Here is a 72,089-nt window from a genome sequence, read left to right on the forward strand (position 1 = left end):
AGTTCATTGAAAACATACCCTGGAGTGACTGCCTTTTTTTTTTTTTTTTTTTTTTTTTTCCCTGCTGTGAAATACGTTAGTCAACAACCCACCTCACAGAAATGCTATGCTTCAAAGTTGGCTTCCATATCTGAAAGGGAATAAAATCAGGAGGGAAATCAACAGAGAAATATTTGAATGCAATTGCTTCCTCCCAGTGTTATTTTGGCTAGGTTTCTTCAGTGCTACAACTAACTTTAAATCTCAGCTAACAAAACTGTGTTTGCCAATTGTTGCCAAAAAAAAAAGGGGGGGGGAAAAAATGGGTGGTGACAGCATTCAAAATAATAAGATCTTAGGGGTTTAAAATGATTAATGTTAACAGGATAACTACTGAATTGACAGGTGCTAGCAGCATATCTGCCTGTGATGTGGCACTTATTATTTCCTAGATTTAAGCACTCATTAAGTGTTGTGGTGGGATGACCTAAGCCATCTGCCAGAGACCCACCCAGATGCTCACTCATTCTCCCTCCTCGACAGGACAGGGGGAGAAAGTAATATGAAAAAAAAAAAAAAAAAGCATTTATGTCATGATAAAGACAGAGAGATGACGTCAATTACCGTCACTGGTAAACCAGACTTCAACTAGAGAAAATTAACTTAATTTATTGGTTACAAGCTACATGTAAGGACAAAGCAGATCTGTCCCTTCCCTTGCATCCCACAGTTAGCCATGGTAACAGCCAAACTCCAGGCTGCAGCCCTTCAGGAACACCCTGCTCCCGCGGGGGCTCCCCACGGCCGCAGCTCCCTCAGGAAATGTCCCCCTGCTGCGGCGTGGGCCCTCCCCGGGCTGCAGGGTGGAGATCTGCTCCAGCGGGGGCTCTGCAGGGCTGCCGGGGAATCCCTGCTGCCTGTGGGCCTGGAGCCCCTCCTGCCCTCCTCCTCCTGGGGCCTGGGCCCTCTGCTGCTTCTCCCTCGCCCTGGGCCTCCTCCTCGGCCTGTGCCCGCTCTGCCCTTTCGGAAATCTGTTTTCCCCGAGGTGCTGCCAGTTTGGTGCTGGGCTCAGCTGGGCCCTGCCATGGGGCCATTGGAGCCACCACAGAGGCCCTGCAGCCCATGGCCAGCACCTGGGCACGGGCACCCAGCACAGCCATCCGAAAAAACAATAACACCATTTGTTCAATTCCTACAGAGGTACCAGGACACTGGTGCCATTCCTGAGTTCTGCATGTTGCACATTGCTCCCTGCTTTGCTGTGCTGCTGCCACAGAAGTGGGGCTCTATGACATGGCAATGCCTGCAGGACAGAGAGTTCTCTAAAAACAATATCCAAACAACAGCAACAACAACAAACCAACATGTGCTTTGTTGGTCAGAGAATAGAATGCTGGACAGAGAGTCAATGAGTGAATGGGGGTTTCAGAGACTGCAGGCGAATTAAACTTTCATAATGTATTTAATGTAAGCTTAATCATTTTTTCCGGGACTTAAAAAAGAAAAAAAAAAAAAAAAGAAAAAAAAAAGGAAAACTAATAATTTCTTAATGAGAAGAGGGATGATGATAAAATTACTGCTGTAATTTTATTTATTTATTTAGCATGCTATTCTTTTTATGAGAAAGGAAAGGCAAGCTTGCAGGAAAGCCACCAGGCACATTTTGCAGCTTCATCTTCATTACTTCATTTTCACATGGATTCTAAACCTCTTTTGTGGCTCAAAATAGTGCCTTTCACACAAAATAAGCTCCTACCAATTGCATTTGACTGCAAGCATTGGTTTACAACAGCATCTATTTCTGTGACTATGCAACGCTAACTGTTCTCTGGGTTTTTAATTAAGCTCAGTCCGTTAGCTCAGAAAACCATCTCTGCCCATTCCTCATCTCTAGCTGTGTCTTTTCTTGCATCATCTCTGAAACCCTTTATCTTTGATGGAAAAGCCTACACACTACTGCAGGCTGAAATTAAAGTGCAGCATCGGTGTTGCTGCATGAAGAGAAAATCTTTTACATTTTTCTTTATTTCCTAAATGAACCTAAGCTGTTTGGGCTCCAGATTCTTGAGGCTGTATAGGACACCTTGCAACCTCTCCTATGGTTGCCTTTGGACACTTGCCATCTAGACAGCAATCTGGTCTCTGAACAGATCTCAAAACAAACTGCAAAATTATCCTTTTAGCCCAATAGTCTGCCTGCCTAATCACCATGGCCCATCACTGCACATCATGTATTCCGTAGGCTGCTGCCCTGAGATTTCTTAGCACAAACCCCTTTCTAACCTCTCTTGCTTTGAGACTCTTGCTGTTATTGATTTTTGTTTACTTTATCAATGTTTCAGGAATTACTTGTTGTCATTTATGTTTGCAGCATCTTTTAGTTTAGCAGAACCCGCAGAACACAATTTTGTGTCCTTTTACTTTTCCATCAAATCAAATAAACTTTTTCTTATTCAAACTAATACTGCCTGATGTGACTAGTAATATCTGCTATGACACTTTAAAGGACTATATTAATTGCTAGTGCTTACTGTAAAGATCATGTCCATTACACATTTGCATCCAATTTTTGAAGATATTCTTGACACACCACACACACCCCTTCTCCCTCCTCCTTCCCCTCTTTTGAAATGTTCATATTCTATTATGCTGCACTGGATCACTTCAAATCAATTATGACAGTGACGAGATGTGCGATGTTAGCAAAAAGGCAATAAGTAAAATTTGTTTTTTCATCATATAGGTTGATTTGGAATAGTTTGGTGTCTTTATCTCCAAGCAGTCTACCAGGCACAGCTTGTTTTAAAACTACTGAATTCAAACAAAATGTAATATAAAAAAATAATAAAATAACATAAATAAAATAGCAGTAGTTGAGAAATCCAGAATTAAATTTCCATTCAGTAGCAACACAGCTGTCTTCTGTTCATAGAGAAAGGAGGAGAGAGGGAGAAGAGTTAAAAGTCAGGTGCATTTCGGAATAAGTAGCTGTCCTCTGTTTAGTGAAAATGCCACTAACATGAAATATATAAAAACACCTGAAGTCTCTATTTTATTTTATTTCATATATCTGTGATTCCAACTGAGAGAGCTCTAAGGTAGCCATTTGTTTCATTAGTGGAAATCACAGCCTCAATTTATAAATACAAATATTTATCATTTCTGCATAAATAGCTCATATTTCAAGCAACAGATGCATTCAGGATCACAATCTACTCAAAGCTATTCAGTGAACGAGAAAGAAACATCATCTTCACCCTGATACTTTTCTTTGTCATATTATTTGTTGAATTTTATTCAGGATAGCACTTGAACTATTCCTACAACCCTGTTAAGACAGGCTCTACCCAAAAGCCTGCTACGACCTGATTTATACACACAAAACCACCATCTGTGCTTGAACACAGGATGTCACTGGTGCTCTGGAGAGCCTTCATAATTCATCAGAGATCTTTGTGCTTTATCATTCCCAGATTCTCACAAAAGAACCATGGTATGTGACTATGGAGACAACCTGGTGAAGTAGTATAGATACCACAAGCCGTAAAACAAATTTGCATGTAGACCTCTAGCAGGTCAATGCCTGTGTTTGAGTTACACATAGGATTAGCAGTTCTCAGTCATGTAGGGTTGTCTCATTTTGTCTTTTAATGTTGATGTTCACCTTCTCAGAAACAACAACAAAAATTAAGTGACATTGGTTCAGTCCTTTAAAAGCAAACAAAAACAAAAAACAAACAAACAAAAACACCTACAAAACAAAACCAAAACAAAACCAAAAACTTACCTGATTTGACAACAACCACTTAATTTAGTTTGTGAAGACTAAGTTAAAATACCTTTTAACTGAAGGCTTCTTTATCACCTTCTGAGTACAATTCCACAAATCTTACCATTTCCCAGGTGTGTCTGGAGAAAACGAGACAGGTGTCTGGAACCATTTCTTCCTCATAAGCACAGAAAACAACATTAACATTCAATTTAGGGCACACAGTATTCCATGTAATCAACAAGATGATTTAAATGTTTGCTCTGAAAAGCAAAAGGCTAGATAGGGAAATAGATGTACAGTGAGAACCCTATGTATTGAGCCCTAGTTGTGTGAGCAGACTCTTAAATACTTTGTAGCTCTTAGCAAATAAGCCTAGATTTCTCCCATTCATTGTTCCCCAAAGGATCCCTAGCTAAGTAATAGCAATACAAGCTATTTTCATGTGGTTATAATCTATGCATTTAGCATCGGAGGGTCCTATTGATGGTTGTCTTTCTGATGATTCATAGGATTTATTACTATGGAGGTGTGGGTTCAACAATGCACTTTGGGACATTGCAGTAAAATTAGATTAATGCTGCTGAAGTCAATGATGATATTCTAGAAACATTTTATGTAAATAGAATATCATTGTACATCAATACATTACTAGATATTATATATATATACCTTGTGTTTATATACCTGTACACCTATATTATATATGACTATACCTTAGTACATTATAATATGGAGAAGGGCAAAGTATCAAATTGTGAAAAGAACAAAAGAACTAAAGATGCCAGTCATGAAGGACCATGTTGCAGAGGCAAATTGGTGTAGCTTCAGTAGAGCTGGAACTATAGACTCTAGCTGAAGGTAATCATAGTAATCTGTTTATTCTTCCTTCTTTTTGGTCTAAGGATTTTGAATGTTGTCATTTTACTGATCCTTTCTATCTTTCCAGTCTTCAGTCATTATTCCTTCTTTATTAGAAACATATCGGGTAAAGCCTCTCACTATTTTCTATTTGCAGTTTTACTACGGAAAAAAAATAAAAATAAAAAATAAAAATAAAATAAAAAAACATCCCAGTGCATTCCATGGACTGGATGGACTGATTTTCTTTTCCAGAAGTCCTGTGGAGGTTTACTTTGGTTTGTTTGTTTGTTTGTTTGGATTAGACCAAGCCCTTTTTTTTTTTTTTCTTTCTGGAGAATTTTATCAGTTTCTTTCAAGGATCTGATCCACCTGGGTTTCACGTTTGAGGTTCTGTACCAGATTCCCTCTCTAACAGCTTCAATGTTGTCTTTCTGTCTTTATTAATCAGAAGTTTTCATTAGGTCTAACTCCCTAGATTTCTGTTCTGTACTCCTGAATATATAGGAGTATATTCAGAATAGAAGTATACATGATTCTTCAAACAGGTAATATGTAGGTTGCATGAAAGTGACTGTGAAGAGTATGAATTTTTTTAGGCCCTCATTCATGTTTTCATATTTACCCTTTGAGCTTTTCATATCTACGCTGTCTAATCCCATTTGGAAACTCTTCTCCAAGTTTTAGCAAACCAGAGGTACCTTTCCTTCCTTCCTTCCGTCCTTCCTTCCGTCCGTCCTTCCTTCCTTCCTTACTCATGATATATATATCATTCTAGTTAAGTGGTAAACAGGTAATCATCTGCAGCTTGAAGATTCAGAAGTCTGAGCTATCTTCTAGTATAAGGAGGACAATGATAAATTATTCCATGTACTCAATACAGGAGGACAAATATTTGGATCACTTTTTTAGCAAGAGAGAATACATATTAAAAAATAGGTTAGATAAATACTTATTGGCAGTCATCTAGATCTATTTAAAAGATTGACACCGTTGAGATGTATCAATACAGAGCTACTTCAGGTTCCTGGATACCATTCCAAAATGCTGTAAATATAGACATAATTAATGGTTCCATGTCATGACATCTCAAAGAGTAAGTAGATTGTCTAAAAACAGAAGACATTGCCTCTTCAGCATAAAAATACTGAAAGAAGAAAGAAGAAGAAGAAGAAAAAAAAAAAGAAAAAAAAAAGAACCCTTTAACATTCAAAAATGATTGCACTGTTTTGATAAAGAGATTCCACAAAGGGTAATAAAGAAAATGTGAAATGTTGATACACCAAATAAAAGGTTCTGTAGACTATTCACAAGATCCTGATTGAGTTTGAGCTTATTATATAAACAGTACATTATGCAGAAGTCTGCACAGAAAATTTAAGTAAAAGAACATTCTACTGGCATTAATAACTCTAGAGGGCAAGATTGGCATTGAATTGGAATATCGAATTCAAAGCTCTCAAAGTTTTTGGTTAAAGAGTAAAGGCTGAAAATGTGTTTCTTTGGCTTATTCATAATTTAGATTTTAATATATTGGGTAAGAAAGTTCTAAGTAAGACCTGATAAAAGATGTTAAAATATGTTAATGAAGCTCTCTATCCTGCTATTAACAATTCATTGGGATTTGGGATACCCAATTCTCTTTAATGTTTTCATAAATTACCTGGATGCAAGACTTGAAGTTATACTAAGTTAATGGACAACACTAAAATTGGATTGTTGACTCCCTGGAGGGTAGAGAGTCCTTGCAGAGAGGTCTTGACAAATTAGAGAGCTGGGCAACCATCAACTGCATGAATTTCAGCAAGAGGAAGTGCCATATTCTGCGTCTGGGAAGGGGCAACTCTGGCTATAGGTACAGACTGGGGGACACGAAGCTTGGAAATCAGCTCTGTGGAAAGGAATCTGGGGGTTCTGATTGACAGCTAGCTGAACATGAGTCACCAGTGTGCCCTGGCAGCCAAAAGAGCCAACCGTACCCTGGGGGGCATCAAGAACAGCATTGCTAGTCAGTTGAGGGAAGGAATTGTCCTGCTCTACTCTGTGCTCGTGCAGCCTCACCTCAAGTACTGTGTTCAGCTTTGGGCGTCACAATATAAGATATAAACTGTTGGAGAGCATCCAAAGGAGGGCATCAAAGGTGATGAAGGGTCTAGAGGGCAAGACGTATAAGGAACAGCTGAAGTCACTTGGTTTGTTCAGCCCAGAGCAGAGCAGGCCGAGGAGAGGCCTCATGGCGGCCTGTGGCTTCCTCACAAGAGGAGCAGAGGGGCAGGCACTGAACTGTTCTCTCTGGTGACCAGCAATAGGATCTAAGAGATCAGCATGAAGCTGTGACAGGGGAAGTTCAGGTTGGAGATCAGGAAAAGGTTCTTCACTGAGAGGTGGCTGGGCTCTGGGACAGGCTCCCCACAACAGTGGTCATGGCACTGAGCCTGCTGGAGTTCAAGAAGCATTCGGACAATGTTCTCAGACATATGGGCTGATTTTGGGGTGGTCCTGTGTGGAGCCAGGAGTTGGACTCAATGATTCTTGTGGATCCAACTCAGGATATTCTTTGATTGTATGATTCTATGCAAATCATCATGAGCTGAATTATGGTTACTTTCACAGTAGAGTACAGTAGAACAGACTTCAATACATTCAGAGAATTGACAGATTAGGGCTCATGGGAGGTGAATATACACAAAAACGGTTAAAGGGAACTGGCACTTCCTTTAAAGAGTTATATTAAAGAATATAATCAGGGCTGGGCAATGCACTTAGGAAAAGATATAGGGCAGTTGAAGAGAATTCAAAGAGTAGAAGGAATGATCAGAGATCTATAAAAAGCTCAGAGGAGAAAAGGGAAAAATCAAGTTTAGTCTAAAGATAAGGAGGCTAAGAGAAAACAGTGTTAAAAATAATAGAGCTGGAATAAATGTCTTGGGAAAGCAGTGGTATAATTTTAAATCTTCAAAAAACAATGAAATAGATATAGTCTCCCTTGGGTGTATTGAGGAAGGTAGATTCCCATCAGAAGGCCCAGCCATCTCTGCAGATCTGTGTCTCCCTCCATTTTCTCTTCCATAACCTTTCCTCAAATATTGTGTTTCCTGTATTTCTTTTTCTGCACTGTTTTTCCACTTGAGGCCTCACAGACACTGATTCTAAGTAACGAGAATATTTACCCCTTTTACTTTTTTACGTGCGACGCAATTGTTAATGCCACAGAGAAATATGCTCGTCCTTTCTGCGTTTCTGTTGTGGTACAGAAAGAATGTAAGGTGTCTCATGTAAATTCTGCGATGTTGGCTATTGTGCACAGATTAACTGTCATTTCACTGCAGGATCATCCCAATGTTTCATTGCTCTGTGCTTGATTCCAGCACCCATTAATAAAACTGCCACACACAGAACCAAGTTCAGTAAAATAACATCTTTCAGTTTGCTGTGAACTTCCAGTAAAATGCTCTAGAAGTGTTTTTAACCAACAGTTTGTGCATCCACCCTATAATGATTTTATCTAGATTATTTTTTATACATGGCTTGTTCATAAGAACACAAAAGGAGTAAGTGTGAAATCCTTAAAAAAATAAGTTATCTGCAATGCAAATTATCTAGACTGTCTGCACTTCCTTAACCTTTCTGCCACAAAACAAACAGGCAAACAAAAAAGAATGGCTTGATTTGGTTTGTTCTGAAAACTCCAGTCTGTCTGCTTCTTATCACATTATTATTATAGTGATGTGTTAGTTTCATTCCAACAGTCCAAATGAGGCTGATTTTCCTGAAATTCTCTGTGAGCTCCTTCACTCTTTTTAAAGATGGATCAGACATTCACCTTTCTCCAGTTCCTACTACCACCCATCCTTCCTGTGGTACCAAAGATACCAGCAAATGTACTCCCTTAAGTACTGCAGAGTGAATTTCAGAAGGACAGTTGAGTTGGTTACACTATTTTCCTTGAATATTCATGAAAATATTTTTCTCTATTTCTTCACTGAATCTCTCTGTCTCTGTTAAACCTCATTCTGACTTTGAAGTTTTATGTAACCTTTGTGATACAACCTTTATGTAGGTTGTCTACAGAGAAGGCAAATGCTACTTTAGCCTTCTGTGTGTGTCTCTAGCTATTTGCCAGGTATTCCTTTCCTCTTTTCCTCTCTGGTAATGAAATTCTATTTGTTATTATTATTATTTTTTAAATCTTGTTTCAAAACTACTTATAGACTTTTCTTTTCATCTTAGTCTTTTTTTTCCTTTTTTTTTTGTAACAATATACTATTTTTTTTTAATTTCTAGTCATCTAGTCATATTCCTACATTTTGTACATTTTTAATACTATTATTTGCAGACCGTTTGAGAGTTCTTCATTCATCCATAACCTCACACTATGCCTTGCTTCATACCCAGTCTTTGCATTAGGGGAGTCTACTTCTCCTTATGTACTTCTCCTTATGTAATCTGTAACAGATCACCTGTGTGGTTTGAACTGGACTATGTTGCCAAGAGATCCCACCTATCCCTACCAAGTGAACAAGTCCCTTCCTAGCCTTATTCTCCTGATCGTGTTCAACCATTCCTTAGAGTAGTGAGTGTTAATCTTCATAGTTTTTTCGCCCAAATTGTCATTTACATTTAGATCCTCAGTCAGTTCCCCCTAATTAGCTGGAACGAAAGCTGAAATAATCATTTTCTAGTTGATGTTGTGTTGATATCTCCAGCACATGAGAAAAAAAAAAAAAGAAGAAAAAAAGGTTTTGATGCATTTCAAAAACTTGATGGGTGATTATAACTGCTGTAAAGTTTTCCTAAAGACAGCTGATGTGCTCCATCAGTGTCAGGTATGGTCTTTTTGATACCTTTTTTTTGTTGTTGTTGTTCATAAACCTCTCTAATTAAGTTGACTGGAAAAGAGCATTTCACATATTAAGTCAAAAGGGCTTGTATTCTCCCACAGCTCTTGCTTTATTTACTTGCTGTGCAGGTTTGATTTTGTGTATTCTTATTTACATGTATACATGATCTGCTATATCAGTGATATTCAGGTTCTTTAGGTTCTTTGTGTGCGTGCACGTACATGCACACAACAAATCTCTTTGCTAGCCCCAAAGAGTGATAATTGGCTTACCCTCCTTTTACGTGAAATCCATAGGCACAATGTAACAGCCAAAAAAGTGCAACATTTATGTTAGCATGGGGGCTCTTCATCACTCTGCAAGATCCAAATTTATCTTTGCCAGACAGAGATCAGGTAAGTGTTGGGAACAAAGGGCTCTGGTGATTTCTGAGGACACAGGCATTGTATCTTTGGCTTAAGCTCCTAGTGATTAGGGTACCAAACTGGGAAAGGACTAGGGTCTTATCCCTGCTGAGTAGAACTTGTGGATATTTTACATCAAAGAGCTATTGGAAGAAAAAACAAGCAAACAAACAAATAAGCAAAAGAAAAACGCTAGTTGTTTGCAGCAATAATTAGAGGCCAGGGTTTATACAGTGGCTTTGCATCCCCTGCCAGGGCATCTCAGCTGTTCTAGGCTTGATTTATCTTCTTTTAATGTTCTCCTGAGAAACCCAGGTCATACCTGGAACTACATGGATAGCTGATGTTCCCAAGTGCTGCCATGGATCCCACCAGGCACCTTAGGCAGAATTTGTAGCCCCTAACCAGAAGATTTTTCATTGGAGCTAGTCCAGCATTCACATTACATCCAACTTTGTTAAAGCTTGCAGTCAGTTTTTTGAGATTGTTCAGAGCTTGAGTCAGCCAATGTGTGAGAGAGAAAGGGGGGGTGGGGAGAATGATGTTTTCCTTTTTTAATGTTGTTTTTACTGATCTCTCAGGCTTTTCTACTTGGAGCAGATGCCACATATTCATCTGGGATGAAACAGTTCTCTTAATTTCAGACCTAACATCTGCTCTTTCTTGACTGAAGACCTGCTCAGTGACTAGACAACAGTGTTATTGCCGTGTGAGATGGAAGATAAGATAAGGCTGTCTCTTACTTACACGATAGGGAAGCTTTTTCCCCTTGCTTCTTGCAACTATAATAGTTGCAACAGATTGGACACTTCTATGTTAAAAAGCAAAACCTTCTTTTCTAAGCCAAAGATCATGGAAGTAACACCTATATGATTTATATGCTTTCAATAGACACGTTATTCTAGGTGTTGCCCCAGAAAATTCAAAAAAACAGAAAGCTGATTTAAAGATGAAGCCAGGAAACAATTTTCAGAACCCTCTAAAGTCATGCTTTGAATTTCAGTTCCTACAAAGGGAAAATGAAGCAGATCTGAGAGTTTCTAGTGTAAAGATTTTATGACTGGAAGGAAACACAATTTAAAAGAATGAAGGTAAAGCATTTCTGAGTAGTTATGATCCAGAAATGGTAAGGAAATGCAATTAATTTGAGAGTATTTATGATACGTCATATAACATTAATAAATCTGGCTGAAGGTTTTTGTTTTTTTTTTTGGCAGGAATAGTAATTATAGTACAGCAGCGTGTTTTATAGAAACAGGAAAGATAATATAAATTGCTGTGAGTGAATGTTGGTTCATGTGGATTAAGAGCATGAATTGGAGAATTTCTACCTTATAGTGAGATGCCAAGCTATGCCTTTAAGCCATTGTTCTTACACTCCATACTTTAAATGGCAGGTACAGATGCACAACATCAGAAAATTCTTAGAGCTTCCAGTTTTGCACAGTGACCTTCATTCACCTCCTGCACCCCCAGCTTTCAACACAGTCGTGCAAAGGAAGGAATTTTAGGAAAAAAATCCCACATACCTCATGGAGAATCATTGGCAAAGACTTAAGGTCAAAGAGGTGAGAAGTGTTGTTTCAGGAGAGAAAAATGAAAAATAAAAAATAAAAAAGGAAAACAACAATGCATTGCAATGCAGAAGCTGGTGAAAAGGAGCACAGCAGGTTGTCTGCAATCAGATTTACAACATGAGCTCCATGTAGCAGGGAGGGATCAGATGCCTGTGGAGCATACAGCGAGTTGTTCAAACTTGAGTTACAAGCAACAAAAAGGAGAGGAATGTCTGTGAATAGGCCAGCTGATTCTTATAAAGGTCTGTTAGTGGAGCAGCTCTGCCATTTAGTCTGCTTCACAGAGCAGGAGCAGGGGTTCCTTGCTGAATGCTATCCCACCCACCACAACTCACCTAGGGTTGGATCATGAAATAGAATTATTCATGCTTGTTCATGCGTTGTGGTTTCATGAAGTGTGTATATACAGACTGAGACTGTTGTAAACAGTGGAGGATTGCCTGCTACAACTCCCACAGTGCGATGCTAAGCTCTGAACTGACTCCTAGACTTCAGACCCTGCTGGACAGCACTTACCTGCCGGGCCAGGCAACAGCTGTGCTTCTTCTCACTTTGTCCTTGCCATCTCTATGCCTCTGTGGTCACCGGAGGCCTGCAGTCTCCTATTTATAAGCGGGCACACAGCAACAGCTAACTGTGCCAGTACGTCTGCCCTATATCTGCCCAGTAGGCAGATTGAGATACTTTCCATTTGACCCATGTCTGTCCAAGTTTAGGGCTTACAAAAGCATGCGGCAATATTCAATACCTAATAGAGTTTAATACAGTTTAGTACATCTTGAACAGGTCTGATTTTCGAGTGTCTATTTTCCTGAAAAGTTAAGTGCAGCTTGACTTTTCCTGTAACTATTTTTCCTGCAAGTGGAGTGCTTGGTAAACAAGGCCTCCAAAATCATTAAGTATTTTTGGATATCTTTGTTGTGGACTTGTGAGTTCTTAAGCACGTTTTACCTTCTCATTGATGGAGGTGTTGTCTTGGCCTTCTCTCTGTCATCACGTCAGTGCTGGTTGTTGTTTAGCTCACTTATATTCAGTACAAACATGAATGACAGCCTTTAGCTATGTTAAAACAAACTGTCATCCGGAAAGTAAGTTCTCATTGCTCTGAGCCAAATTTTGAAACTATTTACAACAATATATTTTCTGAATCATTCGAGCTGCTGCAGAGTTATATCCTTGGTGAGACTTAATTTTCATAAACATCTCCAAGTACAGTAAATTATTCAAGACCTTTCCATTAATCACTGACATATTATCAGTTCCTCTCTCTGCTCTGATGAGAGAAAAGTAGTATTCTATTACACCATGAGATAGGAAACAATAGCTGAATGGCACCTAAATTCCATTCAATTCTATAAATTATAAGCATAATTCATAATTTATGATTAGAAACTTCAGTTCAAGACTCAGGGTTGTACATTCAGCTCTTGTGACTTACAATTTTTTCCCACTTATATCCATTGTAGCAACTGTGAGTCTAATCTAAATGAATAGCATTAAACCAAACCAAACCAAAATAAATGTGACTGTTCAATTGTACATTCTTGCTTATAAACTATTCTAAATCAGGAATAAGTGCTAAAAGCACTAGACTTGCCTTTATCTGATTTAGCCCAGATTTATATCACCTTCCTGAAAACTGATAATCAAGGAGGAAGCATGTAACATTTTCCAGTATACCATGTGATATTCAGGAATAAGAGGTCGATTTTCCAGGTGAACTGAAGAAGCTGAGAAGTTCTCAGTGCTTCAAAAGGAAATATTTTTGCTTTTCACTTTTTTTAAATAAAAAATCTAACCAAACAAGTAGTTGTGGACAAACTCAGAGGATTTGTTTAAATTTTCAGCTGTTTTATATACTTAAAAAAAAAAAAATAGTCCAATCTACGTTTTAAAAATATATGATTTTTCAAAATGAAATGTCAAACTATTTCCACCAAAATAAGTTGAAACAAAATGTTTTTTAACACAAGTATGATTTATTTTGGTCAGAATTCTCAGACTTCCTGATTTGAATTCCTGTTTACTCTCTGTGATTCTGAAACCACATTTTCTAGCAAATGTGTTATTCTTGAAAAAAAAAAAGAAAAAGAAAAAATCAGACAAACTTCCCCCTTCTTGTTCCCTGCTTCAGACGGAAGGAGCTTTTGTTGACATCCTCCTAACAACCTAGATGTACACTCTGTATTTCTGTCAAAATTATTGTTCGTATCCTACATTTTTGTTGCCCCCCATTGGATTATGGACCCTTTAATGAGCTGATATGATTCATAACAGGATGATGATCAGCAGCTTGGAGCATAACAACATCAGAAATCCCTTGGGAGTTTGCAAATTGTCAGACAGATGAAGAAGGGTGTTTGTAGGTTGTATTTATGACTCCTGTATTATTTTTAGGAACTGCCACTGAAAAACCCTCGAAGTCATTATGTCTCTTCCATGTTTGTTTTGCACAGAAATGTAAGTAATTACCGCTCTGCAAATGTGTATCTGCTCCAGAATCTCATATCGAAATATCTCTTGTACATTTTCAATAAACATCCCTCTGTACCCTAGTTATTTCCTTCTTTCAACAAAATCTGTTTTTCCACTGAAGGAATATCCATTATATGAAAGAAAAAAAAAAAGTATTTTTTTCTGTAGATTATGAGCCCATTTCATCCCCCCTAAAAAGAGACAAGCACTGATGAACTTTGGAGCCTTTAAGAATGGTGAGAGAAATTCACTGTTCGAGTGTTAACTCTACACATTACGTTTCTTTGAATAATATTTCCATGTGAATCTTTCCATTAATGAGAAACAATCAAGCAACCAACCAAAAAAAACTAAGAATCTTGGATCCAGATTTGATCCAGAATTCATATCTGTATTCATTTCATTTGATGATTTAAAGGTGAATGAGACCCTTGAACAGCTTTGCCAAACAAGTTCTTTTTCACTAAAGGTCAAGAAAGTATGGCATTCTAAGGACACCGAAAGGTGGAAAATATGAACTCAGCTGGATTTTCAGAAGCAGAAACCTGCTTAGGTCCTTCTAATCTCATATGATGGATTAAGATGATTAAAGACCTCTGAGTAAGGTGTAAAAATATCCTTTTCAAATCATATATATATAGTAGTACTTATATGACTAAAAAATAATAACAAAAGTAAAAATCATTCTCCTAAATAGAAATTGTTTGAAAGTCATTTGACACATGCAGTCTCCATCCTGTGGTTAGCAGAGCTGCTAATGGAAATTTCAATGGATACTGGAGAACAGACAAAAATTTTTTCAAAGCGCATAGCTTAATTAGTGCCCTGACTAGGATCTCTGAACAAGAACACCTACTGATTGCATCTGTCTTTGAATCAGATCTCAAATAGCTGCTTATATCAGCCAAAAGAAGAAAATCATTTCAGCATAAGAAATAGTATAATCTCCTTTCAGTGTCAGCAAAATACCACAGTAACCATACTCTGTTTATGTTTTCTATGTCCATAGAAAAAGAGATTTGATGGTCCAGTCTATGCTAATTGAGAAATGACATTCAACTAGTGATAAGCCTTAATGTGTCATACTGTGAGCATTCGTTGAGTTTCCTCTGCAAGTGTGTGGATGTAAGTCAGTGAATTCCTAGTGTATGCTAGCAATTCACATCACCGCAGTTGGACAGTAATATAAAGTAAGTGCTGATCCTCTGGATTTTCTGAGGTTATATCTTGATGGGATTTTGTTTGTTTGTATCTCTTTGAAAGCATATGGCTACAGTACAGCTTGATACCCTCCAGTGACGTATTTTTTAAGTATTTGGCAATTCTTAAATGAGACTGGCAATAATTCAGTTTTGAAAGATTTATAATGCTTTGCAATCATCCTGTTTAGTCAAGGAGACTTCAAAATATATGTTTATTAGTACTGTGGCAAAAGTACAACTTACTAAATGAAGGAAACACAGAAGGTTAATGAAATCTCTTAAATGTTGGTGAAATGTTCAATAGGAGAGTCAAATTTTGAATGATACTGACAGGCCAGCTTTGTACTTCTGAAGTTTAAATGATCGCTGCAATAAAATTTGCATTATTTTATAGACTGACAAACCTCTGCAAATAATTTCTGCCAATTAAGTCCATTTTCTCTAACACTTGTAACAGCAATCCTTTATATACTCAGAAGACTCCCCAGGTACCATTTCTGGTTTGAAATAGAGATTAAAAATGTCACTCAACAGTGTCAACAAAAAAAAAGCTATTGCATACTCTGCATGGTACAGATGATTGTTAGTGAAATACAGCAGACAAACTTTCACAGTAACACCACTGCATTATATATGGTGGAAGTGCAAAATTATTATTCGATAGTTCTTCTTTTGAAAAGACTTGTTTATTAATGACCTGGAAATTTGCCAAGTAGCAATACAAGTAACAGTAAATAATGTCTTTTAAAGTTTTATTCCACATATTTTTCCAGAACTTAGGCTGAAAAGTATTCCCTTGTACAGAAGAGAAATATAATTGCCTTAGCTACAGAAAATACTAAATACTTTGCTGAACAGTGAAGAAGAAGGTATGGTCATGGGTCACTGACATTGTTAGCTTGATGACTCAACAACACAAATGCTGCTTTTTTGGTCCTTCCTTCGGGGAGAGCAGGATGGTCCATGATGTTTTTGTCTGCCTTTGTTTTTCCGAGAGATAACAGTGGTAAGAAAGAGAAGCACATTTATAAGGTTGATTGGACATGATTTATTGCCACCACAATGTAATGACCCAACATATGAACAAGCCTGAAACCCAAGCTCTGTAGGACTGTCTCTGTTCATTTACTGAGCTTAGTGCATGTCAAAAAGGGAAAAGTAACAGAGAGATTAGAAAATAAATAAATAAATAAGTTGTTTTTGCTCAAAAGGTTTATTTCAGTAATCATCCTGGGACTTACATAAAAATATTTTAAATGTCACTATCAGATTTTTATTGTTGTTATTGTTTGCATTTTATTGGCCTTTTACTGGTTTGTACCGCTGTTGAAAAAGTACTCAGAAAGGAACACAAGGTGTGTGTTAGGTATGATTTTACTCTCTGATGCCTGACACATAGGCAAGGACCTTCACACTTCTTGTCTTCAGATGCTGAGGTGCAGCTTTGTTATTTCTCCCCTCGCTAACACTGCCCCTGAAGTGCAGAAAGCTCCTGACTGAGAAGCCAAGTATAAATATCCCATGTGCAAAGAAGATGAGCCTCTGGTGCCAGGGAAGTGCATTTCCCACAATGACAAAAGCCCATTTTGCTGTGCTCCATAGTGGGATTCATGTCACCAAACTGTTTTGGGCCCTTGATGCTCTAAGATATGTGAGACATGGACAGGGCTGGCAGCTATTACACCAAATGCATAGGAGGCCAATACTTCTCTGGGACCATGGTAGAAAGCCACATAGGATACTGTAGGGCTTCTAGGACAGAAGCAGAAACTAATATTTAAGCACCTGAGTTGCCTATGTCTGAACTAGTCTCCCTGAACTCCTTCCTTTTACTCATGGTTCATGCACTTACAAATGCCCTTTAGTGCAACTAAAGGTACAGAGGGCACTAGCACCTCAGATTTTAGCAGTGGGAGTGATAATACTCAAGATCTTTGGCTTCTGCTGGTCTACCACTTGTTTGGGGACTTTTAAGTTTCTTTTTCTTCCTAGTAAACACTCACCTCACAGGAGACTGTCAAAATTGTGAGTTGTGTCCCAAATAGTTTAGCTTTATTTCTTAAGTTTTCAGTACAGTTTAGCTGTTATTTTTGCCCCTCCAGAGGTAAGCAGCACTATCTTCTCCCATGTGGAAGTGCCATGAGGATATTTTTCTATCTCACTGCTTGAAGAGAAATTATATACCTCACTCTCATTATCTCAGTCATTGTGGTTTCTTTGCTCTTTGACTTTGCTTTTAACATGCAAACTTTCCATATCTCTAATCTTTTAATTCTTCATTATCTTCTGGTTCTGGCTGCTTGTGATTAACATCAAAAGTAGAAAAGATGACAGAGAATAGCTAAGTGCGTATAAGAGAAATCTCATAGCAAAGTGCTGGTTCCAGTTTCTTTGGTAATGAATAAAGTAACAAAACAATGGTTGGTTTATTTATATATATATATATTAATTTCTGGCATATTTAACCCATAAAACTACAAATGTTTTGTAAAGAAAACAGAAGAATAATCCATAGACTACCAGAAACAGCCCATTTCACACACTTGACATACACTTGCCTCATATGTTTTTTGTGTGGTTTGTTACATTTCCTGAAACGTACCTACACTTCCTTAAAATCAACATCATTCAGGTTGCAAGTAGCATGGATTAACAATACCTATAGAAGATGGACTGTAGAAAACACCTATTGGTGTCAGCAAAGTTACCTACTGTGAATGAAATCATTGTGGTTTATGCTAGTAGGAAAAGGAGATTAGATCTATAAAAGGCCTCAGAAAGAAACTTTGTGCTGGTATGCAGAAGGCCCAAGAGAGAGATGTGTTTCCATAGTAACCACAATGTTTTATCTGTTTTTAAGCCAGTCCTCCCCTGTCTCACGAGCCTGTCATATCCACCTGCATATGCCCAGATACTAGAATACACTACCCCAGGATCTACAGATCATAGATATGGCAATCAGATGAATTGGCGTTATTCTCATCTTCTTCACGACAAATTTACAAGCCAGCCATGGCCTTGTAGTCTGGTAGTCACCAAACCTGACCCTTGGAGGATGCATACAACAGAAGAAATGGACATCAGCAAAAAAGTAAGAACATATCAAGGTAGCCACAGAAGTTGGATGAACCACTGGAATGACCAAAGGCTTCTCCCTTCATTGACAGGACATCTGAAATTCCCCCCATCTCAGCCTGAAAAACAACAAGAACAACAACAAAACACCTACAAATAAAATAAAACCACCAGCACGATGGTAAACTTTTAAAATAAGGTTTCAGATTGTGGATTCAAGAGAGGCAGGATTTGGTTCTTTGGAATATTGTTAATTTATGTACTTGCTTTAAAAAGCACATAGCTTGTAAAGGTGTTAATTCAATATAACACATTCTGTCTCATGAGACTTATTTAAGTGAAAATGTCATGCTGGTTACATTTAAAGTAAGTGTAAATTATAACTTTTTTTTTTTTTTTAATTATTTTGTTACATGATTGTGAGTTTATCTCAACTACAGGCCACTGGAAAATATGTTGTTCTATTTCTTTATTTGTAAGTGTCAAGATCCATTAGGACCTATGAGTATACACAGACCTAACTTCTTATTAGTCCAGAAAGATCTGTGCAGGCAAGGTAACACTACCCATTAATGCTTTGAGTTTCAAATGTCACTAAACAAAGTAACTTTTTTTTTTTTCCCTGAATAGTTTATGTCAGGGAACTGACAAAAACAGATCAAACTCAGGGCAGCCAACAAAGAATATCACCTTTCAGGAATAGTCACCTTCCATTCCGTATATAGTTAATTGAGAGAAGCTGGCAATTCAGCCATCCTAAAATGTAAGCCTGAGTGCACCTATCTTAAGCTGAAAATGCGTCAAAAGATTCTTTTTTTTTCTTTGCTTGCTGTGGGTGGCATGGACTTTGTGGTAACTCATTGGAAAGAAAGGACTTTGGATCATGCAAATTAGTCATGCATTCTGTTTTGCTATAATTTCATCTCCTATATCAAGGATGCACAAAAAAAAACCAACCTGAAAATGTTTGCTATCTGCACATCGTGGTCAGTGGAAAAGAAAGATGAACTCACATGAAATGTTCTTTTTGTGCAAGCAAATTTATATTTGGTATTGCAAACCAGCTGGAAGAGGAGAAAGATATCCACTTCCCTTTTTATTTCCTTGCTTTAATTAGACTCATCAAAGAAAGGATAATGATTTTTTTAATGACAAAGAGAAAATGTTATAACTGTGAGTTCTGGAAGAAACTTTGTGAAAGAAGAGTGGAGGAAAACAAACAATAAACCAAACCAAACCACAACAAAAACCAACAAAAACAAACAAACAAACAAACAAACAAACAAAAACCACCACACTTTTCCTCCTCAGGAGATCAAGAAATGTCGTACCTTTATTTCTTGCACGTCTGATCAAAGTCCCATTTTACTGCAATGGAAAGGGCAGGCAAGGCCTTTTTCTGTACAAAATACGTATAAAAGTCTCCACAGTATCTGTATACGAGTGATTCAACTCTTCACCACTCTACAGTTGTACATTACTTCACCAAGTTCTGGTCCTGGTGGTCCTGAATGAACCTGTGTAGGAGAATAACTTTGGAACACATAAAAGGGTGAGACCACCAGTGACCCTGAGATCCATCCATAAAGCTACAAGTGACCAAGCAATAAGCAATTTTCAAGAAGTCCATATGAACTCTTCCCCATTTCTGCCTAACATAAAACACAGTTTATTTCTTCACCTTCTCATCAAACCTGACACAAAGGCTACTACTACACTATGCCCCAGGGAAAGAGCAGGATAATCACCACTATCCCAGGTCTCTGCAGTTGCATTATAGCTCTAAATGAAGAGAATCTTAGAAAGCAGATTGTGCCCTGAGCACAGGGGAAACAAAACCAACCAACCAGCTAAATAAATAAAAACCACAGTCCTTGTCATTCAGGTTAGAGGAAAGTTTTCTCCAACCTCAAGCTGCGAGGTCAGTTTAACCATGAACATGTGAGTAACTCACTACTAACAGGGTACTGAAAAACTTCTGGCTGTCACTGATGCACCAAAATACTCTGCCCAGGGGTCCTTTTCCAGCTGTAGCTAATCTCTGATATTTCAGAAGAAAACCAATTTTCTCTTTTTCCCAAAAGCAAAGTTAGACGTCAAGCAAGTAAATAATATTTCTTCCCATTGCCTGCAGGCAACAGTAGACCCCAGGAAATATGCAGTGAACTAATTAAATACTGTTGTGAGCAGAGCATAACAAACTCACCGTGATCTATCTCCTTTCATCCCTTTTTTTGGGGAGCCAAACAATCTATACATCATATCCTGATATCATATAGTTTAATCTCAAGCTCCTATCTTATCCTTTTTTTATCCTAAAATCTCCTCTTGAAAAAATTGCACTCCAAATTTCCATGATTTTATCACTTCTAATGAAATAATTCAAGTTCCTCATCTCCATGACTATCTAGAATCTCCTTTCAGAACTTCCCTTGCTGTTAGAATCCTTTTTCTAATTTTTGGTTTAGGAAGCTTTATTTCCAGTTCACAGTTCTTTGGCTTTGTACTATTTCCTTTTATTAACCTTTCAAATCTAAGAAGCTCCCTCTCTGTCCTCATTTTTTTTCCACGTTACCTACACCCACCTCTTTTAATATGTTTTAAAATAAATTATTTATTTCTGTAACTATTTCCTGTTTACTACTGTAAACTGTCTCTGTAAACTGTCCCCGTAAACTATCCCTGTTTATTTTTATCATAGGTAAACACAGCTTTAGAGATGACAGACAAGTTTTAGGCATATTTAGCCTATATATTCTGGCTCAATGTGAGGGGGCACTTCTTTACTGTGAGGGTGACAGAGCACTGGAACAGGTTGCCCAGACAGGTTGTGGAGTCTCCTTATCTGAAGATATCCAAAACCCACCTGGATGCCATCCTGAGCAATGTGCTCTAGGTGATCCTGCTTGGCAAGGGAGGTTGGACTAGATGATTTTCAGAGGTCCCTTCCAACCTTGGCCATTCTGTGATTCTGTTATTCTATAGTTTAATTTAACCATGGGGGAGGTGTGAGACACATGAGACCTGGATAAATGAGAGCTGATGGGTTCTTGTAGATCTAAACTTCATGATATTATGGACTGTGCTATCTGTGAACTCCTAGAAAAAGAATGATTTCAACAAGATTTGTCTGAAGATTTTCTACTAGGAAAAAAGAAATATTGATGAATTCTAACAGTAAATTATAGTGACATCCCACAGGACTATGTGGCCGTGCCAGGTGTCTGCCAGTCTTCAGACTCCCTCTCACTTGGCCCCTCTGGATTATGATGTAAGAGCTGAATCTGCTGACATTTATCACTTTAAGTTACTTTTGCCATTAATCTACTTCTGCTTTTGTTAATCTCTGAAAAACAAAAGGGAATTAGCTACAGCTGTTGTATCTGCTCATGTGATTTTTTTGCAATTGCAGCTTCTGAACAGTTGCCACAGTAGAAGTAAGTTTCCAAACTAACATTTTCACCATTTTGAGACAGCTTAGCCCAAAAGAATGTTTGGGAACAGGCACTTTGACACCTTCTTGCAACTCATGCAACAGGTTTCAAAGATAACTGCTATCAGCTAAACAGATAAATAATTACAATTTAATATTAATTAGGCTGGAGGGAAGTTTGCCATTCCAAATGCAAATTATCCATTTCAACAGGAACATCTGGAGAGGGAGTGTCAAGTCTCCTATTAACACATCAGAAAACAGAAGTTTATTTGCCAGACTAATCCATCACTGAAATCTGAAAATGTTGCACATTATAGCGTATCCGGTGAGCCTGTGCTAGGCAAGGTAACGTATTCAGGAGCACACACACTGTCTGTTGACTTCAACAGGGACTGAAGAGGAGTTCTCCATGAGGAGGTTTTCACTAGGTGTTCTGAAATTTTCTTCCTTCTGTGTGCCTGTGCATTTCCCACACAGATTTTAATGGATAGTTTCTAGTGGCATCAAGCAAACTTTTAAATAAAATTGCTTGAGTATTTGCATTCAGACCACTACCCGCCACATTCACAAGGGCAGTGAGGATGGTGCGTGGTGGTGGGGAGGGCATTTTCAGGAAAAATGCTCAATGCACTGTTTGCCCTTGCACTGCCCAGGAGACAATGAAGCTAAGATTCTTCTAAAAGCTTCCCGTTCACACTCTAATTTCCCCCTCCTTATAATGAACCTGGTGCAGATGGCAGCAACAGGACATACCTTTGCTGCACAAGAAGCTAGCCTGACCTATCTTTTCTTGAGAAATTTAAAGTTTCTCCTAAAGAAACCTATTGCGATAGCAACTGTTTCCCATAGTTGTTTCACACATGTTTTTACATTTTTTTTCCCTTCTCCCACAGGCTATTATTCTGCTCCATCTGTGCAGAATAGAAAGTGCTGCTATACCCATTAGTGAAGAAAAGGCCATGGAGTGGGTAGCACCTCCCTCCAGAAGTCTGAAGGCTAGCAGCAAAAAAGCCAGTTTTCCATTGTTTCTGAAAATGCCTCAAATGCCACAGGCCCTCCAGGTTGCCATTCACTTTGTAGAAAGGAGAATGAGCAACTGAAATAAAAGAAACAGGGGAGGGTTCTCCAACACAGACTGCAGGGGAACATTCTGTGCATCAAAATTAGTCAGGATAAAAGTGACTGTCCACTTGCAGTGAAGCACCAGTTGCTTCAGTTGGGCTGCATTTCCACAGCATCCTTTGCAAATTCATTGCAAATTACCGAGCAGAATTATTATCCATGCAAGAGTTAAGTGCATCAGAAAATATTATCTGTGATTTGCAATACTTTCTATCTAGGGAAAGCTTTTTTGATGCAAAAATCCGAATGTTGCAGGTGGTAGCTGGGGGCTGCTTCCTGTTGTCAAGAAATATATTTCTATTACGAAAACTCACAGTGAAATTTTTTATATGAAATCAGATGAAGAAAGAAACATGGCATTTGATGGTAGCTAAAAGCTGTTACTCAAAATAGTTCAATGGGTTTGCCTGAGTAAAAACAAGACCCCACATTTACACCCTCACTTTATCATATGCTTTCTGTGTGCTTCATTGGGAGGAGTTTTTTTTGGCCTACTTAGTCATCTATCTTACTTAAACTGCTCCTTGGCGTTATGGTGGATCTCTGCCCAGCAGCTACTCTAAAAGACAACAAATCGACCAGCAGTTTGTTATTTCTGTGCATTAACACAGGTCAGAGCAGTAGGGAATGCTTGATATGGGGTGCAGTGGAGGAGCAATCAGCGGTAAATGTGTGACACAAGGCAGACTACTATTAGTGGTGAGGGTGAGGAGAGAGGCAAAGAAAAGACTTTGATCATGGTGGTCCGGAGCCATAATTTATGGTGCCACATGCTAGATAATCTTTTGGCAACTTTGTCCCATCCGAATGTAGGCAATTTTATTAAATGACAGAGACACAAAGTCTTTTGTGGTTAGTTAGATACCCTGACATCAACAGCTCCAATCCCCAATTGTGTGGAGAATTAAGTTAATAACCACTTTCCATCAGTGCTCTGTTGAGTGTAGCAGCAGTGATTTCAGCCCAAGAGCCGATGCTGAGCCTATCCCATTCAGGCTTCCTGACTGGTGTGGTCTTTGGAGAACAACTGGCTTTATGGACATCATGAAATTGTACGTTGTCAGTCCATTTCACAGCTGGCATGTCTGTGACTGATGTTGTTTGGTCCAATGCAACAGCTGTTCTGAGGGGTAATATTCAGAGTGCCCAGAATAAGTTGTTGAATAAATCAAGGCAGGTATCTCTGCAGCCCTGATTGAAAGACTACTGAAAGTGAAAGAGTCTCTCTCCTCAGTCCAGTAGTACTTTGGATTGGGTACTTCAGTCATAAACAGATCCTCAAAACCACCTTTATAAACAAAATAATAATAATAATAAAATACAAACTTGAAGACTTTCTCTCATATAGAAAAGGGAGAAGCCATTTGTGAGATCTGTTACTGTTAATCTCCTTCTAAACAAGTCCAGAGGATGTATTTTGTCATTGGGATTCAAGTGGAATTTAGATTATCACATAAAATTTTAGTAGCAGCAGCTGCAGATGATGCAGCTTTGGATGCCCACCTCTGCCCTCTTTGTGAGCCCCACATGGCCACAGGTAGGAGATAGGCTCCAAGGGGCTCTGGCCTTGGCCTTTCTTTGTGGCTAATGCTTAGTGGCTGTGTGCTTTGGCAGAACCACAGGCAGTCATAGCTGCGGTGATCAGAGACCCCTAAGCCCGTCACAGCACAGGTGGCTGGCTTCACCCATCGGCTGCCAAGATGGCAGGGCTGTGCACACAGCTGGGGAAAGCAGCCCATGGGGAGCCTTGGGGAAAGTGAGCTGTGAGACTGTGTATGGATATGGAGGAAGAGGGGATGTGGAGCAGTGCATGGGTTCCCAATAGTGATATAAATTTTACTGACCTTTACCCCTCTTTGTGTATGAGCTTAGAGCAGGGATGGACATGTGTCCTGGTTTGCACTGGGATAGAGCTAATTTTCAATATAGACACTGATACGGTGCTGTGTTCTGGGATTAGGATGAAAATGCTGATAACACACTGATGTTTTAGTTTTTGCAGAGCAGTGCTCACCCAGAGCCAAGGACTTTCCAGTTTTCATGCTGCCCTGCCAGTGAGGGACTGGGGTTGCAAAGGGAGCTGGGAGGGGACAGGACCAGGACAGCTGGCACAGACTGGCCAAAGGGATGTCCCACGCCATGTGGTGTTGTGCTCAGCAATAAAAATGGGGGGAGTTGGCTGGAGGAATGCCATTGCTTGGTGACCATGCTTGGCTGGGCATTGATTGGCTGGTGGTGAGGAATTGCACTGTACATCAATTGTTGTTTTGGTTTGGTTTGGGTTGGGTTGAGTTTCTTTTACTTTTTTTTTTTTTCATTTTTCCTTTATTTCTTTTTTCTTTTTTTTATTATTTTTATTTATTATTTTATTTATGTATTATTTTTATTTTTCTTTCTTTCTTTCTTTCTTATTAAATTGTCTTTACCTCAACCCACATGTTCTTGCACTTTTTTTTTTTTTGTATTTCCTCCCCCATCCCATTTGGCGAAGAATGGCTGCGTGGTTCTTAGCTGCCTGATGCATTAAACTACATGTATTCAGATCATTTTAGGAACGTAGCAGAAAGTATCTTCAGCTTTTTATAAAAAATAATAATATGGAAAAAAGACTCTGTGACAGAGAAAAGCACTTAATATCACTGTCTTCTAATGTGTTACTTTCCTATTGTTCTTGGGAGAGAAACACTGAAGTCCAACCTGTTCAGCTATTTCCAGAGAAAGATCTACTTTCTGAAGTTTGGAGATAAAAGAAATGAAATGCAAAATATCTTGTGACTGTATAGGCCTGAAAAATATTTGTATGCTGTTTGTGTTACATTTTGCAACAAATACTGTCCTTCTCTCCGCCTCCTATTCCCCACCAGCTTGTTACCATTACCTGAACCACAACCACAAAATCCTCATAGGAATAAATTTCTCCCTCAGAGAAGGATGTGAGGCTAAATTCCTTTATGCTTCTAAAGAACTTCAAAATCGCCAAATTTAAAGTTCTAGTAAAGAACAACATTGTCTTCTCCTTAGAGCAAAGTAAAAATTGGGGTTATCTACAGCTGAGGATAAATCCCATGAGTCTGAAACGCAGAAGAAATAGCAGCACAGAGGAAAGAATACATAAAGGATACTCAGGTCTGCAAAGTCATCATTCAGCTCCTACAGCTCCATGTTTTATATCAAGTGGAACAAATCTGCACGATGAAGTTTATTCTGGGTCAGCATCATTCTGCTTTGTGCATATATGTTCCACATTGCTTACATTTTACGTTTAGCTTTGCAATAGTTTCTTGTTAAAAAGTAAGACCACTTCTATAGGACTGCTTGGAAACCAGTTCTGCAGCCTGTGCAAAATCTATTTGCAGTTGCGCCATAAATTGAGTCTTTGGGCTTTTTGCTTTTAAAACGAGACCTTAGATCTCACTCATATATGTTCTGCATCCTCTGCAGCTATTAATTTTCATGTTTTAGCATTTTCACTCACATCAGAGAAATGGCCTAATTACACCAGAAGCATATTCCATTATATCTGAACATATTAAATATAACTGGGAAAACCTTACATGCCATAAAATGATTCTGGAGCTTCCAGAAGAGTTCAGGCTGTATAGTGGAAGAACGTTGTACTTTTTCCACTGGTTTCATGTGATGGGTATGAGCCCTGTTCCAATGGGGGCTCAGATCAGCTAAATGGTAGTGCTTGACCTGCCTGTCCTCCATCTCCACATTGCTGTTCTAGCAGTGCCAGTCAGTTAAAATTTATTTTTTGTGATGTCATATTCAGAGAAGGAAAAAAAAAAAAGATCTTCCTTATGGGAGTTCTTACGAGGAGTTCGGGAAAACCTTAATTCTATTAAGTCTCTGTGGTTTAGACTCAAGTTCCCCTTGCTGTATAATTGATGTAATTTTGTTTTAAGACTCTATTGTTAACTTTATGATTCACTTTTAGAGTCTGGGCTGTAATAGCAAATTTAATGATATATGTATTATAAATGCTTTAAACAAAGACAGAAAAGAACAAATTATCTTTCCTAAACCATCTCTTATTAAACTGTAAGATCTCTATTTCTCATTTACACTAATGCACTTTTATACTCCACCAGTTGTGGCAATGAGATATGAGTTGTGTATGAATTACATTTATACCATTTTTAGAAGAAATAAATATGAGTGATCAAGTTTTCTTTTCTCCTTGAACTTTGAGGTAGAGACATTCATGCTGTGATTGGTCAAGTTTTCCTTTTTTAGAGAGGAATAAACATAGACAGGCCTTATTACTTATTTGCTTTTTAATCTTAAAAACTCGTCAGCTCACCCAATTATTAAAATACAATACTGTGATATACCCACCATTATCACTAATTGACAAAATGTCAAACAGTCAGTCTGCATAAAAGGAGTGACTACTGTATGTTTTCAATGACTAAAGAACCGTACTGAAAAGCAACTATATTTCCCTTCTGTCTGGGCAGATAAAAATGAGGCTATTTTTTTCCAGCTTGGACTTCCAAATATGCTCATGCCCATAAGTGAGCAGATATGTAAGAATGAATCAGCACTGTGAGAAATCTCAGGCAGGGTTACTCCTTGTTAGAAAAGTGGGAGAGGGTGGATAATAACTTGATGTAAATATTGCCTCTTCCTTTCCGTGGCTCTTTTGCAACTTCAGAAATTCTTGTTGTGGTGCAGGGTTACAACTGTGTGAAATAGTAATCTGGCCTCTTTACCCTGTGTATTTCTTGCTTTCATGAAGGAAGGTGGACTGTTTGGAGAGAGTGCTTGTCACCTTGACGAAAAACAACAAAAGTACTCTAAGTCTGACAAGCCCTTGCAATGGTTCATGATATTAATTTTATACCTAAGATGAAATGCTTGACTTGCTGCTGGTGGTGTCTGTCCATCTCGGTGGACTATAGAGAAAAACTACACAGCCAATTTAGACTCAACACTCAAAATATAAGTTTAAAAGTAAGGCCAGATGAATTCCCACCACCACCAATAATCAGCTCGTCTTCCTAGCTACACATGGTCTACTGCCAAGGTATTGCACTGATACTTCTGAAGAAGTCAAAGATATGAAGAGAAAGATACTCTAATAGAGGATCTTGTTCAGTGTAGGTGAGGAAGGAAGAGTGAAGATGCAGACCACTGCAAGAGGAAATGGAGAGGAGAGGCTCAAGCTTGACTGAGCACTGGCAGATCTCCCACTAAAGGCAGAATCAGATATGGAGAGGTGTCCTAAAAAATATATAATAATAATAAAATATATTTTAAAAAGGATTTGCTAACATTTCTATGATTATTTGGAATACTTTTAAGGATAAGATGACTGCAGTTAAGAAATTTCCCAAGTACCTCTGTGTGTCTTAATTTTTCCTGAGGTTTCGCCCTAAAATGTTCAACTGAAAATGCCACTGGCATTTTGAAGGAGCACATACAAGAGACTGTGGTGAAGGGTTAGGAGCTCATGATCAGGCAGAGTGACTGTGAACACTGATATTTTAGGGAAAGCTGCCAGGAAGTCAGCTGAAGCTTAGACATGTCCTTTATAGGCTTGCAGCTAGTCATAGTGATAACTTTCTTTCTAGACCAACTTGAAAGCATCTGGGAGTCAGGGAGCTGATTCTGTTCACAGTAATGTTCTGGGCACAGAGTGGTGCTTCACAGGACTGTGACACACATTGAGACATTGATTGGAGCATGACCAAACACACTGGGAATAGGAAAAAAATAATTGAATATTTTAATCAGGTGATTAAATATTTCTGTCTTTTTTTGGACACTTTTACTGAGGGAACTCTCTCCTGGTGCAGCAGTAGTAGTGCTGAGGTTTGCAGGGAAAGTCTGTCCAGATGCCTCTGTGCTTACAGATGGGCTGTCTCAATCACTGAACTTAAGAATTTACTTTTTCCCCTTAGCTGGGTACAGTGTTAATGTAATAACTTCCAGCTTCCACTGATGAAACCATTTTTGGTGTTTTGGGAATGTGGCTGGTTCATCACCTATTAAATGGCAATAAAAGGATTCATTCTAGACCCAATAATTTGTTGTTTTGTACTGTTATCATTTCAATTAACACATTTTAATGCTTTTGTAAGGAAGCATTGTTTTACTCACGAACATCATAATTATGGAGTAAAGTAGTTGAACAAATGCCCACCATTTTGTGTGATTGAGCCTTACTTTTAATACTATTTTCCTACGCAATAAGTCCTCACTTTATAACATCTCTCTTCAGATGACTGAAGAAGAAGAAAAGGAACATTATTACATCTGTCTGTACAGGGGGATTAGAGTTTTCTTTTTTTTTTTTTAATGAAAAAAGCATTAAGTCTTTATCTATTCACAGTTCCCATTCTTAAGTACTGTCCAACTTATTTTCTTTAACTCTTTTTTTTTTATTTTCAGCAAAACTGTGCGTGTAGTCAAATAAGACTAATTATTTTCAACAATTCCAAAAAGAAAAATCATTATTGATTATATAAAATGCAATCATGTTGTCCCAAATGCAAACCCGTTTTCTCAGAGAAATTTGTTCACAATCAGATTTTATGTCCTGTTGGTGTAGTTAATATTTTTAAAACGTTTCATAAAGTAAGATTTGCATACATCAGTGATTAGAATATCACCATATTTTTTAGCAGTATGTTAATTTCCAGTGAAGATAAGTACTTGGGCATCTTTGTAAAACATGTCAAAACAAAAGACAAAGAATTTTATGTAGAATATAGTGAGTTCTGGCTGGTAGGTGGTATTATGAAACAGGAGAGAATTAACTTTATTAAACATATATTAAAAAAAAAAAAAAAGAAAAAAAAAAAGAAAAAAAAAAGAAAGACTTAGGAAGACCCAAACAACAAAACTTAAATATTTTCCAATCTCCATTCCATTCCCCTTTTAGTTTTTTTTCCCTCAGACATGGGAGTCACTTACTGCCATTCCACTCTTGGACAAATGGAAGGTCATTTGCATTGATGTCAGTTCAGAAAAGCATTTGAATATGCAAATTAAAACTGGAATTGTGTGAAAAAGGATGTTCATGTCTCTTTCATATTCAAACAATAACATCTAAACATTAATCAACTCTCTGTGCTTTTATTACCAAAACCAATTACATGATACTGAATTAAGTAGCCCTGAAAAGAAATTTAGATATGTTTCAATAAATGTATTCTGTAACAGGAATATGTTAGAATTATTGAAAACCATTGTATGCTAGTTGTCACACGGGATTATATCCAATTTACTAGAAGTTTCACTGTTCTTACAATAGAAAATGCGTATGGGAGTAATGCCATGTGAGCTGGCATGTTGAACGGTCCTTTTAAGAGCTGCTACTGAAAATGCACGAGTTTTAATAAGACTTTTTTTTTGTTTTTTTAAATTAACAGGTCAGGAAGTGGGTGGATAGCTCTACTGTGACATTTTCAATTTATAAGAAAAACTATGTAAACAGTTTATTATGTCTGGTCATTTAGTTTGAGAGCTGGCAAAAAGTGCATCTTGGTTAAATTTCTAAAAAAAAAAAAAAAAAGAAAAAAAAATAACCCACCACCACCAAAACAAAACCAAATTGATACACATGAGACTGCCTAAGAGATTCATGTTGTGTATACCCTCATCTGAGGGCCTGATCCCAAGGCCAATGAAGATAATAGGAGGATTTTTTCATAATTTTCATAGAGAAAGTATTTGCAGATCCACAGAACATCTCTGATAATCAGTTCTCATCCTATTTCTAAGCAAACCCTGTTAATGTAAAAATAACTCCTCAAGGACCCTGCTTAGCTGTGTAGTGCTGAAGTTAGACCACGAACGAAAATATTAGGTGTAAATGAATCTCCTGTGAGATGTTATTACTTTCATGTCACAGTAAACAATATGATGTGACACTACTAAAAAGAGAATTAAGCAGAGTATGAAGCTGTAACTAAAAAGTATAATTAAAGAAATAGATATAGTTGGGTAAAGACAAAACTCACTCCAAACTTGACTCATCACCTGTTTTTGGACCAGCTTCTGCACCCACATCCAATAAGTCAGAGTCATAACATAGAGTCAGTCATAACAACCCATCCTGGATCAAACCTTGACAACCCTTAATCCAGTATGAACAAGGAACAAGGTAAATAGCTCTGTGTGTGCTGGAACTTATGAGCCCGTATGAAATGTATGTCTCTTGGCTCATTTCCTGGTCCATTTGAAGTTTTCTTGGAAGCTGGAATATTTACAAGGTTTTTCCCCATGCAGAGTCTCTAGGGATTAATGTTGATGCAGCTCTTCTCTCAAGTAAAGCACTTAACAAGGGCCTGCCCTTGGCCTGATGGCCTATTTTCATAAAAGTCACAAGATTTTAATGTCTCTATTAACTTTGTTGAAGTTGGCTAACTAGTTCAGAAGTTATCTGGGGATAACAGGCAGGCATTCATGTATACAGAGACCGAGAATTTCACAGTCTAATTTCTTAGAAAAACAGACTAAAAATGATCCCCAAAGAATTTAAAAATTAATAGAGAAGAGTAATTTTATCATAACTAAAATATTTTTTTTCCTTTTTTTTTCTTATTTCTTTGTTTTCTTTTGTTGTTGTTGTTATTTTAGGATATTTTTGTATCAAACTTTGTCACTAGCCTCCATCAAACTAGTAGCTCATGGTGAGCAACACCATTCTTTGCTGCCTGCCTTAGCTCTAACATCAAAAAACTGCAACCATAGCTTTTGTAGTCTTGCTCCATGCATACACCTGTATGGGTTAGTCTGACTGTCTAATAACTTTTAACCTACCAATTTCACTGTTCCCACCAAATTTCAGTAGGTGAAAGATATCTCAAGAGTAATATCTATACCTAATTCTGACTCATATTACCTGTTATTATCCCGACAACCCTATCCCAATGTGTGACATCAGTTTTCCAAGAGCCAAAGGTACCAAAGAATTCCTGTTGCTTCACTGGTAACCCATGTTGTTCATGGATCAGCTAGAATAGATCCTGCTGGGAGACAAAGGATTTATTTCCCCTATTTTTAAAACCTTTTAGAGCTCCTCACAATCTTTGGGTCTGTGCATTCCCCAGGAACACCCTGTGGCATGTAAATCCTAGCTTGTAAGTCCTAAATGGCTTACCCACTATCCAGAGGAAAGCAGCTAACTAGCAGAATATCCTTCTCTCAGTCATTTTAGTTCACAGTGTTTAACTTCTCTGACAGACGTCAGTTAGCAGAAGACATCAAAAAGAAGTATGATGATGAAGGAAAACCCAAATAGCTATTTTATGACAGAACTATCATGCAGATAGTTCCACTTTTCTTTGTTTCAAGCCTGAAAGTGGTGGTTGTTGGTTTCTGAGTCCATGGTTTATTTCTTCTCTCCTCATCTCACTATGTTCTATATCCTTAGCTCACATTGGCTCTTCTAAACTTGACAAATTGCCAGATCATACCAGATTAAACTTTTCATTGATTTCACACTCCAGCAGGAAAGCATTTAGTGACCTTTCTCAATCAGTCTTCCCTGGCTGAAAAATGATTTTATTTATAGCATTTGTTAGTCTCTAGCCATTACAACTACCCAGAGCAAGGCACTTAGTGAAATGCCTTGTGTGGCTAGCACATATTTTCTATATGATTTAGGTAGAAAGAGGGAGGAAAAATGCCCACATAGACCAAGGAGGAATGAACTGCCACGGCAAAGAAATCACACTTAACCCCAGTTTTCATGTTCCTAATAAACATAGACTTCTAAGGCCACTGGCATACATATGGAAGTGAGTTCTATGTCAATATTTGTCGTAATGAAAAAAAGCTGTAGACCCTAAAGGCTGTTTCAGGGGAAAATAGGATGATGCATTGCTATGTCCACCTAGTTTTGGCCAACCTAAATACTTGCAACAGTTGTGAAGGGTAGAATTTTGTCTTCTATATCCCTATCTTGAGAATGTGCCTCGGATACAAAGCCCCAAAATGGCCTCAATTGGTTTGTTACCATACCTAGGCATGGATGGCAAAGACAGCAGGCACTGTGACAACATCAAATATCCACATTGATAAGTCCTCAGGCTTCTCAAGAGAAAGCAGAAAGACTCGTACCAGTGTGGCTCAGACCTGGACTTATCAAACCAGAAATCCCTCAAGGAAGGTGCCAAGTCTGTAGTGACAGAGTGCTTGAAGTAACCGTTCACCTGGGTTTGGTCTTTCTAGATTAATAAGAAGCTAAATAGCAGTACATGAGGAATATATGATCCCCACATAAATGGGGAGAAAGTTTTGTAATAGCCAGTCATGGCAGCAAACCACATTTAAAAATATAAAATCAGTGGAGATGTATCAGCACTTACCCTACAGTAAACAACTAAAATGAGTTAGATATGCCCTAAGGATGCTAATTTCTTCCACTGACTACAAAGTGGTTCCTGTGCAACTGTCTCAGATGGACTTGCATTACAAACACTTGAAATCAGGTAAAATGAATCTGACCTCAAGCATCTCATTGCAAGCATCTATAACAATCACAGATGATTTTATCTGTGTTTACAAAAAAACCCTAAAGCACCTTGGGTAGTATCTGGGGTGCACATTAACAGAAGGAACAAAGTTACAAACAGAGGGAAGGCTTGTACTGATAGCCTAGATCAATGCTCTATTATTGTCCTTTGTCAGGACAATAATGTCTCTTTGCAGAAGCAATCTGTCAGCTGAAATGCGACATTGTCACATAAAACTCAGAGGACATAACAAAATAAGGCAAGCATCACTACCATTGGGCTGCGTTAGACACGGAGAAAGAATATTCTTGTTTTCAAGCCTGGAAACAAACAAACAAACAAAAAATAACACAGGGAATTTATACTTTGCTTTCCAAAGAAACATATTTCCAAACAAGTTGATGATAGCTAGAAATAGACTCCATATGACAGGTTTTCTTCTATAATAGCACTGTGGTGAGTTGCTTCTTGAAGGGTCTGAAAGTCAAACCATACCTTTATTTCATGTAATGATATTGGTTTTTTTTCTTTGATTTTTCTATGTGATTCTATTTCTTTGATTTTTCTATGTGTTCAACATAAAATATTTTCTGACACAGAGGATGTCTCTGGTAGTTTCTGTGTGCAAGAAATCAACCTTACATGGCTGTTTAGCTGTCATCTTACTTAAATTGTTCTGTTCACATGTGCTGGCAATCCGAAACACTGGGAGTGCAAGGGACTCTGTGGCATTGGCCCTCTTCTACAACTTTCCTGATTTCTGCAGAAGGAAAGACGGAATTATTTCACCTCAAAATATCTATTTTAAATGAATTAAATAAGATATATCTGGAATTTGCCTTTAAGTAGAACCATGAGAAAAGAGAAGTGTATAAAACCCTCGGAAAGCAGTATAAAAGGTAAAATAATGGTTATAGATATGGAAATGACATCTTTTGTGTTAATTCATGTAATTAAACATATTATTTATTTGATAAACGGTGTTCAAAAGTACCTCAGAGTGAAGGTATTTCTAAGGCTACACATCTCTGGCATTCAAAAATGACAAGAGAGAATCCCAGGGCTAGACGCTGAAGTGACATGAAGTGACGCAAGACATCAGATATACTTTTTTTGTTTGTTTGTTATTAACCTTTACAACTTTTTATATAGGAAAAGAGTGAACTTTCTATCATTCTCTAATTCTACAAAGTCAAGAGTAGGTATCAGCCTAGAAGAAAAAAACAAATTGGAAGATAATGTGATGGCCATTTTGAGGATGCCTCATCCCTCTTAGTGTTCAAGGCCAGGTTGGATGGGGCTTTGGGCAACCTGGACTTGTGGGAGGTGTCCCTGCCCATGGCAGGGAGTTGGAACTAGGTGATCTTTAAGGACCTAAGTGAAGCATTATTTTACACAGTAATTCTCTCATCTTGATGTTAAATCCTTTCCTCTGATCTGAGCACCTGACTCTACCTGACATTTAAGTGAGATGCACACCCACAACTGAAGGTGGGCTTTGGCTCTTTTAAACCAAGTTTGTCTTTGATTTATAGAGAACAGAGTGCAGAGAAGGAAAAAATTCAAAGGGATGATTTATGGACTACTCTCAACTGTTTTCTGCACTGACAAGTTTTTCTTTGAGTTTCTTTGACTTTCTTTGTAGAACTTACATGAAACAAAGTTTATTTACATAAAAATCCACAGATTCTTATTTTTTTGGAGGTTTTTTTTTTTAAATCGAAACCATCTTAGTTTTTTCTTTTAAGCAGTTCCAGCAATTTCTGTGTGCAGTTTGTTATGTAAAACAATTTTTTTTTAAAAAGTGGTTTACATAGTGGTTTACATTGAGAGATTATCATGGGTATTCTGAAGATTATACGTTAAGTGTAAAGCAAATCTTCTAAATAAACCAGGTAATTTATAAAGTGTCTTGCTGCTAGATTTATGTATAAACTTGAGAGGCAACTCTCAGTTTTGCTTTTTACTTAAAATTCCTGTTTTGTTGATGGAACCTAATTTTGGAATGACATCCAGGTAACAATATAATAATCCATTCTCACCGCAGCAATCTTGCACTAAGCTCACGGGATACAGTGATTTAATAATAGCATGGTTTGAGCACTTACATTATGCATTTATTTTTGAAGTGTGTGGACGTGTTCTCATCTGATTTCCTTGAAGGAGTTCCAACATTTTTTCTTATCGCATAAATATTTATAATAGATGCACTGAAATAGTCTTCAGAAAATACAAAGCCAGATGCTAATAGAAAAATTTTACACAGATGAAGGAAAAAAATGTTGTTTTATTTTAAGTGTAGACGAATAACTTTTAATGTTTTATTCATAAGTGGAATTTCTGAGAACTTCTTGTTTAACCCTCCTCCACTTCACAGATAATGATAAACTGTAGAACCGGGGGCCAACACTGCAAACTGATAAGCACTGCAAGAACAACATTTAGATCTCTGAACCCCATCTGACTTAGTGAGAATAAGTTTCAGAAATTGAAAGAGCTCATTTCTGCCCTCAGATGGATGTTCCAAAAGCCCTTTGAAATCACTGCAGTTGATCAGACTCCAGACATTAATACTGCATGAACTCTCTATGTTCAAATGATATTTTGCGTAACAAGAAATAAATCAAGAGACCAAGCCAGAAGTCTAAGCAAAATGAGTACTTTGATAAAAGGAGTACTTGATGAAGACTATCGTGAGCTGCTAATTACATAATGCTCTTAATATATCTGAGCCTTGGTGCTATGGAGGGGGAGGATAGAAAGAACTATAGTGCATCTGGGTGTTAGTCCCTTCTTGGAAAGGTTATCATTTGGAAACCCTTCTCTCTCCACAAAGAAAAAGCTACTCCACAGCACCCCACTTCTCTCATTTCAGCCTGCCTCAGAGCCAGAAGAGGCAGAGCCTGATTGTATGCACATGAATGCACATTTTACCTTGTTGCTAAGCTATAGAAAAGAAAGGAAAATCGTGCCACTTCCCTCTCCTGTAGTCCAGGATAAAGCGACTTCCTACACCGACTTCTTTATTATAAAGCAAGACCAGTAGTCCAGAGGCCAGCTCCTGCTGTCTGACATCAAACTAGGCTATTACCAGAAGAAAAAGCACAGTGCAGGTGTCAAGGAAGTCACGTTACATTCTGGTAACTGTGAAGGCAGCTGTGGGCATCCCTGTCAGAGCCTATTACTTTCTACCTGGGCTGTCCACCAGTCAGCTGTGTTTTCCACAATTCATTTTTAACAGTTCTACTCTTGCTGCTGTGATTCATGGTCAAATGCTCGTGAGAGTAACTGCAGCTGAGTGCTTTTTTTTTTCTTCTTTTTTTTTTTTTCTTATATATATATATATATATGTATTTATTTCACAACTAGGAACACTGCATGAATGAATACATGGATGAAATAAAAATATGGTTTTCATAGACCTAAAAATCATTGGATATTTTCCCTCTCCAAGTCTGCAAGAGCAGAAGCTCTCAGTGAGCCACAAAATTGCCGCACCCTGGTGGCTGGCTCACCTGCATATGTTGTTAGCACATTGGTCCAGTCTGTCTTGTTGCTAGCAATACCATATTTACGCATTTTTTAACTGTGCTGCTCCTTGTGTACCTTTCAAGATACACTGCTAGAGGGATCTGTGAAACACAGATCTGCTGTATGGAAACTTATTTTTGCGTGTTTTATGTATATGATACATGTGTATGTGATACGTAGCTATAACCTTTTATATGTAATCTTGGTCTTATTTTATTTATATAAAGTATTTATATATATATTATATATATAATGTATTTCTTGAGGGCCACAAAGATGAGCAGAGGGCTGGAGCACCTCTCTTGTGACAAAAGACTGAGAGAGCTGGGGCTGTTCAGCTTAAAGAAGAGAAGGCTCCAGGGTGAACTTATTGCAACTTTTTAGTACTTAAAGGGGGCTTATAAAAAAGATGGAGAGCAACTTTTTGCTCAGTCAGGCAGGAAAAGGAGGAATAGTTTTAAACTAAAAGAGTTGAGATCTAGTTTAGAGGTTAAGAGGAAATTCTCTGATAGTGGTGGTTGTGGCTGTCCCATCCCTGGAAGTGTTCAAAGCCAGGTTGGACAAGACTCTGGGCAAACTGATCTAGTGGGAGGTGTCCTTTCCTATGGCAGGGAAGTTGGAACCAGATGGGTTTTAAGGTCCCTTTTAACACGAAGCCATTCTATGATTCCTTGATTCTATGATATAATAATACATCCAAGATGAATAAAATTCATATAGTTTATATATAAATATGTGCAACATATATATTTCTATTTCTACGTTATATCTACAGCATATGATCCTCATTCTCTTGGTTGGTTTCACATTTGGTATGGCAGTGCTGAATTCTTGGAGCCAGAACTTCTCCCAGATAGGCACAGTAGCTGACACAACAACCCATGAGCATTCTTGTATGAGGTCAAGTAAGTCATTGAACAATCCAGTTTTATGTCTGAGGAGGCCATTTCCACAAAGGGAATTTTATCCTAAATGGAAATGTCTGCAGAGAACAGAAAACAGCAAATTGCTGAGCAGCAACCCCCATCCAAATCCTGTGTCTCCTTCTTGTTAGCCTGGCCCAGCCTCAGGGTCCCAAAACACCAAATATCCTTAGAATTTAATTTTAGCTTAGTATCTGAATATCAAGGCAGAAGCTGTGTTGATCACAGATTTATAATCAAAGCCAGCTTTGCAGGCTAATTCTCTATTGCAATCTAGCCATACTGGCTTCAAAACGTATCCCTTTCCCATGATCTGGTTGTGTACACTACTGAAAAAATGACAGCAAAATAAAACCATCAAATTAACATCTGTACTCTAAACTTGGCTGTGGGCATTGATTCTTGCTGGATTTGCACTGTCCCCTTGCCCAGCGCCAATGAGTCAGCAGAATTTCTTAAGAGAAATCTTGCCTTTCCTGGTACAGTGAGTCAGCAGAATGTGCTGACCTCCAGTTCAGTGAAAATGAAGGGAAAAAAAAAAATGGTAGGAGGAGAAATGTTTAAAAATAGAGCTTTTTTCCTAGGCAACTCAATTGTGGCTCTGGCACTCTGATTTGTTGCCGATCAACAAACGTGAATCCTCATATTTATAAACCCTTCTGTATACAAAATGCCTTTGCCATCAGATTCATCCCTGGTACACATCGCAAGGGGAGGAAGTGCTGTCATGTTACCTTGTAGCTTCTAAAGGTCAATGGGTTCCTTTTGAGGCTCAGTGAACTGATGTCTTTTGGGGAAGCTGTGTTTGAATCACTGCCTTCAATTCAGCAGGGACAAGGGCTAAGTGGAGGGAATCCAGAATAGCATGGAGAGCACTACATGGGAAAATAGCTGTACACAGAGTGGTCATTGTTACTGTTCAGCATAATATGACAAGCTTCACCAAAACAGTAGCATTGAAAACTTGTACGTGGGCTGCATCTTTAGTGCTTTAAGAAGAGTACAAAAAGTCTCTGCTTACGGCATGGAGAAAGCTTTTAAAGATTTTTAAGGATAGTTTTGATGTTCAGTACTGAAGCAAAAGTAGCCTCTGTTACTATGTTGTGAGGAATGCTACCTTTCTGCTTCTTTAGCATCTATATTTTCAGTTATCACCCATGTCTTTAGAGAGATTTAAGGTTGCCCCATCCCATCTTGTATTAGTCTTTCATTTAGTCTGTGCAGAAAGAGATGAATGCTAGACTTTGGCCTGAGTCTGAGGTTTAACTGTTTAAAAGGTAATTCTTGGATTTGGGATGATTTTGACGTATCAGACAATTCCTTGTGTTGAGGACCTCACAATATAGGGCCTGCAAAGAATTGGTTTGGTGCAATCCTGAGAAGGGTTTGGACAATCTTTTTCCCCCAGGAGGAAAACTAGAAGACTCCAAATCTATTAGCAAAAAATACCATTTTGATATGGCTATGCAGCTCAATGACAGATGGCAGTGAGGTGGGCTGGTCTCACCTACTCACAGCTGATTACCTTGGCAAACCTCAGTGGAGCTCCTGATAGTCAACTAAAAATGCCTTCCATAAAATCAATCAATCAATCAATCAATCAATAAATAAAATAAAGGAGATGATCTCTTTGCATTGCTCCGGTTTTTCTCTGTATACTCGTGAGAAAAGCTTCTAAGATGTAGTCCTGAGATTATAAAGCAAACTTAAATTGCATCTTTCCCAGTGGAACTTCCAGTTTATTTCCACTGAACACACACCCATGGCATCCAAACATAGCCACTCAGGTGCTAAATCACTGACAGCTCAGTTTTCAGTGCAGCTTTTTTCATTTGTTTGCTCTTGGATTTCAATACTGCTGCATTCAATTTCTTTTTCTTTTTCTGTGCAAGCATCACTTATTCCCATCTGTTACCTACCTCCCCTCTCTGCACAGTACCCTTAATATGATAGATGTTTTCCAAACATGTATGAATACCTAGATTTTGTCCTTTAGAGATTCATCAAGCAAAATGCCAAATAATAATAAAATCAGATTTTGGAGAATAAGGAGTCATTTCACCCAATTTAAAGTCCCTGCCTCCCACGTTCAAAGTCTGTCAGTGGTGAGCAGAGACAAAAATCCAGAACTTCTTCTATTGTATAGAAATATCACCAGCATGGAGGTTTCTCTCCTGCAGAATCTCAAAATCCCAAGCCAATCCCAAAGGCAAGAGTTTTGCCAGCACTGTGATAACACCGCCTTTGAAGCTGAAGTCAGCATCAGCATCCACATGATGTAGATAGGAAGGAAAAGTTACTTTTCACGTGCCAAGCTCAGAGAGAGCTTAGAAACACAGTCTGCATTTCCAAAGTGGCACTAAGTCAGGGTGGTAAGGCTCACATTAAGAATAGTTAGGTTCAGAGCAGACGTACAGGGGAGGAGAGGATTTAATCCCTCACTCTAAGGCACAACACCCACTCCAGAGATGTTCATTCATCTCTCCAGTTGGACAGGGGACTCTACATCTGCATACCACTGGCAATGGGGTTCTGGAAGGAGCATGACAATTCGATGACGACGGTGTTACACTTGTGAGCATTTAACCCTCTTATTTCCCCAATCTTCTTATCTCTCATCCTCCCAGACAGGAATTTCAGACAGGCCTCTACATTCCCAACAAATTGGCACCATGTCCCTGGCCTGCCTTGTGCCTTGCAAGTCTCATTACCCGTTGGAAACAGCTTGCTCTCAATTTGCTTCGCTCCAGTGCAATCAGTGCTGCCAGATGGAAACAGCTTTGAAATTTACCTTTTCAAATCTCAGCTTCATATTTCTCTTTTGATGTTTCTTGTCAGGTTTTCCAGTTGTCCTCGCCTCTCTCGGCTTGCCACGGCTCCGTCTCTCCAGGCTGTGCTTTTCCCGGGCTTACGGATCTCTGAGCATCCTAACTTGCAAAGGCATTTCTGCCACAGGGTGGCTGTCGCTGGAGCACTAATTTGCACTGCTGCCAACAACGATGTGTGTCAGGCTCAGCGGCTGTGTCAGAGCTGGACTGCCACTGGTGAAAAAAAAGATAGAAATGTTCTGAAAAAGAAGCTTTTGAGGCTGCAGGAAGTTACAGTTGTTTGAATACTCATGTGAAGCTGAGGATCATGCAAAGAACATGGAGCAACAGCTGGGAAAGCGCGAGCAGACTCAAAGTCTGCAAACCAAATCATTCAAGTAGGTCTGAAGACTGCATTGTGCCTCCAGGAATAGCCAAACTTAATAGCAAGCCAATCCTGATTCAAATACTTGCTTTGTCACTGTCTTTGGTATTCGTTTGTTAGGGTATTCGTTTGTTAGTCCTCAGAGCAGCACTTCTTTTCGTTACTTCATTATTGAATTGGAACCACACTCACAGAACTCAACTCAGACACCTTAAGAAAGTCCCTACTGCATTGTTTGTGCTACATCAGTGCAAGAAGTAAATGGATGGTATTTCAACCTGTTTTTAATACATCGGGAAAGGCCCTGATGCCCTCTCACTCATACACAGCTGCTAGATACAGTATAGCATAATATAATCTGTAAGATTATATTATATAATATATAATATTATATATATATATGTATATATATATGCATAATATAATCTGTAAGATTATATTATTCCCAAATATATTTATGTAGACATATATAGGTGTGTATATATATATACATATATATGTGTATATATATATTTGTATGTCTGCACTTGTTAGGGGGAATGTTTCCACAGCCTTGCACAGGATTCTTGCTTTCTCTGAACAATCAGCTACCACAGTTCATGTTTAAAAGACACCTCTCCAGGACTGGGAAAAGCAAGCAAGAAGTCTTCAGAATATTCTCTTAACCAAGCCCACCAAATGTGCTGGGACAAGTAAATGAATGCTAATAAATTGTTAACTTTGCTGCTGCAGATCAGTCCTGCGTACTTGAAAAGCTCACCCAGAATAGGCTGCATAGTCTTAACAAATTTGGCAATGTATAAACAGTCCAATTAAAAAAAAAAAAAAAAAAAGAATCTTAATCAGCTAAAGTGGCTTAACAGGCTTCCAGGAGAGCTCCAAATGAAAAGCTTCTCCAATTTTCTGGTCCCCCACCTGCACACACCTAATATCACCAAGCAGAATGTGAGACCTGCTAAAACATGCTTCCTTGACACTGAACTCACTGAACTCACAAGTGCTAAAAGGATAAACATGAGCAAATTCCCACTTATCAAACTCTAGCTTCCCTCCTTTGTATGGTCCTGATGGCAGATTGTTTCCCTCCTTTATATATGTCATTCTGTGTTACAACCTCCGCAAGAAAGAGTAAATTTGGAAAAGAAATCTGGATTGTCAAAATGAAGGCATGAAGAAAGGAAATTATTATTTCATCCCTACCCCCATCCTCAGACTCTCCTCCCTGTGCTGGGTACAGTCATGGTGTTTGAATTTGGGACTGAACACGTGGGCTGGGGAATGGGAAGATCTTGAATTGTTTTGTATGGTTCCAGTTCTTTGCCATTGTTTAGATCCAACTGGCTTTCCACTGAGGCTGCAGCAGTAGTGCCAGCAGAGCTGCCAGACCCCTCCAGTCTCTTTTGTTTGTTTCTATGCCTGCCTCTGAAAGGCTTGCTGAAAAATGTATGCTCTTATTTGATAAAAAGAGCTTTCTGGCAAATATTAAGCTCCATCATTTTCAGTACAATGTAGGTATGAATTCTATCACCATACCTGGGATATGTTGCAGAGACTTATAAGTTTAAGAAACTTCAGCTGGGACACTGGGACATGAGCTTTAATTGATCTGTCTAGGAATGGATCTGCTTCTGATGTTTCTTAACTCCCTACATTGCCAAAGATTGCCTGAGTGAAGCTGTAGGGTTGCTAAACATGTCTATCTCCTGGTGAAGATGGCAGAGAGTTTTAGGTTAGAATTCCCAGGGATTCTTGGCCGTCAAAGGAATTATTTGGATTGCAGTTTTTTGCTTTTGTAACATAAAAGAAGGTAAAGGTTTTAGCCTGCCCAGGTTGGATTTACCTCTCGCTAACCTCGGTAGAAATCATATGAAAACACAAAAGCATTTTAAAAAATTTCTGTGGGAGAGGAATCAGTGACTAAACTTTGAACGGAAAGGGCTAGAAAGGACAAGAAGAAAAAAATGTGATCTTTTCTAGTTCTGATTTCTGTTACAGATGTTAATCATGTTGGAACTCAATGTGAAACACAGTGGTCTGACACAGGTTGTAGCCTGAGGTGATATGGTACGTACACAAAGAAGTCTGAGTTCTGTATAATTCAGTATCAGGTAACCAGCATGGGGATACTTCATACTACCACTTAGGGAGAAGAATGGTTTATTGTGTTAAAATAATTGCTGAACTTGTTCCTGCTGGCTCCCTTTAGGTTCCGTGAAGTAATCTTTGCTCAAACACACTTGAGCAAAGAGATTATACAGTAAGCTTTCTTCTGTTAAAGTCTAACACTGTAAATAACATGGTCCACTCTAATTAGCTTTTGTAAACAAGCATCCAGCAGGCAAGTAAGCAATAGAAACAACCAGTGAGCAATGTAGCAATCCACTGCTACAGGCAACACATTTTGAATTATTTGCCCAAATTATGGCATTACAGTAATTTTGCACAGTATGAATTGCAATCACCCCTTTCCTCAGTACTCTAACCGAATGACAGATTTTCCAGGTGACTCACTGGCAGCAAGATGCACACTCATGCACCAAGTCTGCTCTTGGATAGAGAGACTCAGAGTGTGGACTTTCCAGCATGACATTATCAAGCTGTGAAAATATTTCCAAGCAAATATTTGGGCTGATGATCGTGATCATGATGATTTGGTTGATGATCAGCCCAGCATTTTTCAAGCAGACACATGCTTCTTCTTTCCTTTCCCTTTTTTTTTTTTTTTTAACCTCCTAGGGATCTCAGTCTTGTACATGTGACCCCGAAGTACTTTTATGGCAATCCTATTATTTTTAGCTTTGCCAGTGAAATAGGTAGCCATCAAAGCTGGGGCTTCTAAAAAGACAGCTTTCTTAGCCAAATTTTTGAGTCTTTGCTCTTGAGAGGCAAAACTGCAGATATCCCCTCATTTGTAAGCATTTAAAGTTCCACCATGCAAAATCTTCTATAATTATTTTATTCAGAGTGAGTAATAACATATCAAGTTTTCCAGTTTCTGAACCATGTCCAAAAATAATACCATTCCGTTTGGTGAGATACCTGAGGGTATGATAACGCATTTTTTCCCTTCTAAAGGTAAGTGCACTTTTAAGAACCAATTTAACAAAGCTTTTTTTTTTTTTTTTTTTTAACTTCAAAGGTTTTCATGTTTTCCCTCTTCCACAGCATGTAGCACTCTCAAAGGCAGAACTGCTACTGCCCAAAACACCTTTCTGGAGGAGAATAATCCCAGCTAAAGGCCGAAAAGGATTGAAGTTAGTGCCTGGTGCAGTGACAGTGGAAATCCTCCCTATGGCCTAGATTATAAGAGCCTGATCCTAAATAAGCTGAACTGGGGGAAGAAAGATAAGGAGGCAAAATCCAAGAGGCCAGTAAAAAATAAAAATAAAAAATTGTTTTATATTGGAAGAAAATATTTTGTCTGTGTAAGCTAAAAAAGTATATTTATATGATTATAACTGCTGAGTTGGATCCTTCTTAGAGCCCTTCCCTTATTATGGCAAAGACAACCAAGGAAAAAATCTCAGCTTGCTAATTATTAAAACTGTCTTCATTTCAGAAGATAGATCCTTTAGCTTGGTTTGGCAATAACTAGAAATATTGCCTTTTCTTAATTTGCAGACATAATAATTTATTTAAGTTCTTACTCCAGTTTCTAAGGTAACCGCAGTTCCAGCTCCCTTATGATATCCTAACTTGTCAGCTCTCTTAAGGCACGATCCCACAGCCCAGCTCCTTACAGTTGTATCTTACTGAATCTTCCTCCCTAACCAAGCCCCCCCCCCCCCATAACCCTCAGTGAGTAGATCCTCTGCCACCTCTTCCCAAGCCCTCCAGCTCTCCTAAAGTTATAAACTATTTATCCAGAACCACACCATCTCACAGGACGTGTATCTCAGAGCAACAGCCACCCTGTGCACCTCCTTGGTGGTCATCTGTCTTCTAGAGTGGTGATCATCTCAGGATTTATGCGCTTTTAAGCCTTTGAAGCATTTTTCCTTGTTAGTCACAGAGTTTTAAGAAGATACGTTTCTCCCCAGTCCGGTCTATTATTTTTATAAATGGTTGAAGGTTCCTTTGGTTGCCTTTAGGCCTTAGCAGTCTGTGTGGTAGGCCCTTTGGAGAACAAGCTTCAACTGTCTTGCAACTGAAATTGTTTAAAAGTTGAAAACAGTGCTAATTGCCTTTCTACATCGTTTTAGTTTTAAAGGAAACATCTCAAATTTCATTTATCTGGGAACACAGCTAGTGAAAAACTTGTAGTTAGCCAACATTTCTAACATTTATAAAGTTATTGCAATCCTCTCTAAATACTCCATATCTTAAGAGCATCTGTCACAAATCTTTTTTGGCTTCCTTCATCCTTTTAGCATCAACAGAGTCTGCCACACCCCCGAAGCCATCTGTGTATCTTGTGTAAAACCTCTACAAAGACTTTTGTTTCCCTCGACCACCTACATCCCACAAATGGAAAACATCACTTTTATTTCTTTTTTTTTTTTTTTTCTCATTAGCCCCCACAGTATAACCCCCACTGTGGGGGGAAATAGTCAGCAAACCCATTTGGTCACAGCCTGAGGAAAAGGGATGTTTTCCCAGCAGTCATGTGCCCTCATAAATGGTGGAGAATGGGTACCTGAAGGACATCAGTGTCTGGTCTGAGAGTTAAAAGTATGTGTGAAAAGGCTGCTGTGGCAGGTAGGAGATGTGACACCATCCTGGACCAGAGTCACAACCAAATCACTTCATCAGGATGCCACTCCATATTGCTAGCATGATATTTTAGCATTAAACTGAAGTAACCCTGAAAAGCAAAACTATCATCTTCTTATGATGATAGTTTACTTTCTGCTAGAGGTATGATCAAAAGGGTGATTCATTTGTTTTTGCTGAATCTCAGTTTAATTCCACTGCATTTTTTGGACTAAGAAAATAATTCCTATCTTCATTGCCACTCAGAACTTAAACCAAAACTTTCTCTGAGATTTATAAAGGTTTCAATTACAATTTCCCTATAAACTTTTGTGGGGCTATACTTCACTGACACACTCAGCAGCAAATCTGTAACCCTAAAATTTAAGAAAAAGCTGTCCCTGGGAGAACCTTGTAGCAGTTCACACACTCATGAAATTTAGTGCCATGAGGTGAGAACTATCAGTATGTTTGGCTCAAGTCTCAAAGCCCACTGAGCTCAGCAGGACATTCTCACAAATCTCTATACTTCTTTTCATTACAGCTTGAGGTAAGTAACCAAAAAATTGGATTTGTCAGCCAATTGTTTGTCAGTTTGACCACTGTTGATTCCATATTTCAAATGAAGAGACTATAGCCAAGAAGAGAAGAGAAGAATTGAAACTATTCAAAAAAACTGATGTGATCATCATTAAGATATTTATTCTCTGATTCCTTGAGGTGAGAGGTTAAGACATGTTTTACAGGTGACTACAACCAAGCCAGAATGACCCACCAGTTATCCCTCAGACTGCATAGGCTTGTGGCAGGCAGCACGCCTATTCCAGTGCTGGCCCTCCCTGGAGCATGGTAGCTGCTCAGCAGAAAAGCAGCCACTAGAGAGCATGACGAGACCACTAACCTCTCTGTGTTTGATCTAGATTAGGATTTGAACCCAGTCTCCTGAGGTAAAAGACTGACGCTGTAAAGCATCTTCATCACTGAGGCCTAAACACAAAGACAAAAAGCCAACACAAATACACATCTTCAAAGGCAAAATGAAAGAACATTGACCTTCAATCTCAGTGTATTAAATGAAAGACAGCATGAAACTGTCTAATCTCTGTTGGGTCTTTCATATGAAAATATGTAAATGTATGCATTATACATGTATTTGGAATCAATGGAAAGTCTTCAATACAAGATACATATAAATATTTATATGTTGTTAGCAAACCTCTGAACATCACTGCTTTATGGTTATTTCTTTTGTATAAAGCAGCCTACAAGTCTGAAAACAAAGGGACAGAAATGGAAGATGTAAGACATTTACTATTTTTGGAAGACAAAAGCAAAGCTAAATGATGAGCCAGCAATATATATAGTTTATTTAAATCATTCTATAGAACCTTATGATAGCAAAAGGAGAAATAAGATGGTTTTAGAATAACATAAAGAGCGTCAGAGCTCTTACCTTTATCTCCTATTTTTCATCTATAAATCATATTGGGAGACTGTCTGAAATAAGTTGGGGGTTATAATTTACTTCCTACTGGGACAGTGTTTCCTACTATGAAACAGGAGAATTTTGAAAGTTTGAAACATTATCTAAGGACAGAACAGAACAGAACAGGAAGAAAAGGAGGAAATTTCATTCATACTGTGAGAAGAGCTGTTCTTTCTAGCAGTGAAGATATGGACTGCACAATCCTGATGTGCCAAGGTTTTCTATGGGGATTTATTAATCTTGAATGCTTTTATTCAGGGAAAATATAGACAGAAAGACACCTCGGTGATGAGCTTGCCATCTGGGAACATCCACCAATGGGCACCAGAATGGCCCCGGGTCTGGTCATCATCAGCTCTCATCAGAAATGTTGAGTCAAAAGTGTGTCAGTATTTCATGGGACTGTTCCAACAAGCAGCGTCAAATGGAAAATAAAGAAGTAGGAGAGATGCAGAAACAGCAACAGCAAAGAATGAAACCGAATCCAGGTTTCAATCCATAATTCATGGTGGCAAGTTAGGTGCATTTCCAAAGAACAGCAAACTATTGCTGTGTTCAACCTGAGTAGTTGACACCAAGAAAATATGATGTTGCCTTCTTGTAAAAATCAGGGTTATTTCAGTAATCTTGCCCAGAAGCTTCTTTTTCATCTCAGCTCCCACCTACTCCAAATTCTCTTGTATTGTTTCAGTACAATATTAAGTTTAAAACTTGTTGGCTCCATAAGTATATCAAACCTCCAACCTCATTCCAGGCTTCTGGGACCAAGGCATGGTGGCATGCTTTCTCTGTTATTTTCTTGGCTCAGCTTCTCCCTTTAAGAAACTTTTAGGTCATCAACTTTTAGGAAACTTCCCTGGGTCACCAAGGCTCTCCAGCATCCAGGCTAGAGAGAGAGCAATCATTTGTGTTTTGCGCATTTATACTGAATGAGAAAGGTTGGAATTTGACCAAAGGAAAGGATATTGTGACAGAATATAAGATTCACACTGAGAAGTACGATGAACTTTATTTCTTTTGGGTAAAATCAATTATAATCCAGTGTAAAACAGTTTTAACCATTGACCACAAAGCCAAGTGCAGGACCTCCACAGCCAATCAAACAAAAGACAAAACTAAGACTCTCATGGCCTCACATCACATGATATTCTAGAAATCACCCTCAGCAGTTTACATAAGGGATTAAATTTCTTTTTTATTTATTTTATTTTATTGTATTTTATTGTATTTTATTTTATTTTATTTTATTTTATTTTATTTTATTATTTTTTTTTCTTTTAATAGTGAGTTAAATGTTGAGCCAAATGCTTGCTACCAGGAAAAAGAAGGGAGGTAGTACTCTCTGAATCGGTAGAGAGACAGCAGTGGCTATCAGATGTGTGTGTGCATCCTTGGGCAGAAAAACATGCTGAGTGGCTGGTGCCATCTCACATACAGATGATTTGTGGAAAGGCTGTGGCTCTCTGTCCTTCTGTATGTTTTCTAACCAAACTGTGGTATTAGGTACAAAATGAGTGGGCACAGTCCTGCAGAGATGGATGCTGTAGCAGCTTTAGTAGATGGAGGTGACTCTTGCCTCATAACTGTGGTAGTTTAGTGGGCTATACGTATGATAGACTTGCTCGTGACAGCAGTTAGCATATGCTATAAAAGTTATAAGCATTGTTGCTATAGAGAGAGTACAATGTGATGATTTGGATAGTGATGGGCAGTCCTCCTGAGAAGCAGGTTGGTACTGCCACACAAGGAGATAACGGATTAAATCCTGTCTGTCCTGAGCATTTAGGAGAGCCCAAGTGTGGCATATGGACACAGCCATGTGAGCTTTGCTTCCCGAAGTAAGACCTGGAAGACTAGCAGATGTATTTCAATGTCCGCCAGCCCATCAATGAGAGCCTTGGAGGGCACAGAGTGAGCCAGATATGCTTGAGACACTAAGCGGGTTCTTGCCAGAGCATCCCTGGGACCAGATGGGGAGTTCATCAGCCTTATTTGCTTTTTTGGAAGTGTAGATACAAGAGTCTGTTTTTGTGTGAATAGGGTATACCTTGTGTTCACTTGACACTGGTAAACATGACTGTACGAAACAGAGGGGAGGCAGGCTTAAAAAAAAAAAAAAAAAAGGAAATCTTGACACCCCAATAAATCCACATGGGAGGTGAAAAATAATGATCAGAATACTTCATGAGCAATCACATTTTAATCGGGTTCAATCCTGGGAAACCAAGTTGAATAAAAAGAGCAGTTATTGGTTGGTGACTCCTTTTGCTTTCAGTGGAAACAATATAATTGCCACCGCTCATTTCCATAAATAATGCAGAGAGATATATGAGCTGCACATGCTATTGCACAATTCAGTTATCCCCAGAAAGTGCATCTGTGTGTGTGTGTGTGTGTGTGTGTGAATGAGAAACTAACGAAGCTAGGAAAGAAGAAAAAGGTCACAAAAATATCTAACTGCTAACACCTAGGGAGTTTAATGCTGCTACTGCTGAAAGATTGATTCAAAGTTTCAAAGACGCGCTGAATGGAGCTGTTTAAAGCCTTTTTATGCCAGCTGTCCAGAAATCATGGAACTGAAAAATCTGAGAGTGATGTCTGAAAAACTGTTGGATTTGTAAAAAATGATGCTAGGGAATTTTGGGGTGATTGTTTGCTTGTCCACTCCTTCGAAAACATAAATGTTGGTATTTTTACCCTGTTACTCTTTTGGGTTATGAGAACCTGAATTGACACATTTGGCTCATCACACTGAGCTGAAATATTCTGTGTCAACTCAGTATCTGCAGCCCTCTGGACATCTACCTTCATGGAAGTTAAATGTCACTGATTCTTACCCTTGATAAATATTGCAGGTAAGGTTCTTGGCCTGAATCACATTCACAGTACACTACACTACACTGACCTGCTTTGTTTGAACCCTGGAGCAACAAGATTATCCTGGAATTGTTGTCCATCTGGAAAGTCAGTGCCTCAGAAAGGATTAAGAGCCTGAAGCATTCAAACCGAAACTCCTGTAAGGCACTCCAGCTGTCAAGGAAGCTGATCAGTGTTGGATCATGGTGGAACAACATGTTCTGACATTTCCAAAGCATATTTTAATTGCATGTTCTTCAACACACACACACATTTATATATATATATATATATATATCTATTAATCAATGTTGGTTCAACTGAGGCTAAAAACAAATGTGCAACTACTTAGATGAATCTTCTGATTTAAACCAGTTCGAGTTGGGTTGAAACATAGAATCATGAAATGCTTTGGGCTTTCTTGTAGGTCCATTTTAGGTACTGGGGGGACACTGTAAGGTCTTCTTATAATCCCAGAGCCTTCCCTTCTCCAGGCTGAACAACCCCAACTCTCTCAGCCTGTCTTCGTAGGGGTTGCTCCAGCTCCCTGATCATCTTTGTGCCCCTCCTCTGGACTCATTCTAATATGTCTATGCCCTTCTTGTGCTGGGGGCCCCAGGGATGAATGCAGGGCTCCAGGTGGGGTCTCATGAAAGCAGAGTACAGGGGCAGAATCACCTCCCTCGCTCAGCTGTCCACACTTCTTTTGATGCAGCCCAGAATACAATTGGCTTTCTGGGTTGCAAGCACACCTTGCTGTCTCATGTTGAGCTTCTCATCAACCAACACTCTCATGTCCTTCTCCTCAGGGCTGCTCTCAGTCCATTGTTCACCTAGCTTTTATTTGTGCTTCGGATTGCCCCAGCCCTGGTGCAGGACCTTGCACTTGGCTAACATGAAATGCGTTAGCTGGCATGTTGGATAATATGAAATGTTCTGTCAGCATGTTGTTCACTCTGTTTATACGTAATTTCAGATAATTTTTTTAGCCAGACAGTAATGAGGAAAAATCATGATGGATCAGTATCCTTTCTCCATTTTCTGTCCCCCTGTCCCAAATGAATTGATCACTAAGATCTATGTAGACAAAGAGATATCTTAATAGGCATTTATGCATCTCAGAAAACTTTGTTTTGTCCTTTTTCAACATGGGAAATATGTTTGCTGAAGAAGCATTCATGGATTTCCACGTAACAATATGAACAAAACACCATGAGGGTGTACAAAAGTTTAAAAAGATTCACAAATCTTGATCTCAATCAGGGAGCAACTGCAATGTCTGCATGCATCTGCCAAGTGCTATTGCATTTGCTTATCGTTATAAGTTGACCTCAAAAGGTCAAAAGAAAAATGTTTGTTTGCTTCCTTTCAGGATGGATTTTTATTTATTTATTTATTTATTTATTTATTTTAAAGTTTGGAAACAAAATGTGTGCATTGCACCTAATTCTTTAGCTTGATATTTCACCTCTAGTTACTATTATAATAATAATGTAAAAGAGTAGATAATATGATGTGGAGTTGGCAATATTTTGTAATAGAAAGTCCAATAATTAAATTTCTAATAATTGTAATCTATTTTAGAGTAACTCTAATTTAATTTAATATCGACACTGTGATGTTCCTTTGTCAGACTGACAATGATCAATGCATCTGGCTTTTTTAATGCATTCACAGTGTGCACAGTATTGACTGGGATGAGATAAAGTGTGTGGATCAGAGTATTATAATTCTGTTTGATGTGCTGTTCAATTGTTATCAATCAAACATTCTACTGTATCTAGTCTTGATATCACAGAAATAGTAACTCTGGATGTTTTGATGTGTTACTGAAAAAGACAGGAGGTGTGCTTTATATCAGATTTTTTGTAGTATCATTACAAAGACAGAATTAGTGAGAGAATATATATCTGACTCCGTGTGTGTGTGTTACTGAGAGAGAAGGTTAAGTGCAATGATGCTGTTTCCTATTGATTCCTGTTGCATCTTTGATAGTTCATTTTTGTTTCCAGACAGAATTTACCCAAAGGAAGAGTTATATTGGCCAGTGGTGGACCGTGCCAAGTGATTCTCAAGGTCTGACTAATTGGTAAACTAACAACTATTGTGTTTTGGTGGTGGGTTAGTGAAGGTAGGTATATGAAGAGGAAAGAGAGAAGCAATAGTTGTTAAATAATGGCTTCCCTTGTTAGATGTGCCATTCAACTTGAAGCCTCCTACACATGGGGAGGGATTTATCTCACATAATGTAGGTATCAAAAATATTAGTATGGACCTCTGAGCAGGTTACTGTAGTCACCCTTTGCAGACAATGGAGAGCTTGTTTTCAGTTAAAAAAATAATGCCTCAGTTTAACAAATCTTAAAATAGTTGTTAGCATGTAGTCAGATGGATTGTTTCCTAATTTCCATTGACTGTGTCTTCATCAGCTGCAAGGAAAGCCTCAGCAGCTAGCTCTGATATAGTCACGTCTTCACAATCAACTAAGAGGAATCCCATGCCTAAAGTTTGCCAGGAGATCCAGGAGAAGCCAGGGGGCCTAGTATGTGTGTGGAGAACACTCCAGGTCAAGGTGAAGCCCAGTTTCACTCCATTATCTTGCCTGTCCTCAAACACAAACACATAGCATAAGCCAAAACCAGTTATGTTCAAATTTGTTTCATACCATGACATAGGGGTGATGAAACACAGCCAGTGATCACCTTTTCATTGGACCTTGGCTTTCACTGCACTTGCTCTTTCACTGAGTGGGAAATCAGGGCCAATGCCCCCTATAAAAATAAAATATCCTCACAGGTGGTACCTCTCCTTGAAAAAAATGAAATAAAAGGAGCAGTAAAGCTGTCACACATTGCATTCTCCTCATTAAGCTACAGAAACAGCCCACATTCATCTATATAGAAGATATATTTGGAAAGCTGTTGAGTCAGACTTACAATTTAATTAAGGCAGAGACTAAATCAAAGGAGAACTACAATAAAATATTAGCTACAAGGTACGTACTCCTACTTCTTAATCACACTGCCAGATCTCAAGCACCACAATGTGACAGTGTTAAGAAATAACACAATGCTACGGGTGAAAGATGGAGGAAGGCCCTACCACAGCCTGGATTAATCAGTATCTGGACTGAATAACTGTATATATTCTTGAGATTTCCCAACACATAGACTGCAATATTCCAGTTTGCTTACTTACAAATTACTCATAAGCATGTCAACCTACCCATGCAGAATTAATTAAAGATTAAATAAAGATTATAGAAGATTCTATCATTTTCTTGTGATTTTACCTGGCTGGCAAATCTTCATAGCAATGAAAAGTTGGTAATGAAAGAAAAGCTAAAAAATTTCAAAGCCCTCAAAACTATCATGAATCTCTGACTATCACCATTTTCTTTTTGATTCATTTGTTGTAAGTACCACTTTATTTGCCAGGACTTTTTCAAGAGAGTGAAAAGAAAAACCTTTGCATCCTGTGCCTTGTTCTTGGCACAAACAGTCTAGGAGGTTCCTACAGAGTATAGATGACAACTTTTTGACACAGGTGATGAATAAGACAATGAGGAGAGGTGTTCTGCTGGACCTTTTACTAGCAAACAAATAAGGACTGTTTGGAGATGTAAAGTTTGTCAGCAGTAACTGCAGTTTGGCTGCAGTAACCATGAGATGGTGGAGTTCATGATCCTGCATGGAGGAAGCAGGGCAATAAGTAGAATCACAACCCTGGACTCCTGGACTTCAGGAGAGCAAGCTTTGGCCTCTTCATGGACCTACTTGGACGAATATCATTGGTTAAGAAACTAGAAGAAAGGGGGGGGGGGGGTCCAAGAGAAAGGGTTAATATTTAATCATCACTTCCTCCAAACTCAAAATCAGTGTTTGTCTTTGAGTAAGAAATCAAGCAAAGTGGTCTGGAGACCTGCATGGAGTAAAACCCAAACAGAAGAAGGAAGTATATGGAATGTGGAGAAAGGAATGGGGCAATTGGGAGGAATATAGGAACTTTGTCAGAGTATGCAGGGATGCGAAGAGGAAGGCTAATGCCCATTTGGAATTAAATCTGGCAATAGATGCCAAGGACAACAAGAAGGGCTTTTTCAAATACATCATTAGCAAGAGGAAAACTTAGAAAAATGTGGGCACACTGCTGAATAGGATGGGTGCTTTTGTGACGAAGGATACAGAGAAAGCAGAGTCAAAAAATGACTTTTTACTTCAATCATTACTGCTAAGGCTAGCTCTCAGGAATCTCAGACCCTGGAGACAAGAGAAAAAGTCTGGAGAAAGGAGGACTTCATCTTGGTTGAGGATGATTGGGTTAGAGATCATTGTCTATTAAAAAAAAAAAAAAGGCTACAGAAAGAAAGAAAATGGCAAAATATTCTTCTCCCAGTGCAGCCTCATCGGTTTTCAGTGGAAGAAATCAGAAAGGAAAAAAAGTAACAATGTCAATACAATGTCAATATATCTCAGAGCCTTCTAGAAAGATGAAAGTCGATACCATCCCTTTTAAAACTTTCTAGAGGATGTGAGACTGGAGGATAGCACCCAGTAAAATTTGATCCCAATCTAACCTGAATTTCTGTTCTTCCTTTCCCATGTGTGTCTGCCCAATTTGAAAAGTGTGGTTTCTTATCCTGTAGCCAAGGAACGTGTTTCTCCATGCCTCCACTCATATGCTCGTATGATAGAATCACAGAATGGCTGAGGCTGGAAGGGACCTCTAGAGGTCATCTTGTCTGACTCCCTTCCCATCCATGGAAAAAAAAAAACAACAATAACAAACCAAAGTAAAGCAAAACAAAACAAAACAGAACAAACAAAAAAAACAACCAAGACAACTAACCAACCAACCAAAAAAACAAACAAACAAACAAAAAAAAGCAAACAAAAATAACCCCACAACAAGAGGGAAAAAAAAAAAAAGAAAAAAAAGTTTAGTTTGTTTGTTTGTTTTTGTATTTAAATAAGACAACAAATCATACAATTGATTAGTTTGGAAGTGACCTCAGGAGGTCACCTGGTTCAATCTCCTGACCAAAGCAGGGCCAGCCTCAGAGCTATGTTAAGCCAAGGTTACCTTAGGTCTCAAAGCTTAAATGGTTGAGGCTCAAGGCCTTGAACAACTGAGTTTTGAATATCCTCAGGGATAACATCTTCTCTGTTAAGCCTAAGTGTTCTAGTGTTAAGCACCATCATTGTGGAGATTTTTTCATTATGTTAAAGCAAATTTTCCCTTGGTGTACCTCATGTCTATTGTTTCTTTTCTTACATTGTACAAAAAATTAAAGCAGTGTCAGTTTATACAGTTAAAATAACCACCTGTTAGCTTTGTATCTATTACCTGCCTGCAAAATTCAGGTTACATATTACACTTGTTACCACTCAAATTGAACTCTTGCATAAAGGTAGGATATAAAGACTTATTCAGACCTTTTGCATGTTTTGGTACCTCTTTTCTGAGTGTATCTTACATAGCCACTTTTCAGTTAATGTTAAAGGCATCTCTACTATACAAGTAAATGATTTGCCTGCAATATGGTATTCAAGTACCATAATTAAAAACAATAGATACTCTTAATGAATGTATCCAACTTGTCAAAAACAGTAGTACCTAAATTAATTTCTTCATGACTACACAGCACATTTACTGAAATGAATTTAGGAATAATGACAGGTGATGATTTATTGGTTTGATATTTATTTAAGCCTTTCCTTATTGTAAACATAACCCCTGGATCATAAAAACATAACTCTGTTAGAACATTAAAAAAACTCACTTGCCATTGAATATTTTCTTTTGTTTACCAAAGCTGACACACCTCTCTCTTCTGTTCCAATGACATTTTGTGTTCAAACTTCTACTTGCTAGCTACAGACAAGAAGTTTCAATGAAGTAGGAGCAACTATGTCAAACAAATGGCTATTTTAAAGGTATTTTGTAAAGCAGCTTGTGAAGAAATGTACAGTGGTATTTGCCATTTATTTTCCTCTCTGAAAATATTTAACATTAATAAACCTTAACTGTATTGAAAATCTCTTAATGATGGAAACAACATATGGGAACAGTGAAAGATATACTAGAAACTATAGAATGACTTAAAATACCAGAGGGGGGGGAAAAAAATCAGCAAATCAGAAAACAAAATGAACATGATACCTATGTAGCTGCTGGTAGCTGGAAGCACTCTGGTAAATTATGCAACCTGCCTGCACATTGTTTTCCTTTATGTTTTCATCTTGTATTTTCCATAAACTGGTCACGTACTTTCATTACTTTTGGCTGATGTGTTTATCTTTCTTCCTTTGTTCATTTTAAGATGTAACAGTGCATTCATAAGGAGATGCTGATTGAAGGTCTGTGACAGGAATGCTCATCTCTGTGAACCAGAGAATAATCAAGCAACTAACCAAGTAAACAAGATCTCCTGCCAGAATTTCCATTCAACACAAGTCATTTGACACATCTTTCTTACATGCATATTTCCAATTTGTGTATGTATATACGCACTGCTACCCCCCAGAACTCAGGAACTCAGTCACGTTTATACAGTACAGTCAATGAAAGAAAAAGACAGAGAATACCAACATCATGTTTTTTTTTTTTTTTTTTTTTTTTTTTTTACATTTACTATCCTATTTTTCATTTAACAAAGCTGTAAAATTTCATGCATAAGACAAGTTTCGTACTTCTGCAATTCATCTATCTATAAACTTTATAGAAGATCTTGTCTAAGGCACACTTGCTGCAAAAGAAAAAGGCAGGGGGAGGTCTGGAAGAACTCATTCTTTAAAGACGCTTTTAATTATCTTCTAGAAAAGCTACTAGTACCTATTTCCATGAACTTGAATATTTGCTACATTTTTATAGGGTGCCATGTTACTTTCCATTGCTAATCACCATCTCAAATGGATTCATTTGCTTATTTTTTTCTCATTAGGCATTCTCATTAGGCAAAAACTTCCTCAAAGAAGAACTACTGTGTTCTAACCTCTTTTGTCACACTTATTTCCAAGGACAAATGGGCACTTAGCCATACACTGGCTGTGAAAAACAGTTAATGGAGAAGCACCAAACTAATTTTCTTTTAGGGAGAGCACTTTCTGTAGCCAATTTGTTTTATTTTGCTGCCTGTATTAATGATCAATCATCTCTTAAACAACTTCTTTTTGACAAATGTGTTCACTTGAGTAACAGATGTTACACTGCAATGTTACATCACAGAAATATATGAGATATTGTGTAATACAATAAAGTTGCCAAACAACAGACAAACCCAAATATTCACAAGTTTCATAAGGCCACATTGAGACTAGAGGGCTGAAACTAGATAATGGAAAAATAATATCTATGACTAACATTAATTACCCAAACTAACTTTGAGTACTGACATCTGTAAGAATATATGGCATCACATCAGCTATGGGCATAACATATGCTCTTTCAGGCTTCATCAGATGTCCTATTTTCACCACCATTTACAGAAGGCTAGCAATACGATATTGCTGTCTCTCTTCCTATTAAAAAACAACCTCAGTAAGACTGGAGAGTTAGGACTGCAGGTTGTCTGGCCAGTGAAGCCAATGTATAAGGCAGTATCACAGTGTACTCTAATGGAGTGTTGTTTCATATATATATATACTTATCCAGCCATCACGGCACTTAAAAGCAGGGCAGTCCTGTTTTCCAAGAACCTCAGTACAATGCATACACTTTGTTGCCAAAGGAAAAATCTGCTTCAGGACTTTGTATCTGAGACCAAAAGAGAAGGAAAATTCTGATACCGCTTGTAGAAATTTTGTACCAAGTATGAATGCACAGAGTGTCTGAAAGCTAAAAATATTCACCATAACTTAATCATGAGGAACTCTAACACAGGCTAAGATAAAAAGTTGTGAACTGGTGCCATTTTATGATTGCTTTAACACTGCCTTCAATTCTCATTTAATATTCAACTTATTCTTTAACTGAATCTCTGTAATAATAAACAATCACAAGAATAAAACCTTTGCTTCTCTGCTTCTCTTCAGCACTTTGAACACATGGTAGTTAATAAACTTAGCAGCTTCTGCTGACGTAGACATTATTTTGTGCATTTTATAGAAGGAAATCAAAACCAAAATGTTGGGTCATGCTCTTCATCTTGAATTTTGTGTTGCTCTGGCAGCACAAAGAGACTCCATTCAGTTTAACCACCTGACTCAGTAGTCTTGTTGCTCATGGGTAGGATGCAACACACCAGGGAAATATGCTCACCAGAGTTTAGGTGATGAATTAATCTCAAAGCTGGAATTAGGATTTAACAGTTTCAGGCTCATGATTTCATGATTAGGTCTCAAAATACATCTGCTTTAGTGCTTTTACCTCCTGTTGACTTTAACCTAACATGACAGTAGAAAACTTTTGTAAAGCAGCTCTCGGCACCATACAGGACTTGATTATTTTTAGTCTATTTTTTTCTTCCACTGAAAGTGCATGAAAATCCCAACAGGAATATTTAATGCTGCAGCAGGCCACTGAGCAGTGCTAGGAGCAAAGCAAGGACTGTCTGTTCTGACAGAGCATGTTCTTACAAATGAAACTCCCTGCTCTCTTCTTCCCATTAAAATAAAAACAAACGGCTAATATTCTTCCCACTAACAGGTCTAATGTTGTTTGTAAAATTTTAGAGTCTGCTTACAAGAAGCATCTCAATTAATACATTTCTATGAAATGTTAAAACTTTTATTCTAAATCATATTATTAGTACATCCATGAGCATATCTTTCACCCTAACAACATTGGGAAAACTTGCATTTTAAAGCTTGACAGTAGTGAATATTTCAAAAAAGAAACAACTTCACTTAATTGGTTCAATTAATAAACACTTTGTCACGTCATGCACCATCTTTCTAGTGTCCTCTACTGAAATTCTGAAAGGACTGTTGTGTGACAGCAGTGCCTACTAAATCCCATATGCTCAAATGTATGACAGAGCTGCTGCTTCACAGAGCCAAGTGCTAGTAAAACCCTCTGTTCCAAGCCACTGACAAATGGTAAATCACACCAGCCAGAATTTACTCTCTTTTGTTCCCCATTGCTTAGGTCTGCTCTGCTTATATTATACACTCCTTCGGAATGGATTGTGTTTTGTGCCTTGGCAATGTGTTGCTCAAGGGACTTCAGAGCAAAGACCAAGTCTTGTAAGCTCTGTGGTAGCACAATTAGTAATATTAAGGGCAGAGACAAGAAGTATGTCTTAAGCTTCTTCAGGACTCTATCAGGTAGACACCACCTCTTCCATTTTGCTTGCGTACCAAGGGACTTATTCTATACACAAGCACAGATACCTCTCTAGGGAATAGCAACAGTCCAGGCCACATCTGGCACAGACCATTCCAATATTTTCTTGTTGTTGTTGTTTTCCTTCTTCCTGAAGGGTATAGACATTACCAAAGGAGCAGTAGGACTTTTAAAATGGCTCCCCTTCTGAAGCTGCTGTAACTAACTCTGCATGCTATCACTCTTGCTAGCTCTTACATCTGAATGGTTTAATGATTTTCCCTAACTCCTAACCAACTTGTTATCCATATGAAAGGCTTAGTCTGCCACAGCAATTATAAGTTTGATAAAATAATTCCAGCTTTTGAACTGTCTCAAATATGTTAACATAAATTTGGAGCAAAGTGGAGGGAGAAACTGTTTCTCTGCAGGTTGTCCAGGTTTGGTTATCCTGCTATCATTTCCTATTGAAAGAACCACAAAAGAAGCAATTGGCAATCTCTTTCTGAAGGACACTTTACCACAGAAAAGAAACAGTGAAATGATTGCAATTAGTAAATCAAATCAGCATCTCAGAGTAAGTAGTCAGATGAACAAACACACAGACAGCAAGCCATTTATTCAGATACTCATATGCCAGTTTTACAAAATTTGTAAAGAAAATGGAGCCTCCCAACAAAATCAGGTTGGATGTTTATTTATTTTTTTTTGGTTATAATCTTACTGGATGGGAAATCATTTGCTGTAAGTGCTATTACAGTTAATGAGAGAAAGAGAGTAGTTAATTTCATGCACATTTTATTGGGAATTCACTCCATCCATGAAATAATTTCACATAACAGTAGGTGGAATACAAACAAGCTAAATTGATAGTATGTACATGGTGAAGAAGACCAATTAAAACCAGAAGGGAATATTTTGTAAAAATAATACTTTGACAGTGTAATAGAAGTATTGTAGTTCCAGTTCAAGTGGAAACACATGCAATCTAGACTCTTATCTAATCAGAAAGCCTAATCCCCAATAGTAAACACACACAGCAGGTTGGACACTACAGCCCTTTCTATTAATTTTGAAATTACATTAAAAACAAGGAAACAGATCTGCTCTTGGTGGTTGTATGCGGACACCCCTGTTTGCTTCTACCTTGGGTTCCTGTGCACTCCAAAGACCTAACTGCAGCAGAGCAAAACTAATACCTTCACATCAGCCAGCTGTAGTAACCCATGCTGTGTATTTAAGGAGTGCAACTCTCTATAACATCTAGCCACAGTAAGGATAGGAGAATCACTTACTAGTTGTACTAGAAAGGAGTTCTTACAGGTCCCATGTGTATATAATCTAAGTGATAGCTGTGCCAAGCCTGCAGCATGCAATCTACTGGAGCATGTGCTTGGGTCCTCAGCCATGGAAGGCATATTCTGAATTGATTGTGGATTGTGTAAGGGGAGTTAATCTCATCCGACCTTGAGGCTTGTAGTTTTAAAAAGGGCAGTGAACTATAACTTCAATTTCAGAAGTCTTGAAGGCAGATGATAGTGTAGTTTATCACCTGGCTGTTAATCTGCTTCACCTTTTTCATCTTGCCATCACAAAGATGTGCATGTAAAACATATTGTCCTGTTTTGGGCTGGAATAGAGTTAATTTTCTTCATAGCAGCTGATATGATACTGTGTTTTGGATTTAGGATGGAAATAATGCAGTGGTAACACACTGATATTTTATTTGTTGCTGAGCAAAAAAAAAAGTCCTCTGTCAAGGACTTTTCTGCTCCTTGTGCTGCCTGGCCGGTGAGGGGTTTGTGGGTGCACAAGAAGCAGGGAGGGGATATGAGGACAGCTGACCCCAACTGACCAGAGGGATATTCCATACTGCACGGCATCATGCTCAGCAATAAAACTGGGGGGAGTTGGCTGGGGAGGCTGCTGTTGCCTGGGGGCTAATTGGGCATCGGTCAGCTGGTGGTGAGCAATTGTGTTTTGCTTCACTTGTTTTTTTATTCTTTTTTTTTTCTTCTTCTTCTTTTTTATTATTAAACTGTTCTTATCTCAACCCATGAGTTCTCTCACTTTTTCACCTTTTTTGATTCTCTTCCCATTCCACTTTTGAGGAGTGAGTGAATAGCTGTGTGGTTCTAAGCTGCCTGCCAGGTTAAAACATAAGAGATGTGTATGTATTCTGAGGTGCCTAATGACAACACTCTAGCACTGGTTTTTTTTTTTTTTTGTATGAATTTGCTTGTCTCAAAATATTATTGCCTTAACCTACTAGACTCAAAATGCTCCGTACCATTTCAAGCAAGCTGATACTGTAAACAATTTGTATGTTTACATCTCTCACCAAACAGAGGCTTAATTTCTTTGGAATTATTCTTACTGCCCTTAAAGGAAGATCAAACAGCTATGACAGACATATCCAAGCTCCTTTATGCTCATCGTTTCATTGTTATACACTCCCTGTTCCATTAGAGCCATTTCTTCAGGTTAGTAACATTTTCTTCTCTCTACAAGTTCATGATGGATCGATTGGACTGTAGTTCATATAAACAGGAAATACCAGCCAAAACTTTCTATGTCTTATGTTCAGAAGTTGTTTGAGTACTTATTAATGAGCCTTTCTAACGAACTCATTTCTGTGACCAGTTAAAACATGTAAGCCCAATGGAAGATGTGAGTTTAAAGGAAGACTTTGAAAAGTAAGAAAAAAATAGTAGACTGGTGTATAAAAAGAAAAGGCTGACAGAGCAGCAGGCAGGATACACAACTATCAGGACTTTTGTTGGGAAATTTTGTTAAGAAAAGAAAAAGGGAAGAGAAAGATTTGTCCAAGAAACAGAGAATGTGGGTGGGGAAAAAAAAAAAAAAAAGGATTTAAAAAAAAAAAAAAGAGCAATAGCATCTGGTGGCAAGCTGATGGAAAAGAAATATTGGAGATGACTGTGTTTTCAAGGGTGACAAGGCTGAATGATGAGGGAGATTTTCAAAGGAGTAATAAAGGGAGAAGGATGAATACATACATGTTTAATTGTTTAATTTTGCACATAAAGGAGATAGATGAGTCAGGATAGGGGCAGGCATGAGAATATGGGACATGGACCAGTGACAAAGTCATAAACATCATCCCAAAACTCCAAACAGACTCAAGCTATTTTATAACAGAGTATCCAGTACTGCCGGTTTTAGGACATAACATTTACTTATCCTCCTGATAGCTTCTCTGGTAATTTGGAAATGCTACCTGACTATGTGAGAATACATCGTCACACAGACAAAAGGCCAAATAGCAAATGTTGGCGACAACAGAGTTTGAGAACAGAAGAAATGATTGGTAACAGGATGTTTTTTAGGCTGAAGCAGATATAGAACTAATCTGAATAGTGGCAATGAAAGTAAATTGGAAGATGACAGCTGAAAATCAAATTATATTCCTCATTAAATAACTGTTTATGAAGAAGTTAAAGAGTGAAAAGTGAGTTGTGCACCTTAATTCTTCTCTTTGTGTAGTTGTGCAGTCACGCAATACTGTTTCCAAACCAGTTGTGCTTCACTCTTCACCCCATTTACAAATAAAAGGAGTGTACAGCAAAACTACTTCATTTCACTCTGTACAATTAACATAAAGACATTAAAGACATTAAGTCTTGTGCCATTTACCAGAATTAGCAGGTAAGTTTGAAATACTTGGAAATGTAGAATTTTTATTTATATTTACCTATCTACTTAAATAGTTTTATTATTTTTATGTATTTTTTCTTTTACTGTATAACTGCAGCACACCTGGGTTTAGAGCTTTGTGTAATGCTGCTTTCACTAGTTGTCCCGAAACTAATAATACATGTTTCACAGTTTCCACTAATACTTGAAAACAAACTGCTCTGCCTTCAGGTATTGCCTAATAAAAAAAGCTTTCTACTTAATCTTGAGATGTGAATAAGTGTGAATTTTAAAATGCCAGCTGGGTTTATGGCTGATCAAATTATTACTTCAACCTGTAAATCTTATCAGGGATTGAAATTTAGATGAGCTTGTCCACAGCTTCCCCAACCTTAATTATAATTTTGTGATTAAAAGAGAGAATGGAAGGCAACAGCAAATGATTATGTGGAGAGACAAAAGAAAATCAGAATAATATCTATTTCATTGACTAAAATCTCCTCAATATAGTTGGTAAGTCTAGAAGAAGCTTAATCTGGAATGCAGGTATTTCAAAACAGTAATTTTTCCTCAGGAGATGGTATTTTGCAGGATCTCAAAGGAATTGTAGTATCATTTTAGTATTCTTCTGCTTACAAAAAGTTATTCAGCATAGAAATGATCAATGTATTGAAAGAACAGCAGAAGAACGTGTCAGCTTTCTAATTGGGTAAATACTCCAGAAGCTTAATAGAAGAAAATCATTGAAGGAATAAATGAGCTGTCTGTGTCGTTATGAACCTTTAGCGTTAGGGTGAGGTGAAAAACGGAAACACCCCACTGCAGTTGTGAAAGTCCAGAATCAATATCTCTGTCTGGCTTTCAGAAAAATAGTATTAATAATGACTAGATTTATCAGCAAAGTGAGAGTCTTTGATTATGAACCCGTTAAAAGACGTGGATCTCCATATCATTTTTTTTATTTATTTACTTTTAAAATATAAATGTGTTTTTAAGCAAATACTTGTGCTTCTGTTGGTCAAGTACAATTCAGAAGAGTGATTTTATCAATATTTACTTCAACTTTTCTTTTTCCGGAAGTCAGAAAACACATAATAGCAGGAAAACCACTACTCATGTCAATTAAAAGAAATAAAGGATGAATGAAGGTAACAGAATAAGCAAGATCTTGTCTCAAACATCGTGTTTCAGTCTTATGGGCTTCTGTAGTTGCTTGTGTTGTAATGTTCTGAAACGTAACTGTACAATTACCTATAGGCATCCCCAGGCATGTAAAAGGCTGTCAGTATGTACAGTTAGAGTTAAAAAGTTAACAATCTGTCAGAGGGGATGCAGAGACCTTCCTTGTCTCTCCACAAAAACACTCCTTCTTTCTTATTAATTTTCATATGTTTTGTACACTTCTTGAAGAAATTACTGGTGAAGTCTCCATAGATGTGAGCAAAGAAAAGTCTTACCTTCTAGTTGGCTATATTAATCTATACTTCTCCGACAAGCTGTGGATACCCCATCCCTGGAAGTGTTCAAGGCCAGGCTGGATGGGGCTTTGAGCGACCTTATATAGTGGGGCAGAGGAGTTGGAACTAGGTAATCTTTAAGGTTCCTTCCAACCCAAGCCATTCTAGGATCCCGTGACCTATAAATATACATATTTCAAGTTCAAAATCTTAGCAAGAACACTATACCAACAAACCTGTTCAGCAGGAGCTCAGGTCAGGCAGGACTGATGAATTTTACTTTGAAGGACAAAATTAGTTCAAAAATGCCCAGTAATGGCAAGGTGTTACTATCAAGTGACATGTGAGTTCTACTGAATAGCTGTACATCACTGAAATATTCATTATGGCAAACAAAAGTCACTGCCCATATACTCTGGATGCAACTGAATTTTTGGTGTAGAAGAACAAAATTTACAGTGATAGGAGGACTCTTCTGTAGTTAATAGGAATTAGGAATAAGGTATAAACCTAGGTTTTATTTTTGTCTTCAGGTGGATATATGGAAGGCGTTCTCTGCTCAAAGGATATTGGTATCTGAGACTATAGATTTGCAGGATGCCTATGGAACTGCCATACTGAAATATCTTTGTGTTCTACCATTACTCGAGAGAACAAGTACATGTAAGAAAATGACTGATATTGCACAGCACTCATATATTTTGTAGGGTGAATAAAGAAAAATTTATTAGAACATAGGTCCAACTCTTCTGAACACAAAGCCTTGAGCCTGTTTCCCCCTTTATAACCAAACAGCCACTAGTTCTGGAAATAGCCCCTGTTCACCTTTTTGCAGGGAGGTGTACTACACCTCTCCTAGTTCAAGGATATTTTTACAATAGGCAAAGACAAATTACCAATGTGAAACTTGCATTTGAAGGTCACAGCTTTTCAAGGCATTCTTGGACTTAAACTGAGCATTCAACTCTCCACAAGTTCCTCAGCTTTCCAGATTGGCAAAATTATATAACACTTGATTCAGTTTTAAAAGCAGCCTCATAACAAATTTAAGAATGACTTGCATTTTATATTTGCACGTATCTCCTATGGGGTGAACAACATGTTTCATTGTGGTTATAGTTAATGGGGTAGTAATTGGAACCCGTGAGGAAAATACCTGCTTGTTTTAGCATTCTTTTTAGGAGGGATTTGAATTTAAAAGTTGTAGTGTTTATTTGACAAAGAGGGTCACAGAAGGACCTTTTTTTTTTTTTTTTTTGTTTGTTTGTTTGTTTGTTTTTTCCAGGCATATTGCTCCCAGGTGCTGAATCTGAGCTGACTGGATGTATATGTATTCTGCAGTAGTAGTTCACTTTCAAAGGCTTTATTCATATTATTCTTCCCCCAGCACACACTACTAAGTCTCGGTTGTGGTATTTGGTTTTGAATTTGGTTACCATTCTTGTCATTTAATATTGCAAGTGTTCAGTGAATGAAATAGTGATGACAACAAAAATCACTAGCTTGACACATAACAAGGAATCAGTTTTGACTTTGCCTCCCACAGAGCTATACTTCTCCTTTTGGTTGTACTTTCTCCTCAAACTTCATATTATCAGCTTGTGACTGTTCCCTTGCCAATGAAACTGTGTCAAACTGTCTCCTTAGTTATTACCTGCTGCTGTACGTTGCCTTCTGTCTTAATGACTGATACAGACAACTAAATATGTCCGCTAAATTAGGGTTTCTTTCAGCTCTATAGCACTGGCTTTTGCTTCTGGGACCAAATACTTTCAGTGTAAGCTCTGCTTTTAGCTGTGTTAGATTCTTGCAGCCAACCTTTCCTGGATATCACTGTGTTGTGTCAGGCAGACAGTGAATCTGTATTTTTCATTACTCCCAGGAAATCGGATATGCATGATGCATACATACACTGATTTCTTCTTTCAATGAAAGAAACTATATATAAAAACAACTAGACAACGTTATTACTGGGAAACTCTCTGAACCCTTTAAAAAATTATCTAAAATAAGTGAAAATGGAAGAGACTATCCTCACAACAGACAAAGAGGAAACCACAAGGATGCTACACTTTCTTCTGGAAATCTGTTTTACAGGACCACTTCTCCTTACACATGAGCACCTTCACTGATGTCAGTATAGCTAATTGGATAAACAAAGATCATTCATTACATGTGAGTAAGAGTTGCAAGGTTTACATACCAGTTAAGAGTCTAGCATCCCAGGTTGGTTTTCATGATCAGTAAAGTATGTAGCTGTCAATTCAAGTGTGAGTGAGAAACAATAAACCGCCTCATTAACACCAACCATTTTGTTTCCACTGGTGTTTATGAATTTTATGAAAATTGGCAGCTGGGTAACAATAATAAGTCTAATTCTCTTAGTAAGTGTGGAATTAAGGGGTGGAATTAGGGGTGTCCTTACTTCAGCAGGGCTGTTGTACCAGATGACCTCCAGAATCCCTTCCAACCTCACCCGTTCTGTGATTCTGTGAAAAAGGGCCCAGCCTCATCTAGAGAACATCTTGTGCAGATTACAGAAGGTCAAAGCCTTTGTAGGACAAGACGCATGCCAGCATTCTTGAAAATGAAGCATGTCATGATTTAAGATCTCAAAATGTTGTAATTTCAGAACCAAGGAAAAATAGCAATGAAAATATGTTTTATTTGGTTTTAAAGACGTGTTCACAGTTACAGCTGTTAGTATAGAACTCTCTTGAAGAAGAAGAGGTATGAAGACAATTCAGGAAACTATTTGCATGCCAAAAAGTTGTTCCGTTCTTCTCACCAGCGGTCAGTGTAGAATCTTCAAGAGAAAATAATGCTATAACAATTTTTAAGCCATCTTCTTCACTTGTAAACCTAGTTCAATGTTTATAAGGCATTTTTCAATAAAATAATTGAAATTATTTTAATGCGGTCTTAAGTCTCCCCGTCTGGATGTCTACCTGGGCAGCCTGCTCTAAGGAACCTGCTTTGGCAGGGGGGTTGGACCCGATGATCTCTCAAGGTCCCTTCCAACCCCTACAATTCTGTGATTCTGTGAAATACCACAATTCAACTTATTAAAATGAAACCCCTCCTCTCCTTGAATATATCCTCTCAATATACCTAAATACAATTTAGGTATATTGAGACCAATATACCTAAATAAAATTTAGGTATATTGAGACTAATATACCTAAATACAATTTAGGTGTATTGAGACCAATTCATCAAAGGAGGGAGGGAAATGTGCAGGATTTAGAGGAAAATACTCACTCAGAAATGCACTCATAGCCATTCTGGGTGCTCGTGTGGCTCTGCTGAAGGCTCCCCAGGGGAGCTGTGGTCCTCAAGGAAGCAGCCGATAGCAGCTGATCCCTTGGGGTCTGGGGGGCTGTGCTTTCTCATGGGAGAACTCAAATCACACTTCTGTTTGCTGCTTCATTCTGACGTTGGCCTGGTCTCTTGTGCCCACAACAGTGTTTACCTCAGCCAGCGTGACAATAGACAAGAAAAAATTACAGAAATATCTGAAAAGTTCAGAGTGCAGCTCCTGATGAGAGCAAGCCACTGCACAGGCATGAATGCCACTGCTATGGTGAGAGAAGAAAATGCAGAAAATGGTAACTCTAGTAAGAAGATGTTGCCTTAAGATGAGAAGGACTGGCATTTTGTATTGGATTTACTTTGGATAAGAAGACTGCAAAAATAATAAGAAGAAATTTGAGAAAAGCGCAGGAGCTAATGCCCCAAACTTTTGAGTTAATTCCAGCTTTTTTCTCAGGAATATTTCCTTGGATTTAGCTCCCTAAATCCTATCTCTGCCTTCTCATCATTGCCAAAGTAGATACTCTGAGTCTTTCCTCAGTTGCTCAAATTCTTCTGCAACACAAATACAAACGTACGTAAGACTAATCTGTAGATCAATCCAACATTATATCATTCCTACCAGCACTTTTTATTTAATATCACAGTGTTAAAAAATAAATCAAAATCTGCCAGACCAGACATACTAAATTTATTTAAAAAGAAATATATTTATATATATGTATATATATATATTTCAGTAAATCATTTCAACTACTCTTCAGTCTCCAAAAGAAGACAAGTCAAACTAGAATATCATTTTAGAAGCGGTAAGTCTTTGCAGTCACCAAGCAGCTAAGGTATCATCCATGTCTCATATTGTTATTTATTAAGTTTACTTAAGTTATTTATTAAGTTTACTCTTAGAAACATTTTGACATAGCTTTGGAAGTAATGTTGCTGACAATACTGTTGTGTTTTTTTGTGTTGTTTTTTTTTTTTTTCTCACAAAGTATTTTCATGACAATGTAATAGTCTTTTTTTTTTCAGTAAAATTTAAGATTTTTACCCAGCAAAATCCAAGATGAAAATATTATTTGATTTGACACATTTCATCTGTTGTTCAAATTTCATAAGACCATGGAGATGCAGAAAAAGAAACTCGCAAAAGAAAGGATATTGGTAGCTTGTCCAGCAGGGACCCAGTATTGACCAACATCCATGAAATGCTAATACTGCAAGAAGCAGTCATATGCTGCTACTTATAACAAAATGCCAGTTATTTTAGAATTCTCCCTAATTTTGAAATATTAAATCTATTTAGGATTCCTGAAGAGCTAAAATTTGGCCATTAGCCCATTTTAAAGAGATGTTTTCACTAAGGACAGGAAGTCTTATTCTCTTTAGGGTATGAAACCTGTCAAAGCAACATTTCCGTACTACATCTCTCCGCTATATTTCAGTATAAAAAAATGCAGCAACACAGATTCCAAAGTTAAATAGCTGACTTCAGTGTCAAACCTCTCTCCAGGTTTTCTGGGAGAAGCTATTCTGAAAGTTATATAAAATAAATATTCCTAATTTTAGCATTATCATGGTCAGTGGAGCAGGTTCCTTGAAGCATTTTACCCCAGAAAGCTACTAAAGCTTCACAAAGTGAGCAACCAGTCACAGGTGCTATATTGAGATTTACCCTGCCCTAAAAAAAAAAAAAATAAAAAAAAAAAAAAAAAAAGAGCTGTAAAAGAGATGTTTTTACACACTTGGCAAACTTTTTATCGGTGTTCCAGAGATGCACAGATAGAGACAAGCTGTACTACATCACAGGTAGGATATCCCACTCAGTAACGTAGAGATACACCATGAAGTGGTTTATGCTAGAAAAGCCAAAACTTGCAATGAGATGAAAAGTAATGACATTTAGTTGTCAGTTCTAATCATCCCCTTTTCCCCTCTCCCAAGTGGTACGATTTGGGAAGGCAGACTTCGTTTGCTAGAAGCTAGTCTAGTCTCAAAATCAACCAGTCTTGTACCCTGCTACTTCCAGGAAATAAATGGCATGAGAGAAGCTTGCAAATGGGGTGTGCAGCACTTCTTTCTTCTTCCAGACCAATAATAACTAGGCAGGCAGGGGAGGAAGCAACTGAAATCTAAATGGATAACTGTGGGTGCAAGAAAGTAAGAGGGAAAGTAGGAGGAAAGCAGAGAGTGCTCTCCAACTTCTCCCTGTAATGCTGAGGATGACTCAGGTACATCCTTAAAAAGCAAACAAACAAACAGTCTACCTATCAGCAGTTCTATTACCAAACTTACCTGCTATTAGGTAAAAAAGTCCAGTGAAGCCCATTACAACTAACCTGCCACTGTTTATCCAGCCTTTATCCAACAGAGCCAACAGTCAATTGTATTCACAGACAATTTACGTGATTTGTAGATTAGCTGTCCTATAAGGGAGGGGCTTCAAAGGTGACTCTAAACAGAGGGCTTTTTGCTCACCATGCTTTCCTACTTGAGAAGGTACTCAGTTTGCCTGTTACTTAATGTAACAAAGAGTTACTTTTCTTATTTTCGTGATAACATTTTAAGCATTCCTGAGCTGATCATTCCGTACGTCCTATAGGGAGAACTTACTGTCCTTGACCTGAATTCACCAAAGAATTCACGTATTTCAGTAGTCAGTCTTATTTTCCAGAGAGACTATGTCTGTCTTTTTATCTTTCTTATATGACTAGGTAGCAGTGTTTGAATCACAACCTCTTCCATATTTTGTCTATCCTTAAAATTAGGCTTATCCAGTATGCCCCCAGAACTTGCAGATTTCAGGGCCACCCGAAGGCATGTTGTTAGAGATGCATAGCAGGTCAGCACACCTGCAAAAAAGCGTGTGTTTGGTTTGCCCACTGGCTGCCTGCTAGGAACAGAAGAAGGACACCAAGGCTACAATTACTAATTTGCTAAATATAGAGTTTGCTTGTTCTAGGCCTCAAAGGCTGCAGTCACCTGTGTTATAATGGCACAGCTCCAAGATATAAAAATATTAACAATTTTCAAGGCTTAATTTGCCAGGCAGATGAAATTATTGGTGATTAAGTTCATTTTCATAACTTCTGTTTTTGATTAATTAGTATTAAGACGTATTTGCTTGGCAGTATTTACTGGACCATCTGTACTTTATTTAATATCTTTTATTGATTTAGTTGGAAGACTGATGTTGCCTGCATGGTCAAATTCCTAGCTCACCTCCAATGCTTGTGTCTAATCTGACATTCTATTTTATAATTGGAACAACAGTTATTCCAAACAAATTAGAGAACCAAGATAGGGTCAAAGCTTTTGTTAACCATCATTAACTATTACTGCTTTTACACTGTGTGCCTTCATATGGATTAGTAATCATCTATGGGCCTGCTTTAGGATTTCAGAGACTTGTGGAGTGTTCCTCCCACAGTACTTTTTTTTTTCTTCTTTTTTCTCTGAAATTCTTGAGAAATTTCAGAGCATTGGTAAGATAAAACATTATCTAATAAAAGTTGTATTTTTAAGCCAGGACTCATCATTTTAAGGATCTTTTGACCTTGTCAAAGTTCAAGCACTCTTCTCTTGTGCCTCTTTTGTTAAAAGAAAGAAGCCAACTTATTTTAAATAGTAATGATTTTTCACTGGTGAAGTCTAGGTTTTTGAAACTTACGGTTCCTAGCCAGAAGAGACATTGATCATCATGTGTTTTCTGTATCTACCCTTCAGCCTTATCATACTGTATTCATTGTGGTTTGGTTTTGACAAGCTTGACACTCAGCTCTCGAATGGATCTTGGAGAGCAAAGGACAAGCTGCTTTCTAGTTTTAATTAGGCTACATACTCACAACACAACTTACTGCAATTTGACTCTGTGTAAACTTTTGCTGTTATACTAGAAACTTTGTTATAGAAAAAAAAAAACACATTTTACATGCAAAACTGAGAATTCATTGCTTGCTTATTAAAAAAAAAAGCAATCTAATAAAAGGAGAGCAAACACTTGTTATTGGCCTAGTGATACTGACACTCAGAGACCAAATTATCTACAAATTATCTAATTAGTCCAGGAAAGTCTTAATATAATATAATTAAGATTATTATACACATTTTCCTAACACCACCCTTCTGTGAAGTTATGCTCAATCTTTCATTGTTCTTCTGGGTCCTACAGTCAATGGCTGAAATTTTCTGTGAGAAAATTGGAAGTTGGGTGGGTTGCACCAAGTCCTCAGTGCAAAAAATTATTTGCCAAAAGACTGTGATCTAGATGCTGGGAGCTTCTTTCTTCTCAACCTAGGGTGGAATTAAAGCAATTTTTATGCTTCTAATGTGTTCTGCGTCCTGTCCTTCTTCATTGGTCAACAGTTCCACATTACCTCTGTATTTACTTTATATTGCATGTTTTGCGTATTTGGATATTTTATCTTTGTAAACCTTGTTATTCCTAAAAAGTTTTCTTAGTTCCTAAAGTTGCATTCCCTTAGCAGTCAGTAACTGAACACTGCTAGGTTG

At 38.0% G+C, this 72,089-nt stretch overlaps 1 long non-coding RNA gene across 1 annotated transcript; it reads right to left on the reverse strand.

Moving 5' to 3' along the window:
• Positions 1-15,036: 15,036 nt before the first annotated feature.
• On the reverse strand, positions 15,037-41,185 carry LOC310893194. The gene is made up of 3 exons (XR_014578804.1): positions 40,459-41,185; positions 19,515-19,700; positions 15,037-18,302 (listed from the first exon to the last, which is right to left on the reverse strand). It is a non-coding gene; the product is annotated as an uncharacterized lncRNA (long non-coding RNA).
• Positions 41,186-72,089: the final 30,904 nt, after the last annotated feature.

This window comes from Anser anser (genome assembly GCF_964211835.1).
Source record: "Anser anser genome assembly, chromosome: 2".
NCBI classification, from domain to species: domain Eukaryota; kingdom Metazoa; phylum Chordata; class Aves; order Anseriformes; family Anatidae; genus Anser; species Anser anser.